Source organism: Rhipicephalus sanguineus, chromosome 3 (assembly GCF_013339695.2).
Source record: "Rhipicephalus sanguineus isolate Rsan-2018 chromosome 3, BIME_Rsan_1.4, whole genome shotgun sequence".
Classification (NCBI taxonomy): domain Eukaryota; kingdom Metazoa; phylum Arthropoda; class Arachnida; order Ixodida; family Ixodidae; genus Rhipicephalus; species Rhipicephalus sanguineus.
Window position 1 is genome coordinate 51717777 of NC_051178.1, and position 72089 is coordinate 51789865.

General features: G+C 49.5%; 1 protein-coding gene across 1 annotated transcript; it reads right to left on the reverse strand.

The window, feature by feature from the left end:
- Positions 1-31250: 31250 nt before the first annotated feature.
- On the reverse strand, positions 31251-35562 carry LOC119385462 (uncharacterized protein K02A2.6-like). Its single transcript, XM_049413995.1, has 2 exons — positions 33589-35562; positions 31251-31453 (listed from the first exon to the last, which is right to left on the reverse strand). The coding sequence occupies exons 1-2, from the start codon at positions 35297-35299 to the stop codon at positions 31251-31253; spliced, it is 1914 nt and encodes a 637-aa protein (XP_049269952.1). The 5' UTR covers positions 35300-35562.
- Positions 35563-72089: the final 36527 nt, after the last annotated feature.

A 72089-nucleotide genomic window follows, 5' to 3' on the forward strand; every position in this document is an offset into this window, starting at 1 on the left:
ACTACCTGGGCGTATGTGGTCTACGTAGCCTAGTCTACAAAGCGGCTGTCAATGAATCTGGTATCATCCTCGGTCAGCATGAGGCCATCGCCCCGCCTCGTAAGTAATGAAGAGGACACTGCGTCGTTCTGGCGGACTAAGTGCACTTTACGGTGCGATGACGTGAATATCACACGTAACTTTCGTTAATGTATTCCTCCGGCGTCGAGCAATGCTTGAACATAGCTTGCTGAATCGTAGGGATACAAATGCAATGTTTATTAGACTGCTATAAAAGTGGAGCCAACACTGGAAAAACAGACATTATTCTGATGTGATGTCTGTATCGTAGGAGTATCATGTAGTGTTTATTGCTTTCTTGTAAAATTACATAGCAAGCACCACAACCACAACTGACGTTGCACCGACATTACGCCTGCATAAGCTGTTTTTCCAAACCAGTTTATAGACCTACATGGCACTGTGGTAGAATACCTGATTGCCACGCAGAATGCTTGGGTTCGATTCATGCTGGGATCCTAATTTTCATTCTTTCCATTCCAACGCTGCCGATGTCGGTTTTTCCTAACGCTCTCGCATTTAATGTCTGTTCTCGCCGTTCCTGGGTAGATATAAACTGTCAATCACCTGGGGCGCATACCCATGCACCGCGGCCCATGGTAAGCAGGTACGTGCCACACGTGTCTGGAGGAAAGGGTTTGACGACGTACGCGACAGGATTTTCACGTTATTCATGTCATAGCCCAACAGTCATATTCGCCAAATCCTCTTACCCTCACATGCCAATTTTGGTCTACACCAAGTTAAGGAGATCATGGGAGCCCCCAGACGTAGGGGGCTAGATAGATGGCTGGATAGATAGATAGATAGATAGATAGATACGTAGATAGATACGTAGATAGAAACGCTCAAAGTGCCAAAGGTTCGCTTAGAAACGCTTCGCATTTAAAAGCGTATACGACGTATCCGTGTATAACATCCCGCCCTACCAATCGCGGTTAAACAAGATAGCTGCAGAAAAATGATCTTGCGTACTGCCGTGCAGCTGCCTTCCTTGCATTATCGTCAAGCAGTGCCGTGAAGGCAACCTGCGCATTGAAAATACCGTAAATTCTTTAAAATGTTTATGTCGAATTATATGGTATATCAAACAACCTCCCTTTTTTTGCTAGTCTAAATATGTGGCTTTGACTGTAACATTGTGCGTGTCTAAAGCAACAAAAAACTGGAAGCTACTCAACACAATGCCATGATATTCAAACAGCAACAACTTTAAGATGGCGACAAGACCTCAATACGCGCAATTTCTCCAGATAGCCGCATTATATCGTCACTAATTTGACCGCTACAAGCAATGTAAGCTCTAACGTAAGTGTTCTAGGTGAACTTACGCCGACCTGAAGACGTTTCCACCGTCTTCATTACCTTAAGTTGCGCGGTTGAATTAGCGAGGATTTTACACGGCACTGGCTTTTACTCGAATTGCTTTGCGAGAATCAAGTTTTACTGCGATAGCAATTACATAAAACGCCTCGGCTGGTTCCTGCCGTCGCCGTCAACGTCGCCGCCGTCATGCACCGTATATGTGAATATGTATATCTAAAAGCCACAAAGAAAAACAAAGCAGAAATACTTTTCCACGCGCGGAATCAAACGGTCGACCTCTCGATTCACAGCCCGCGGCGTTACACGGCTAGGCCACGAAGAGTACCGTGTTTCAACGTGCTAACGGGGAGCTATTTAAATGCACCATTTACTTCGGTGTGCTTTCTTACTAACCAGCGAGATGGCGCGCAGTGCGCGGGGGCCAAGGCACACTTCGCCCTACGGAGCGTGATCGCCTGCATGCGCCTCTTGGAAGGAGCAGGGCGGTCGTATGTCTTGTGCTTTCACCATGATGTCCGCGCTGAAGTTACAGAGCGTACAAAAGTCACTTCGCTCGCTGCAGCGGCTGCGTTTGCGAAACGAGAAATTTTGAGCTCTTTTTCGTTCGTCGTGTTAAATCACAGTTTGTTGCTATCGCATTCATTGCTTCGCCGTTGCGGCGAAACTGTGACTTTTTTCAATCATTCACTCGAATGGCGCACACGCGTTTTCATGCGGAAAGTAAACACGACGACTACTTCAAATATTCGCATTCGTTCGCGTAGGCTTTGGGTAGTAAATCGCTGAGCGTTTATTTTTTTATACTTAATATACTGCTGCCGCCAAGATTGCTTAGCGGTTATCGTGCTCGGCTGCTGATTTGAAAGGCGGGGTCTGATTCCGCCTTGGCCGGTCGAATTTCAGTAGAGCGAAATACCATACATCCGTGTGCTGTGTCATGTCACCCCAGGAGGTCAAAGTCACCAGGCGCTCTTCACTATCACCTTATTGTTTTCCTGAATCGCTTGGAGAAGTTAAACCCTATACGCTAACATTATTATAGAGCGGGTACTTACATTTACACCATGAATACGACGGTGTAATGATCCCGTCCGGTCGTTTAACAAAAACAAAGGTCTTAGAACAAAGCGTGTGCCTTGTACTCTTAGCTAGCTTGCAAGGACAAGGAAAGCGCGTATTTAATCCAGAAATAAATGTCGAGTTCAGCACTTTTTGAAAATATCACGTCAACCACAGAATGCGCTCGCTAAAGTGAGCGTGGCATGCATGGGTGTACGTCGGGCTGCCGGTTGGTCGCGAAGCACGCGGCGCCGTACGCAGTTGCATGAGTGCAACCTTCCGGTTCTTGTGAACTTAACGCGCCAGGCTGGCTTTATTCCTTAACACTGAATAAAGGAAATACCCGTTGTTCTCTCGGGAGTGTAAGGGAATCAGTCGACGAAGATTAGTACCACAAGTTGAGCGTACTCCTCTTGTTTGATTTAGGCATAGACGCCATAGCTATGCTCGTGGAAGGCTGCGGGCCAGGAAGCGAAAACCTGATGCTGAATCCACAATTTTCGACGATGTCAAGCCGATACTGCGTGAATCATCCGTCTTCGCGAAAAGAAAAACCAAAGAGGAGATCATTCATCAAATAATAAAATGTCCATTTGTCATCGGCGTATGATTCACAGATGTGGCTAGCGGCATTCGCATAAAACAAGTAACTAAACTGCCTCAGGCATTTGTATTGATGCTTGTGTTGAAACCGTAGGCTTACACTATAAAGTGCCCAGGAGCAGGGGCGTGGCCAGAAATTTTTTTCGGGGGGGGGGGGGGGGGGGTCAACGATACTTTATGTATGTTCGTGCGTGCGTTTTTATGTGCGCGTGTATATATACGCAAGCAAAACTACAAAAATTTCGGGGGGAGGGGGGGTTTGAACCTCTCCAACCCCTCCCCTGGCTACGGCCCTGCCCAGGAGCACGCAAATTTCAATATGCGGATGAGCACTTTTGTAACAAATTACAATAGGCGAGCACCTGACAGCGAGAATCTTGGCGTTTTAAGTGCGTACACTTGAGGCCGGGCTTGTACATGCACAGATATCTTGTGGCATGATCAGGCTCAGAGTAAAGCGCTCAATACAGGCCTAAACTGAAGCTAGCAATGCTAAAAAAAACCGGGTTGAAATAAACGAACATGGTCTAAAATATGCGTTAAGTACGTAAAATAGAAGATTGCTTTTTTTAAACTTAGGCAATCTGTGCATGGGGCTCTACGCTTCCTTATCCATTCTACTTATCTGTTGGCAAGCAGAAAACGTTGTATGACGACATTACTTACTTTATGCGCACCGTGGATGTAATAAAATTGCTGCAGGTGCAGGCGTATACACGAATACAATAGAAATATGTGCTCAATTACCAATCTTGTGTGCCGTCAGGAAGTACACTCAGGATGGCAAGACCTTGTCCGTCCTCATAGGAAATATAGTCCAACTGAATACAAGCGTTTTGACTTGTAAACGATGTTTCAGCTCCAACAGTTCTTTGCACTAGCCAGTAATTGTGTGGAAACTTCAATATCTGAAATATAATTACAGGGTTTTTTAATGTATTCTGCTTCTCGTAATTCTTGCTGAGCATGTAGTGGCATATGGAGCAGGAAATTTTCGTGTGTCGGGCACTCGTGTGTTTTAAACTCAATAGTACACTCAATAGAGAAGGCACAGTGCTTATGAAAGCGGCGGAGGCATTATCTATTCGGAAACATTGCACTGGGCGATGTACCTAATAGCTTATGGCACCAGTGTAGTAGAGCAGTTTATAATTTCCTTCACTGCTATAAGACCGGTCAGCCCATGTTTTTCACAGCAGCCAGCATAAGCCATTGCAAAACCATGTCAAAAGCAAGCGCTTACTGCAGCGTGAACTTACTGCGGTGACTTACATCCAGCGGAGCGCGTGCGCCCTAAAAGCAATCACCACAAGACGACGACGACGGCTACGCCGCCTCTAAAAAGATGCTCTCAGATTTGAAGTCGAAGTGCGCGAAAGCGGGAAAACCTACCAATCCCGGAAAACCAGGCAACAGCGCACCGCCTATCCGTTTCACGGGAACCAGTATTTTGGACGCACTAGCATATAAACCACGTGACTAGGATATAAACATCCGGCCATAAGTTAAATTCGGCCAAGGCGTCGCCGGGGGTTCTCATCGGTGGAATCGCGAATTACTCGTGCTGAGCGAAGAAACGTGCAACCTGTTCAAGCGCGCGTTCATCAATAGCCTGATTTGAATTAAGAATGCCGGGAAGACTGGAATCATGAGACGATGCATCTGCAGCGAGTCAGTGAGTGCCCCAACTTATATCGCTTGTGCACAGCCGGGCGAATCCACTGCAGCTGCTGCTGGTGTGTCTGCTTATGCCGCTTCTGCTGGTGTACCTCCTGAAACAGCTTGAAGAGGGGAAAAGTATTTCCGATGATGAAGAGACGAAAACTTGCATTTGTAACAAAATAATAAGCTCAGGATGCCAGTAAAGTGGCATGCGCACTCCTCATTTGTAAACGACGAACAGGTAGACATGGCAATCGCGGCGGCGGCGGCATGCATCAGTGGCAGAACAAGTGTTGACGTGCTCGTAGCATGCTAACACATTTTTCCGCCCGCTCTGGCGTTTTCGCTCTGTATTCGCCTCTTAAGTGTAAGTGCGCCTGATGGCGCGCCTCCTCATCACGCCGACCGGAGTGGACGCAAACCGATACAGCTAGCGCGTTTGAAGGCTGACATATTGCCGAGGAGCAAAGACGCGCTCCCGTCGGCTCCAAAATTTAACACCTTTTTCGAGCACTGTTTTGCCGAACGGTCAAGACATATTGCTTGAATCGGAACCGTGAGGTGGCCAGGACTCTGCCAAAAGTAAATGTTCGGACTGTAATTGAATATTTCTCCTTTTTCAGGCGTTGTCCTTCGCGGCCACGCCCCCTCCTCATTAGGCCTATCGAACTAACAGCCGTCGTAGAGCCGGGTGTTTTCCCAGCGTTGTGCGTGTGTGCGCGTTACCCAAGAAGGAGTATCAAGTGGAGGGTGAGGACATGACCCCCGAAATAAGTTATCCAGGACCAGGGATGGCTCCGCGCTGCCACCAGAAGACTTGGTGCAACAACGGGGACCGCTGAGCCTAACCTCCCACCGCCCATGACCCGGGCCTTTCGCTGTCGGTAGGACGAGACTCGAGTTAAAACCATCATCCGTGCCGGGAGAATGCCGTTCCTTCCTCGGGAGGACACAAAACTTGTCATTTGGGCCCGTGGAGGGCTGAATATCGCCAAAGTTAGTATGGCATTGGTGGCTGTTGCAATTCAAGCCGTCGCTGGCATCAGCGAGGTAGGCTCGCTACAGGACACTCTTTGCCCCAACGACCAGTCAAATATCATGGTGGCAAGTACTCGTAAGCAAGATAACGTTTCTCGATACATCAACATACGGAAGATCGTCGTCCAAGGCAAAAAAGGCGAGGTCAGTGCACATGTAATGACCCCTCATTTCGCGTGCAAAGGGTTAATTCGAGGCATTCCTCTTCAACAAATTCCCAACGTAATAAATGCCAAGATTGTGAACGGAACAAACCCACTGACTCTCATGGCTAAGCGCATTACCCAAACCGGCACAGTGATCGTCGCTTCCGATGACCACCAGGTACTAAACCTTGCCAAGTACTAACCTGCAGCAGTGCACGCTTTACAATAAACAATTCTAGCGATTTGGGCGTGTTGGTATGACATAACCAATAAATTCTAAGCGCACAAACACACGAGAGCAAAGCCCACGTATGACACACAGGCGCTAACTTTCAGCACTATATTGAAACGAGGGGAACAGAGTATATAAGAGCTCACGTGACCTTACATGACTCCGGCGCAGCAGGCATAAAATTCGACACCATCAAGGACTTCGCAGGTAACTCAATTCTTTGAAAGGTAGAGCAATCGACGGCTTGGCCACACTTTTATCTTCTAAACTATCTATCTTTTCCGCCTCGATTATCTCCCGCGCAATTTACTTTTGTTTTTTGTTACAGTTGTGCCTTTATTAAACATTGGTAAGCCCTTCTTTGCCACGCAACGATTTACATTACGGTCAGGACTGGAAGCACCAAGATACTCACAACCCTCACAATTTCTGCAGTGAACCTCCAAGAACCCTCCGCACTTCTGTCTAACATTTCGACAATGTTCCCTGAGGCGATCATTGACACACCTCCCGCTTTATCCTACATAAATTTTGTCACATGAAGTAGGCAAGCTGTACACGACAGATTCCACACAATCGGTAAACTCTTTATGTTTCTTCTTGCAACCTGGACTGTGAGAGGAACTGGGGTTGGTCATTCTGCACAGTTTGTGAAGTTTCTCAGGAGCAGAAAAAGCTACTTTTATATTTGCCTTCTGCCCTATCTTTTTAAACTATGTGACACGCCATCAATATACGGAATAATAGCAAGCTTCTGCGAGCTACTAACACCCTGCAAAGCATCACCCTATTTTGACGAACTCTTTTGCAGCAAGCCTTCAGCGACACCCACTTGTGCCTAAGTGGGATAACCGTAATCGGATAGCCGGAGGGTTTGTTCGTGAAAATTGACGCCCATTAGTTCCGGACACGATATATGATACGCATTAGAAAGACATAACATAACGATGCCCCCCTTAGCTAGTTTTCAATGGGCGGAGTCATAAGGGAGCAATGGTTTGTTAGCACGAGGCTCGTACTTCCAGTGCACCCGCTTGTTACTAAATATAAGTCTGATAGCAAGAAGTCTGATACTGTTATTTGATGGCGTTCCATGGGTTATTTCTAGTGGCGCTAGGCCTGCGCGTCGAAGAGTCGGCCAATTATTGCCTAGCGATTGAAAGGAGTCCGTGCTACATACAAGGATTATTAAGAAATTCTCCACGTATCTAAAAACTGGTTGCAGTGCTCTGAGGCCCCTGTCTAATGGCGCTAAGAACAAATCACTGAGGATGGGGGCTTTACACGATCCTATACATATTCCGTCTTCTTGCAGATGTGGCTGACCATCCCACTGTATAAATCCCCATCGGAGGTAATGAACGAGAGGTTAAAAAAACGCTGCTAGACGTTCCGCACGCGTTCTGGAGAGTTACATTTCCGTATCTATATATACAATGTTGAAAATAGCAAAGCATGCAAGACTGTGGGAATGAATAGAATAAGTCCTCAGTGTCTACGGAAAATGCTCAAAGGCTCTTGTTAGAAGAGGAATTGAGAAAGTCTAGAACCGCTTCCAAATCCTTGACCTGGAATGGGTAATCAACAGGTAACAGGCCGAGTTCTTGGCGGAGATGTAGGGAAGCATATTATTGCCATGAGCCACTTTCGGAGAAAACTGCCCTGAAAGGGGCGTCAGGCTTGTGTGTTTTCACACTAAAAAAGAACTCAAGGCAATTCCGCTTACTGGCTTCGATACTCTTCCGGTCGTTTTCTAGCGCCAGCCGACTACACATATTTTTCATATTTTTTTCTTCAGGCTTAGCTCTTAAAAACAGCACACTTCTTTCTTTCTTAAAAACCTTTGATGCTGCTTCTAAAGCTTTTTTGTTGAAGGCCTGGATAACCACTCCCGGATTTCAATAAAGCGTTGAAAGTTAGCGCCTGTGTCATACATGTTCTCTGTACTCGTCTCTTTGTATGCTGAGAATTTACTGGTTTACCGTAAACAAATTGATGTGTGCTACGGATGTGGCTGCCTGGCTCATCGCATGGACGTTTGACCGAGTCCGGGCGAAGTGATATGTCGCGGCTGTGGAGCTGCCTGTCCGGACGAGCATCACGAGGGTATTCCCAAATGTGGGTTGTGCGGGGTCCAGCGTCTGACTGAGAGTGAAGGCTATGCAAAAGATTCTAAATTCCATGCATCGTGAGGCGAAGAAGGGGGAGCGAGCCCGAGCAGCTGCTATTAGAAGCAAATCTCCTGCCCGTTGGCTTCGGTGAACCACTCCCAATGCCCGACTTTCAGCAACGACACGACCGGGCGTCGGGCCAGGTCTCCCTCCAAAGCCGCTCCAGAGGACGCCCGAGGAAACGCTTCAGAAGCGGTCCCAGGGAGCTTCGCAAAAACCGGGGTCGCTATATCTCTCGAGACCCCTCCGTCTCCCGTAATCGCTCCGATTCTAAAGGTCGCTCCGTTGCCCGGATTTCTCCCGCCTCGATCACCAACGATGGTCGCAGAAGTAAGAAACCGACACTCTCCTGGGTCGTCAAAGTCAAGGAAATCGCTGGAAGTGCAACGATCAGTGACTGTCGCGTGGCAGAGCAAATGTTCGACGCGATAAAACTCGAGAAACTCTGCAGTGAAAACGAGACGCTGAGGGAACCTATAGGTCGCATGCCCAGCGATATGGCAGAGATCAAGAATCTAGCATTAAGGCATGCTCACGCGCCGGAAGCCATGAACGTTGCCCAACTGGCTGCGGAGGAATCGGGTGTTGCCAAACGCCGCGCGGTTGATAGTAAGCGCTGCCCCGAAGTCTCTGAGATGCAGAAAATATTACGGTGCTTAAGGAAAGCTTTAGTCGAATACAACAAGCACTCGGAGATTAACGCTGCGCTCACCGAAAGAATCAATAGAATAGAAAAGGCCTTCCCTACTGCGGGGTCCGTAGCGGTTGGGTGACCGTTCTGACTAGAAGCAATCGTATTATCGCTCCTCACACGGAGGGCGAGCTACTTCGCTCAGCGTTAACCAGCCCCAATCGCAGTTTGACCAATCATGTATAGTTACGCTGAACTGTTTAGAATGTGGCAGTGGAATTGCAGGGGCCTTACCGGTGTGAGGTCTGTCCTTCAGCAGTATCTCAAATCGTTAACGGACAAACCGCACGTCATTATACTACAGGAATCGGCTCTATGCCCGAGAATCTGATAGGATATCAATTTATTGCGAGCCTCGCGGCAGGACCGGGCGTGGCAGCCTACGGTGATCGCATGTTTACGTGTCTTTGTCAGGATCTCGGCAAGAGCTACGGAGGCGTCGAATACGTCTTGGTTGAGATCTTGATTGACCCGCCACACCGAGGTGTGCGGAGGAGTTGCCCTTCGTGTTCAACGTTTGCATTCGCCTTAAGATTCCCAGGACCAAGTTTGATACACTCCTCAAGAATAATATCATGGGAGCTGGAAGAAAACCCCTGGTTGTCGCAGGAGACTTTAATGCCCCCTGCAAGACATAGGTTTAAAATGCGACAGCAGAAAAGGTACTCACCTCTGACAATGCGTGTCCGACCCTCTGACGCTTCTGACGCGGCACACCTAAACCGCCACCCTGCCAGCGGCTAGAGTGCGCGATGTTACCGTCTTCCTGCTCCACCGATTCATATTGCATCACGGTCTACCCTAGGAGCTTCTCAGCGATCGAGGCCATGTGTTCTTGTTGGATGTCGTCGAAGCCATTATCACAGAGTGCAACGTTATTCACCGCAAAATTACTACTTCCCACCCGTAGACAAATGGCCTCACCGAACGTTTTAACCGCACGCTTGGCGACATGTTCTGAATGTACGTTGCCGCCGATCACCCAAATTGGGATGCCATTCTTCCCCTCGTCACCTACACTTACAATACCACCCCTCAGAGCGCTACTGGGTTTTTACCCTTCTCCTTATTGTACGGAAGGCAAACATCGCACATCATCAACACGATCCTTCCAATACAAGCCGGATCTGTTTTAGGGTGCGCCTATTTCTGCTGCAGCCAGGCTTGCTGAAGAGTGTCGCGACGTAGTCATGGCCTTTACAACGTATGAACAAGATCGAGAGAAGAGCATTCGCGGTGACACCACCACTTCTGTGCACACGTTCTTCCCTGGAGCGCTCGTATCGCTCTCGCTCCCTACCACTGCAACTGGCCTGTCTTCAACACTACTACCCAAATACGAAAGTCGTTACCGTATCGTCGAGCGCACATCCCCGGTAAACTACCTGATCGAACCCATTGAAGCATCCTCGGCCATGCGAAGTCCAGGGCGTGACATTGTCGACGTGGAGCGACTCAAGGCCTACTATGACGGGCTCATAGTGACAAGCTGTTAGGTCACCAGGCGGCTCCCTTTTCGTGCCCAGGGTAAGTGTAGCGAAGCCTTGGAGCTGAGTAATGGGTTGCTCTCTCCAGCGCCTTTTAGGGGGTCGCCCCCTTCGGTTCCTTCCTGACAGAGCGCCGCTCACGCTGAGAGTACGTGTTTTCCCTCGACTCTCGCCATTGCGTATTGTCGCTGAGTGCCGTCAAATAGACGCCTAATAACAGGACCCATTCTGACAGCGAAACAGAAGGTTCGAATCAGCTGAACAGAAAAACGACTTCCTTTTAAGCCCCGATTGCGCACTATCAAAGCAAATGCAAGCAAGAACTTTAGCAGCAACAGCAATAGGATACGGACACAAGCCTCCAACATGGCGTCGAATCGCTAGCTTCTTCAAACCTTCGACAGATGACAGCAATTTTGCATAAGGTCTATTACATACGTTGCATCGGAAAGTAAAGCGGATTCCATTCAGGTCCATTTACTCTAAGATGCACAGGGCACAGCATGGCCGCGCTCGGCGTTCTGCCAGCAGATCCAAAGCCGCGCATCGAAGGGTAGTGGTGCAGGCGCACAGGAGCCCATAAAAGGTACTTCGTGGTGTCTGCTACAGCGCTGGAGCGCGCCGATCTTGGTTTACTATAGTACACGACGCGCGAGGCACTCTTGTGGACCTGCTCCCCTCCATTTCGATGGACGGCCATGCCCCATGCACTGTTGCCAGGCTCCAGAATGTCTTAAGGTCCAGCCATCGCCAAAGGTGGCGAAAAAATCGACGACGCCCATGCTAAGAAAAACATAGTGCCTTCCCCTAAAAATACTGCCCTCATGAACGCACAGGTTTCCGCTAGATGCGCCGCAATAAGTGCAATATTTAAAGAAAAAATAGCTATCATTCCCTCAAAAGAACTTAGTTAATATAAAGGTAATAATTGAATTCCGTGTGGCGCGTAGTTTAGTAATTACGATGCAATATTATTCAGCAGATGTTCACACGTTCGACATCAACGACCTATGTTACTTTTACACTGGACTCTCTGACCAGTGACGAAGCAGGAAAGCTGCGCCGCTGCTCGTCGACGGCCGCAGTAACGCGCAGATGCGCTGTTAGTTTTCATCCGATGGTTGGCCTAGGCATTTGCTTTCCGTTTTCTGGCACGCTTTTTTTTTGGAGTTCGCTCAGGCAGCCCCATTACAGTTATGGTATGCATTCGCTGTACTGCTGTATGTTGCCTCAGAAGCTCTAACACCGGCAGAGGCATTGATTTCTGCAGGTTCCCGGGCGATGACAGGTCGATTCGTTTTGCTGATGCGTGTATAGTTGTTATTTTTGGCGGGTGATTGCATTCTGATGGTTTGTTGCCACTGTCACTGCTGTGCACTTATGTACATACATGTTCACTGTTTCTACGTGTGTTCGAATGCTTACGCTTCTCTCGACTTCCACTACGACCTAATTTCTTTGCGTAAACCACCACCTGCTTGGTGTCCTCAGAGTGACCGCCGTATGCGCAAATACATAAAAACTTGGGAGTTGTAAACCGTGCTGGTTGAAGGCAAGTGCTAGAATCCGATGGCGTCAATTTAACTGTAGCAGCTAATGCTGATGTTTTAAGACTGCCTTGTAAACAAGTTAATTATTGTGAACGCGAACTGACGGTGCACACAAGCGAGACACGCTTTCTGGTTAATTTTGTCTCTGAAGACGAAGGCGAGCTGATGACAAGCTCCTGATAATGGTTTCAACACGATAATTTCATTTCTTTCATTGAAAGAGCATAGCTGTTTTACTGTCAATAAATAAAATTGTTCTGTGTACTCATCCGTTGTTTGTACTGGTGGCAGTACATGCCCATCGGTTTCATGTAGACCTAGTGCACACCCGTACAATGTTCCGAAGGGCACTGAGCCATTCTGATGGGCGTGTAAACGATATAACTAAGCGGGAGAAAGAGTACGAGGCACATGTTGCCCTACGTAAGCCCCGAGGTGTCGGTGATCACTGAGATCGGGGCCCCGTGCTGAGGCATTTTCATTGTCCTCTTTCGAAGCCTCGGCACGTGCGCAGGGAATACGTAAAAGAAGTAAAAAAAGGCTGTTTTTTTTATTACAGAATAAAAAAAACAATAGAAAACAGTTTTCGTTTCCGCTTCCTGTTTGCGCAGCGCCATCTCTTGGATGCCCTGGGTTGTTCAATGCGCTACCGCTGCTTATTTTCCGTACCGCTGTCAAAGCTACAGTTTCCCTTCTCTACACTGGTTCTTTAACGTGTGATGTTCTTCCGTAGAGTGGGCGAGCCCGCGCATACGACAGCGGATGCCGAAGGCTTCCCAGACGCTCCTTTTTAACCTGAAAGTGTTTTATGCCAGGGTCCACGAAGACTTTCATGACGTCTTTTCCTCACTGAAATACGTCAGCAATGTGCACGCGATAAAATTACAAAGAAAAAACAAGTTCCCTAAGCGGGAATCGAACCCATCACCCCTCAGCACGCGACGATAAGTGATGGACACTCAAACCACTGAGTCACGGTTTTTTTATTGCCTCAGACAAGTATTTTCACACTAATCGTGCACCACGGAACGGAGTTATGATACAAGATCAGCCGTTAGCTGATTGCATGTTAAAACTTTGGCATGTGTAACAAGGATTCTACTCTGGAAACGCACTCCGGTACAGGCGTCTCCGCTTTCTGCATTTCGACAAAACGAGGCATATATTACAATGCAGGTACAGGAGCATAATAAGGTCCCAAGCTACGCCATCTGCATTTTGAACGGATGGAAACCGAATTCCATGTGAATTTAACGGTAACTACTTTTTAGAATTCTGTGTAATATATTCCAGCAAAAAACACCACTCCAGCGGTCTTTGAAAACGTGTTTATTGGTCTTCAATTTTTTGCATAGGAAATAATGTATACCCCATGGAAAAAAAATACCTGATCTTCCAACCATGCTTTGACTGGTAAAGTGCCGGTGTACAATTTAAAGAAAAATGTTTTAAGCCCTGGCGCTACAAGCATTGTTTTCACGTGTTTAGGAACATCTCCCCCTGGGCCTGCACAATATAGCTCACGATAAGACGACATAGGCAATAAAATATCAACAAGGTTTTTATACAGTTTTCTACGTGACGCCTCAGTCAAGAATTTAAACGAAAAACGCACTGACAAGAAACGGAAAGATCAAACAACTTCCATAAGATAGCCCCTTATGGGCCCCGCCACGGTGGTCTAGTGGTTATGGCGCTCCAGTGCTGACCCGAAGGTCGCGGGATCGAATCCCGACCGCGGCGGCTGGATTTTCGATGGAGGCGATAATGTTTAAGGCCATGTACTTAGATTTAGGTGCACGTTAAAGAACCCCACGTGGTCGAACTTTCCGGAGCCCTCCACTACGGCGTCTCTCATATTCATATCGTGGTTTTATGACGTTAAACCCCAGATATTATTATTATAGCCCCTTATGGGTCCGTGCACACTTTGTGACGAACCTATGAATCCCGGTAAGGCTCTTCATAGCCTGAGTTGTATCACTGTCCTCCGAAAAGGGTCATCTGTATCACGGAGGAAAAGAAAACAATTGGCGAGTTGACGTAGTAGGACCCCAACACGAACTCGCCTGAAAAGATTCTAGCGACCTGATTTTTCCAAGACAGAGCTCCAAATCAAGACCGCAAATACTCTGCGTATTTTTGTACGTTTATTGTACTCTAATGGAACACTTGCATTACATAGCATTGCTTACTGGAAACAAGTTGCACGTTGAGGCCCGCGCGAATATTGACATACAACAACCATTCCATTTCTCTGTCTTATCTCGTAACCCCTCTGTTGCTTTTACAGCGAAAGCTGTTGTGAGATCATTTCACCGGCCGTTTTTGGCGCCGTAGTTGTCCGCCGCCGCCGGTGTCCGTAACCAGTCTCGCTCGAAATAAGAAACAAAACGAAATAAGAAAAAAATTCCAGGATGGAACGAGGTTCGAACCTGGGCCCTCTGCGTGGGAGCCCAGTATTCAACCTCTGAGCCATGCCGGTGCTTGAAACTGCTTTGCAAAAAGGTCCTATACAGGCTTCATGTCGGGAAGGAACCACATTAGCATATGCAATATAGCGTGGTAGAAGAGTAAAATAAGCACCAAGCGTCGCACAACGCGAATTCTGTAACCAGGTGTCACACAATGCGAATTGCGCAAGGAGTAGCTTGTTGAATGCTTCCAACCCATTACAAAGGACTCTGCCATAATTCTTCATCGTCATCAGGCACAGCATCAACAAAGTGCGCATAATGCCTTACATGCGTTCAGCAGGTACCAACGCTCAGCGTAGAATGGCGAAAAATGGCACAGTGCCTGCTGCCCTACTTCTCAAAAATTACAATGATTTATAGCGCAGTGGGTTCCTCGCAAGTGCACTTGTATTGGTTGCCAAGGAAGCCCATAAGCGCATGATCCACTTCCTCGGGGTCTCAGTAAAATTACAATGCTTTATAGCGTAGTGGGTTCCTCGCAAGTGCACTTGTATTGGTTGCCAAGGAAGCCCATAAGCGCATGATCCATTTCCTCGGGGTCTCAGTAAAGTTCTTCGCCCCCTCGCCCCCGTCTCTCTCCCACGTCAACGTATGTTATACGGCATGACGGGAGAGGGAAATAGCGACCGGGTGTCACCCAATGCAAATTACATAACTGGTGGGCCGTTTAAAGATTCCAACCCATTGCAAAGGGCTGAGCCATAATTCTTCATCGTGATCAGTCGTCGCGTCAACAAAGTGCACGTAATGCCTTAGAGACGTGTAGCTGGTGCCTCGGTTCTCTGCAGAATGACGAATAATGGCTTAGTAGCTGCTTCGCAACTTCACAAAAATTGTGATTTATGGCGTAGTGGGTAATTTTCTAGTGTACTTGTATTGTAGCCCCAAGAGAGCTTAACGGGCTCTAGAAACGCCGGTCTTCTAGCTTTCGCTGTGACTGTGCTGCGGTTTCAGTGCAGGCTTGGAGTTTTTTTCCAATATAACTCACTGTCGCTGTAGCTCTCCAGCGGCAGTCCTAAATACTTTGCTGGCATTTCTTGCCACCTATTGTTCATAAAATGCCTTCGTGTGAAGTCACATTCCTCATGTAACATTTATCGCAATTTACGGCGCTACCGCTTACTTCACAGAAACTTTTCACGGCATTGACGGCATGCATTATACTATCATAACTGGTACAGAAAACTGCGATGTCATCAGCGTAAGCGAGGAGGCTAAACTTCGCCTTATGTAAATCTATCCGACTATCGAGGTGTTCTTAATTACGCTTAACAGAACGGCTCAATAAAAATAGCGAACAGTAGGGGCGACAGTGGGCATCGCTGTCTTACTAATCGAAGCACCGGTATACGCTCACCTACTGATTTATTTATAAAAAATATTGTTGCGCCTCATGTGTAAGCCATTGGCACTCCATCGCATATCAAACTGCCAACGTTCAGATACTCGAGTATTGAAAGAAACAGGGCATGTGACAAACTGTCCAAGGCTTTCTGAAGGTCGATTTCCAACATGGCAACATTGAGATTTATCGCGTTACAGCATTCAAGGATTGATGGCGATTTGTGTATTTCAATCATTATTTTCCTTCCATTTATCCCACAGGTCTGTTGGGGGCCAACCAGTTCCTTCATAGCTGCCTGTAATCTCTTTACCCATGTCTTCATTAATATCTTATAGTCTACGTTAGTTAAGTTGTGAAGCATTCTGCATGTGTGACCGTGGCGCAGCGGCATATAGGCCAATTACCACTAGGCCATGGTCACATATCCAGGATCCTTCACAAACACGCTTTTAATCTCTCGCACTTTTCACTCGGAGAGCTCTTGGTTTGAGGGGTGGTGTTGCCGTCTGGGAGTGGCATAGTGAAATAATGCATAACCTCCGCCATTAGCTCCAGCAACGCACCGTTGCACCGTTGCTACGGCCGTCCGATTCGGCGTAATTTTTACAGCTAAAGCTGTTATGAAATCACAACAAGGGCCGTTTTTGGCGCCGCAGTTGTCCGCCACCGCCGGTGTCCGTAACCACTATCGCGCGAAATAAGAAAAAAAAAACTAAATAAGAAAAAATATCCGGGATGGCGCGAGGTTCGAACCCGGGCCGTCTGCGTGAGGCCTAGTGTTGTACCCCAGAACCATGGCGGTGCTTGAAACTGCTTCACAAAAAGAGCCTATACAGGCAAGGAACCATATTAACATATGTAATATTGTGTGGCAGAAGAGTAAAATATCAACCAGGCGTCACACAACGCGAATTCTGTAACCAGGCGTCATACAATGCAAATTGCGCAACGAGTGGGTTTTTTAATGCTTCCAATCCATTACAAAGGGCTCTGCCATAATTCTTCATACTCATCAGCCACAGCATCAACAGAGTGATAATACCCTACAGGTGTTTAGCAGGTACCACGGTTCTCCGCAAAATGACGAAAAATTGCATAGCGGTTGCATCCATACTTCACAAAAAATTGTAATGATTTAGAGCGTAGTGGGTTCCTCGCAAGTGGACTTCTGTTGCTTGCCAAGGAAGCCCTTAAGGGGCCCATGATTCATTTACGAAGGGTCTCAATAAAGTTCTTTCCCCGTCTCTCTCTCTCTCTCTTTCTCACATTAACGTATGTTATGTACCGTGGCGGGAGAGTAAAATAAAGACCGGGCTTCACATGATGCGAATTATGTGACTAGTCGGTCGTTCAAAGCTTCCAACCCATTACAATTGGCCCAGACATAATTCTTCACCGTCATCAACCGTCGCTTCAACAAAGTGCACGTAATGCCTTACAGATGGTACCTCGCTTCTCCGCAGAATGACGAATAATGTCGTGGTGGGGCTTCCCAACTTCACAAAGATTATGATTTGTGCCGTAGTGGCTACGTTGCTAATGTACTTGTATTAGTAGCCATAAGAGAGTTTATAACGGGCTCTAGAGATGCCGCATTCCAGCTTTCGCTGCGACTTCGCGGCGCTTTCCACACAGGCCTGGCGTTTTTTTCAACGCCTGGCACCGCGAAGTACCGGCTTTAGCCCAAGCCTTGGTCATACCATCTATTCCTGTAAAAGATAGCCCTACGACGCTCGCCTGCTATCACACTGCGTTCCCAGCTCAATTGTGAGAAATCACAGGCTGCCTAGAGGGGAGGCACAACACGCGTCGCGTTTCAAGCCCGGTTATTGTGCGATCTTTCTGTTAACTCTTTAACGTGGCGACCTCAGGCGAAGCTCAGTAAAGAAGCTCAGCGTGGAAAAACCGGCGCTCTTCTAGATCTCACATCGCCTTCTCTGATTACGCTCTCCCCGAACAACGACGCGTTGCGGGAACCATTCTTAAAGACGAGAGTCTTTCTTGGGATACTGTTTAGAAAAAAATGTATTGCATCAAAAGACGAAACGAAACTTGGAAAAGTGTCTATGGGAGACCAGGGCTGGATAGGTGGCGCGCCGAAAAAGGGCGCCTGGCGGGGAGTCGCTACATAACTCAGCCGCTCGCACTGCCTCCGCGCCGCCGCGGTTAATCTCGGAGGCCCTGCCGCTCGCGCTCAGACGACCGGCCGCACTGTACAGCCGTGAGCGAACGCGCGTGCGCCGTTCCCGTGCTTCATTTTGCCGCGAACAGCTCGAGCAGCCATTGCGCCAGTATTACTGCTCTAGGGTTTAGAAAAAGATAACTTTGTCTGAAGGCTACTTTATCAAGAAAGCACTGGAAAACGGAGAGAAGCCCTGCAAAGCAGACTACGTCTGTGCATACGGCTTCGAAGAGACAGTGCTGTGCCGTGGTGGCGACTCCGTCGTCACCATTTTCTGTTTGCGTCATGAGATTTGTGTCAAGCCAGTGCAGGCTCACAAGCCTCCATTGATAAGTACGTGCTGCGTCGCTACCAACTGCCCCCTACTGCAGTAAAAAAATAGATTTCCGGCCACGGTGCCGCATTTCGATGTGGTTGAAATACAAAGAACACCCGCATACTGAGATTTATGTGCACATTAAAGAACCCCAAGCGGTCAAAATTACTCCTGATTCCCACACAACGGAGTGCCTCATAATCATACCTTGTTTGTCACGTAAAACGACAGCAATTGTCGATGTTGATCAAACACGTTTATTCTAAGCAGAGACAGACAAGTGAAAAAACTAACACAGTACGTTAGCCGAATTAAACGGCGAGTAAAAATCGAAGACATTTGACCCTCTTCTAGCGAAGCATAAATTCCGATGTCAATTCGCCGCGGCAGCCAATGCACAAAGAAGCTTTACCGCATCGGCTGACTCCAGAAAGCTAAGCTTCGAGTAGTCCGCTGCTTTGTTCGTGACAAGAAATCTATCTGTACCACTAGTGAAGTTCAACGGAGGCATCCATCGCGTGCGTATTTCTCATAACAGTTCAGCGGCTTCGGCGAACGCATCCCCGTACGCATCCGTAGGCAGCTTTCCTTCTGCGTAACTGTTTGCAAATAATGTAGACTACCTGCCTATCGTATCATTCACTGCACGCTGTGGCATCAGAAGGAGCTTGGTGGTGGTCAGATGAAAAAATTGTTGCATATGCCGCATGCTAGCTGCATAATATGCATGTTTTATTTGCGACAAAACACCGATTAAATTCCGCTAGTTGGCCCCGGTTTCCACTGGTGGCCCCCACTATCGAGTAAATCTAGCAGACACGCGCAATTCCGTTTAGAAACCAGCCCGACACCACTAGACAGGAGAGCAGAACATACTGTGCTCGCCTGACTGCCGGAATGCAATCCGCACCCGTTGCTATTCATATGTTTTAGAAGGAAAAACATAGGAGGGTACGTCCTCCCTCATTTCTACGTATTGTGGCCCTTGAATGCGCAACAGTACCGCCAGCATCATTTGTTTTATTTCGGCGATACGCGCCCGCATCGCCTCAACCATTCGCCACTCTCGTCCGCGGGAGCGGCTGGAGTATGCGCGCTTTGACCGCCAGGGCGGCACTGCGCACACCGCGGAAACTCTAGCGCTGGTTCCCTATACAGCAACGACATGAACATACGCAAATGACTAAGCACGATATACATGAAATGTCTTAACAGAAATGACCAAGTCCACAGGGTGTCCCTAACACATGCTACTAAGGACTAACATACACACTTATCACAATATACATCATGTACATGACGATATATATTCACAATACCCATGACTTAGTGAACATGGCAGCATATACGTAAACAGACGATGTTATGGTACATGTAATTTACATAAATGTAGTGTTAGCATGAAATGTGCCTATAAGAGAACCCATACAACTACGGGGTCATGCACACACAAAAATAATCAATACAAACTGATCATATGCATTAAAAATCACTGTTTGGCCATCTGGCTACAAGAACCAGGCCAGATAAAAAAAATGCCCCCACCTCCCCAAAGGGAATCGTGAGGAAATGCGAAGGCATTTCTTGCACCGAGAGAGGGTACCGTTGCCGTCAGACATTCGCCTTCACCGACTTCTGCCATAGCCTTGAGAGGCGCCCAGCCACCGAACGGTCGAGAGTGAGGCGCGAGCTGACGGGAGAGTGGGGCGCCAGTGTTCTCGGCTCGGCGTTGGCGTTTCACAGCGGCGTCTCGAGCACACATTTCCGGATGTTCCTGAGAGGCGCCCAGCCAGCGAACGGTCGAGACTGAGGCGCGAGCGGACGGGAGAGTGGGGCGCAGGGAGGAGAGAGAGCGAACGGCGAGAGAAGGAGCGGCAAAGCACTGCACCTACCCTCTCCCACACTCTCTCGCGCCACATGCTCCTGTTGCTAGGGGCGAGGATAAGCGCGCGCGCCCGCAGCTGTTGCTATGGGAGAGGGCGCCGTGGACAACGCCGGGTGCCTCACATAGCCCGACTAAGAAATGCATTCGCATTTAAAACTAGCCGCACACGTTCATTAACTACCGACAGGAAGCGGCACGACCACGGCCATAGAAATTATACTTCCCCATTTACTAAAAAATACATAGACGCGTAATTCTAAGGACCCTACTGTTTCTTAGGCTGCGCTGAAAATGCAACGCTGTGCACAAAAAAACCAGACAGGAGGCTATCGTCTTTCGACGACATTTTCAGCGAAGCACGCAGATACGCGGCAAATTTCAAATGCGAAGCATTTCTTAGCGAGCTTCTGCGACTTTGAGCCAGGGCTGGGCAGTATCGCGATACAAGAGTATCGCGATAGTATTTCAGAGATACATATGAGTATCCGTATTTCTACATCGAGATACATTTTAAAAATGTATTTGTATCTCAGTAGTGAAATACATTTACGATGCCTGTATCGCAATACTATGCAGGACACGGGTATCTCGTTACATTGCTTTTTGTGTCGGAAATGAGTTGAGGCGTGTTTCCAGTGGGGGAATGGCGTTTTTTTTTCTTTTTTGTGCCAAGACAAGCAAAGGCGCGCCGCCTGTCGCCGACAGATAGGGCAGCAACACTGCCCGCGCGATTCTGCCGCAGACGGCAGAATCGCGGGGGCAGTATTGTCGGCCTCTGCCGACGAAAGTCGCTGTCTCTCAAGGTCAGTGCAGCACGCCTAATTTTTTTCGGGTGGCAAGCCATTACTTCGCGACCAGGGGCGTTGCCAGAAATTTTTTCGGGGGGGTTCAACCATACTTTATGTATGTTCGTGCGCGCGTTTGTACGTGTGCGTGTATATTGGCCTCGAGGAGTTACGGAGTCGCCCTCTGTCGGATGCGCCTCGATTGCGTGATAGGCAGGATACCGCCGGCGCGCTCCCCATACGTTTTGCTGTCGGCGCTCTACAAAAACACCTCGCGGAAGCCCTCCGGGGCATTTCTGTAAGTACTTTCGAAATGAACTGTGTTCTTTACTGTCAAAATAATCATTTTCGACGAACTGAAAGGACAAGATAGTCTAAAGTCGCTGTCTCTTTGCAGAAAACCGAGCACCCGCGTCACTCTGTCACCGCGTTGGAGACCCCTGAACCGGCTCCCTGCGTGAAAGGTAGTCACTCGCTGAGTGCAAACTGTGAAATATCTCGTTAGAGTAGACTGCCTGTATAACCAAACGGAGCATAACAGAAAGAAGCCTCAAGCGAGCGATCGCACGGGTTCGCGACGACTGACGGTGCCTCTGCATATATGAGCGTCTGCATGTATGTTCGTACTGATGGTTTCGCTTTTGCTACGAGCGCGTTTTGGCACCACGCTGTGAACTTTAGGCCGCAAAATATGAGAATTTGTGAGTAAACAAACAGCTACTGTTGCGCGGACGCTATCAGAGTAGTTCAAAAACAATTTCCTTACAACTGCGGCTTCGGTGCGCATGGCAACGTCCTGATCTGCTGTCACGACGATGCAGTGTTTTTTGTTTCTTTTTCAGTCTAAATTCGGGCACGTTTCAATGTCATTTGACAAGTTGCCTCGCACTGCGTATTGATCGGTCTTCTAAGCGGGCAAATGCCGCTGCTTCTGTTTCTTTATTCAGCGCATTCGTTTCGTTTGGTGCTCACACAAAACGTGAGCAAACGCGACGCCTTCTTTTAATGCTCCTTAATTATCGTTCCGTTTGCATTCCAGTGCACTTGCCGCTCTCTGTCATCAACAAATTCATAGACCAAAGCTTCACACCACTTCGAGAATGCTGGTGGAAGAAGAACCAGTCTACGAGACCGAGAATGTAGTAGCATGCGACGCCTAGGAAAACAAAGAAAATACAGTAACGTTTGCCAGACTTGTTCTGCAAACGTCGGCTGTGAACTAGGACCCACATGAACTTGAAATAGCGGTGAATAAAATAGAAGGTATTGCAACAACCAGCAGCCGCAAAACAGGATAGTAATTATTTGGCATATAAAGAGGTTTATTAGCGGCGGCGATACTCGACGATACAGCGACAGTCAAGGCGGGGCCGACTCTCAGCGCGAGCTGCGTTCTCTTCGAGCCGAAGAGGGCGACCCACTAGAAGGTGCTCGAGAGGACGACCCATTACCAAGTTCGAACGCTTCGCTACAATTACCCCCGGGTAGGAAAAGGGAGCCACCTGGCGACCTAGCAACTAGTCACTATAATGGGGTCGTGGTAGGGCTTCAGGCGCTCCACGTTGACAATGTCGCTCCCTCGACGGCGCATGTCCGATGACGGTTCTATGGGTTCGATGAGGTAGTTGACCGGGGATGTGCATTCGACGACACGGTAGGGGCCTTCGTATTTGGGCAGTAGTTTGGAAGAGAGGCCAGTTGCAGTGGTAGGGACATAGAGCCAAACAAGCGCTCCAGGGAGGAACGTGGGCGCAGAAGTGGCGTTGTCACCGCGGATGCTCTTCTGCCGCTCTTGGTTATGCGTAGTGAAGGTCTTGGAGAGCTCACGACACTCCTCAGCAAGTCTGGCTGTGGCAGAAATAGGCGGACATTCAGAGCGATCCGGCTTGTATGGAAGTATCGTGTCCATGGTGTGCGACGGGTGCCTTCCGTACAGTAAGAAGAAGGGTGAAAAACCAGTAGTGCTCTGAGGGGCGGTGTTATAGGCGTAGGTGACGAAGGGCAGAATGACATCCTTATTTGTGTGATCGGCGGCGACGTACATCGAGAGCATGTCGCCGAGTGTGCGGTTAAAGCGTTCGGTTAGGCCATTCGTCTGCGGGTGGTAAGCAGTAGTTCTGCGGTGAACAGCATGGCACTCTTTGAGAATGGCTTCCACGACTTCCGACAAGAAGACACGGCCTCGATCGCTGAGAAGCTCTTGGGGTGGTCCGTGACGCAGTATTAATCGGTGTAGTAGGAAGGAGGCAACATCGCGCGCTGTAGCCGCTGGGAGGGCGGCGGTTTCGGCGTATCGCGTTAGATGGTCAACAGCAACGATGGCCCAGCGGTTACCAGCCGAAGTAAGAGGAAGTGGTCCGTACAAATCGATGCCCACGCGCCCAAACGGACGGTTAGGGCAAGGTAATGGTTGTAGACCTGGTGGCGACACGTGCATTGCAGGTTTTCGGCGTTGGCAATCGAGGCAGGAGCGAACGAACTTCTGCACGTAGCGGTACATCCCTCGCCAGAAGTATCGTTGTCGAATGCGGTGGTAAGTTTTGGATACCCCAGAGTGCGCACATTGCGGGTCAGAGTGGAAGGCCTCGCATATTTCAGAACGCAGACTGCGGGGTATCACTAGTAGCCACTGGCGGCCGTCGGCGTCGTAATTGCGTCGGTGCACTAGGTCGTCGCGAACGGCGAAATGGTGGGCTTGACGACGCAACGCGCGAGTGGATGGTGTTGCGGACAGATCAGTGAGCAAGTCGATCAGCGAGGTGATCCATTTATCCTTGCGCTGTTCGGTAGCGATGGTGTGAACGTCGATTGAAGCAACAGCTATGTGAGATACTGAGCAAGGGGCATTGTCGTCAGGCAAGGGAGAGCGCGAGAGGGCGTCGGCGTCAGCATGCTGGCGTCCGTTGCGGTACAGCACTCGGATGTCGTAGTCTTGCAGGCGAAGTGCCCAGCGGGCGAGACGGCCTGAGGGATCCTTGAGTGACGACAGCCAGCATAGTGCATGATGGTCGGTGACGACATCAAATGGGTGGCCATACAAATAAGGTCGAAACTTTGTAAGGGCCCAGATGATCGCCAGGCACTCTTTTTCCGTGACCGTGTAATTGGTCTCGGCTCTGGTAAGCGTACGGCTTGCGTATGCCACGACATATTCGGGGAACCCTGGTTTGCGCTGCGCAAGGACAGCGCCGAGGCCTACACCGCTGGCATCCGTGTGTACCTCCGTTGGGGCCGTAGGATCGTAGTGGCGTAGTATGGGAGGAGACGTCAACAAACGACGGAGCTTTGCGAACGCGTCGTCACACTCGGACGACCACGACTTTAGGGGTCCGTTACCTCCAAGGAGCTTCGTCGGCGGTGATATGATGATGGCAAAGTTTCGTATGAAGCGTCGAAAGTACGAACACAGTCCTACGAAACTGCGCAGTTCTTTGACGGATGTAGGTTTGGGAAATTCGGCCACGGCCCGAAGCTTGGTCGGATCGGGAAGGATTCCGTCCTTGGACACGACGTAGCCGAGGATTGTCAGCTGCCGTGCTGCAAATCGGCACTTCTTCAGATTCAGTTGGAGGCCGGCGTTGCGCAAACGCGTCAAAACATGCCGCAGACGTTGGAGATGCGTGGAGAAGTCCGGAGCGAAAACGACGACGTCTTCCAGGTAACACAAGCACGTGTGCCATTTCAAGTTGCGCAGAACGGTGTCCATCATGCACTCGAAGGTCGCGGGCGCATTACACAGACCAAACGGCATGACGTTGAACTCGTACAAGCCGTCGGGCGTGACAAAGGCTGTCTTCGGTCCAGCGTCATCCGCCATGGGAACTTGCCAGTACCCCGAGCGCAGATCAAGAGATGAAAAGAATTCGGCTCCTTGCAGGCTGTCAATCGCGTCGTCGATTCGCGGCAGCGGATAAACATCCTTGCGAGTGATCTTGTTTAACCGTCGGTAGTCCACACAGAACCGCACGGAACCGTCCTTCTTCGCAACGAGAACAACGGGAGACGCCCATGGGCTGTCCGAGGGCCGAATAACGTCGCGTCGAAGCATATCGTCGACTTGCTCATTAATCACCTGGCGTTCTGCGGGAGACACGCAATATTGACGTTGCCGCAGTGGTGGTTGGGCCAAGAGAAGTTTGCCCGATATCGAAAGAAGAACGAAATTCTTCCAGCAGGCACAGAAGTTGGGAACGCTGGACCGATGTGAGGTTGTCAGCAATGGAGGACCTAAACACATCAGCAGGTGACCAATCGGACGTGGAAACAGCACTGAGCGTACGGGAACTGGGACAGTGCGTGTCGTCGGGTGCGTCCATAACTTGTGCGTCTTCGAGGGGTTCCACTCTGCCGAGACATTCCCCTCGCACCAACGTAACAATGAACGGGGATGGGTTGGTCACAAAAATATCCGTGTCGCCCTGAGTGATTTCCACGGTCGCAAACGGCACCAGCAAGCCTTTCCTATTGAAAACGCGGTCACATGGAGAAAGGAGTGCAACGGCGTCGCAGAGACTGGTGCAATAGAGTGACACAGCCGTTGACGAATTTGCAGGAACTGTGATGTCGTCTTTGACGAATACCTTGGTTGCAGCCGATGAACTGTCTGCCGGCGTCAAATCTGAGAATGGTGAGAGCTCTATTTCGGCTGGTGCGCAATGAATGACGGCGTCGTGGCGGGCGAGAAAATCCCATCCGAGGATGACGTCGTGAGAGCATGAAGAAATTATAATGAATTCGACGGCGTACAGAGCGTCCTGAATGATGACGCGAGCGGTGCATACCGCCGTCGGGTGAATACATTGGGCGCTGGCTGTACGGAGGGAGAGCCCGGAAAGTGGCGTCGTCACTTTTCGTAGCAGGCGGCTTAGTTTAGCGTCCATAACGGATACGGCGGCTCCAGTATCGACAAGGGCAGAGGCGCGAACACCGTCCACAAAACGTCTATCACGTTCGATGGGCTTCGCTGAGGGCTTTCGCAGTTCGATTGCGTCGCAGCCCTTGCCTCGTGGACTGCGACGACTAGTTTTCCTGATCGCGTGGGACCGGACGTGGCCGCATCGGTGACAGCGAGCGGCGTCGTGGTGACTGTGAACGGCGGGTAGATGCAGCTGGGCGAGACGTCGGCGACGGAGGCGTAGGTGGGTCGTAATATGGGCGGTTCGACTGGCTGGTGGCAGGCGAAACGTCTCTAGGCGGCTGCACGCGATTGCAATAGCGCGCCACGGGGCCGGCGTAACCACATGCGAAGCATATGGGGCGATTGTCAGGTGTGCGCCATCGGTTCGCTGGGGCAGGGCCCGCCCATGGCGCAGGACGGGATTGACGAGGCGGCAACTGATAGGACTGCATGGTGGGCTGCAGTCGTGGCCTGTGCGTGACGTCGGCATAGGTTACCGGTACATCCGCTTCGAAAGAGTGAGGTCGAGCGGAGGCTTCGGCGTAAATGTGTGGGGCAGCCGTAGCGATTGGTGGGGGCGTTCTTGCGACAACTTGGGCTTAGCTCAAAGGTGCAGGAGCCGGATGATGCTGGTGGTACTCGGGCATGACCTCCGCGATTTCCTGCTCGATTGCTCGACGGAGGGGAGGCAGAAGGGTGGGCAGAGAGAACTGGCGCGTGATTTCCTCGCGCACGAATGTCTTCATCTCTGCGAGCAACGCGGAGTGGTCGGGTACGGTCGACAAGCCAGCGAGCTCGGCGTCGCGTGATGGAGAGCGACGGGTCATCGATCGCTGCCGGCGCAGCTCCTCATAGCTTTGGCAGAGCGTTATGACCTCTGCCACTGTGCTGGGGTTCTTGGCGAGGAGCATGGTGAAGGCGTCGTCGTCGATGCCTTTCATGATGTGCCTGATCCTGTCACACTCGGACATGGTGGCGTCGGCTTTCTTACACAAATCGAGGACGTCTTCAATGTAACTGGTGAAGGATTCGCCGGCCTGCTGAGCGCGTTCACGTAAGCGCTGTTCGGCCTGCAGCTTACGAACGGCAGGGCGGCCAAACACGTTGATAATGGCGGTCTTGAATTCGGACCACGTCGTAAAATCGGATGCGTGGTTGTTGTACCACAGGCCCGCCACACCCGCGACGTAGAAAACCAGGTTAGTCAATTTTCCTGCCTCGTTCCATTTATTGGGGACACTCACGCGCTCGTAAATCGCGAGCCAGTCCTCCACGTCGGTACCATCGGCGCCAGTGAAGACTGGAGGGTCGCGAATACGAGGGACACCAGGACATGAGGTCGGTGCGGGCGGGGGCGTTTGCTAGGAGGCGTCTTGAGGCATGGTAGGCGGCAGGGTACGGGATCGAAGAGCCAGGGGCATCGAATGAGGGCCGAGGTTGTTGCGAAGGCCCAGCACTCTCCACCAAATTATAAAGAGGTTTAGTAGCGGCGGCGATACTCGACGATACAGCGACAGTCAAGGCGGGGCCGACTCTCAGCGCGAGCTGCGTTCTCTTCGAGCCGAAGAGGACGACCCACTAGAAGGTGCTCGAGAGGACGACCCATTACCAAGTTCGAACGCTTCGCTACAGGCGTGTACCCGAGCAGTTTTGGCAGCAGTGTCGTGTCTAACGCCAACAGGGTGGCATCTTTCCCACGTAAATAAATGAGGCTCCAAGAAAATACATGGGATTGGCCGGTGGGCCGATCACGGAGGCAATGCAAAATTTATGTAGCTTATGAAGCAATGCATGCCTCATCAAATTGGAAGGTCGCCCGTCGGCGTCCCGCGTCAGCGGCGTCAACACGAGTGATGCAAAAATAATCGGCACGTGATGGTGTCACCATATGACGTCATCATGACGTCACAGATCGCCAAATATGTAGCGTCATTATGACATCATATAATGTGACGTCACATGATGACGTATTCACACGTCATGGTGTCTTTGCATTGCCTCCGTGATCGGTCACGGAGGCCGTGCAAAACCGCGCTACGTGCAGGGGTGCAATCGCGGAACGATGCTATTTCCGATTCTATGCCATATGCTATGCTTTTCTTATCATCCACCACTCGCGGCTGGCTGATCGCGTTGACAACGCGGACGGACCGTCGTTCTGACCAATGGCCAAGCGCGAAAAGCACGAAAAGCATTGGAATAAAAAATAGAATCGTTCCGCGATAGCACCCCAGAACGCTTTTGGAGGGGGGCGCGGGAGAATCAGTACATCGACTGAATGGCTTTCGCCTTCTAGTCATCTTTAACGAATGCGTAAGGGACCCTGTGCGTTTTTTAATTCAACGTATCTAAACAATGACTTGCGCATCTGCAGCCGATTTTGTGGACGCTGAGCACGGGGCCGACGATCAAGAGGTCGCATTGGAGGGTTCTGAGATGGCATCACACGTGGTAAAATGTATCGCATTTACCATCCTGTGGCAGATAAGCATCATTTGCCGGCGGGAAGCGCGCGCGAGCCATCGTCTCAGTGCGCGCTGTCTGCTACTCACCGAACATCGCAGGCCCGACGCAGTAACAAAAGTGTTCATCACGGAACTGCTTGTTGCACACAAGACTCGTAGCGGATGGCTACTTGCCGGTTCTTAGCTTTACAACACATGCTTCACGCTGTTTCTCTTCCCGCGGTTACCGGTGCAGGCTGACACTGGGCTCCGTTGCGTAAACGCGGCACTGCGGCACCGAGCGGTAGAGCCCCATGTACGTCGCCTTCGGAGGCAGCCGCTCATTACAATGGTTTCAATTGAGTAGAAAATGAGAGAAAACTTCCGAATTTAAACAGACCGCAGCGCATGTGGGACTTGAAACTCGTTTTCAAAGCACGCGGCAGTGCGCCACAAGCAGCCGACGCGGCCGCTGAGCCCACGTGATCCTGCCAAGCACGTCACGCCGACGGTGGCGCCGGCGTTTCCAGTGGTGGGCCTCGAGGCCAATATACGCAAACAAAACTGAAAAATTTCGGGGGGGGGGGGTTGAACCCCCCCCCCAACCCTCTCCTTGGCTACGCCCCTGTTCGCGACCCCCCGCGCGGATACCGCCTTGGAAGAGTCTTTGCAATGCTTCGCGTGCGTTCCGTTAATCAAAGTGGCGGCACTTCCAAAAGCAGTTCCCGTTTGTAGCAGCAGGCTCCCCCACCGCTGGAGCCGACTTCGCCTGTTGCGGCTTTCTGAAATGGGTGCTGGTAGTGGTCTGTGGTGGTGACAGCTTCATTGAAGCGGACAGGGTACAGACTGCTGAGGATTCCGAAGATGGGGACAGACTTCGGATTCTCAACGGTCAGAACAACCCAAGTGAGGGCGGAAGTGTTTCGGTATCTAGATGACCGGAGAAGAGATATTGCCACGCTGCAGGGCAATCCGGCTATGAAGGCAATATTTATTCACTCTAACACGAATTTGTGCTCGCCTTCAGCGGTAGACAGACTTTTTTTCTTTCGTGAGTCTCGTGCTGAGGCTGAACCGACGCTGTTAGAAGACAGCCTATTTGAGAAGCTTACACAGCAACCTTCTCAGAAAAGCAGATCTTCAAAATAAATGTGTACTTTTTCTCAATTCACTGGTGTTCATTAGTGATTTGCTTAAAGTTTAGAATAACAGAGAGCTGAGCTAGTTGGTAAGTATTCATTCTAAAAACACAGGGCGTGCAAACACGGACACAAGAAAGAGGTCAGGACACCACAAACGCCGGCGTTTGTGGTGTCCTGACTTCTTTCTTGTGTCCGTGTTTGCACGCCCTGTCTTTTTAGAATGAATTGCTTAAAGTGTGCTATTTCTAGCATAGCTTAGTTTGTTCGCCAAGTACGTCGATTTCGGTGTCCAATCCTCGTTATTGTTGCTGTTAAATAGTGCATTTTTATTGCAATTGATACTTGTAATTGTATCATTATTATAATTATGTACTTTGTCCAGCCCCCTCCCCTGCAATGTCTTAATGGCGTTGAGGGTACTGTAATAAATAAATAAATGAACTGAACGTTTCGATGCGCTGTAACATTAATTACAACATTATGCTGCACTAATAAGTGTCTGCGTAGTATGAGCATCCTTGAAATAAAAAAAGTATTCCAGTATCTGTATCGCTGTAACTGTATTCTGGAATACTGTTTTAGTCTTAGTGCAAAAGTATCTCCGAAATATCCCGTTACGTTAAAGGCAAATGTATCTCAGTATCTGTATTTTAGGCTTCCAGTTCATGTATTTCGATATCTGTATTCCGGAATACTTTTCTGAGTATCTCTGCCCAGCCCTGCTTTGAGCGCATCTATCTGTCAATCTATCTATCTAGTGGCCTACGATTTTGTGCTCTCCTGGCCGTTTGGTTTATCGGATGCACACCAAAATCGGTATGACATAACATGACCGTATTACAAAGATAAGTGACGGGTCGTAACATGAAAATCATGACACGCATGACATGAACAGCATGATTTACATACCACGGCCTTGGGCTCTTGCGGCCGTTCAATTGATTTCATATATACCAAAATTGCTATGTTGTGACAAGAGTTCATGAAGAACATAATGACAGGTCCTAAAGTGAAAATCATGACACGCGTGTCATGTGCAGGATGATTTACATGACATAATCTCGGGGCGCTAGCGGCCGCTTAAATGAATGGATATAAAAGAAAACTGGTATGACGATACATTTCTGTATGACGAACATAACTGACACGAGGTAACATGAAAATCATGACATGTATGACATGTACGATATGATTTACATGCCACGCTCATGGCGCACTCGTGGCCGTTTCGCAAGATTGATATACACCGAAATTGGTGTTGCGTGTCGTGACTGTATGACAAACATAAATGACAGGTGGTAACTTGAAAATCATGATATGCATACCACTTACGGCATGATTTACATGCCACGCTCATGGTGCACTCGCGGCCGTTTCGCTAGCTTGGTATGCACCAAAATTAGTATTGCATGACGCGACTGTACGACGAACGCAAGCGAGATATGGTAACATGAAAACCATGACATGCACGTCATGTGTGTTATGATTTACATGCCACGCTCATGCTACGCTCGCGGCCGTTTCGCTAGCTTGATGTAGTAACTTGGACGCAGCACACAGGTTCAGAACACCAGAGCGTTTGTTGCCGCGTGAATCCGTTCGAGCTTATATGCCCCAGCAACAGTGACGTCACGAAGTGCCGATCACTAGCAGACGCTGGCCAGCGTTTTAATCCTTCTGCTACGCTATAACAATCCTCCCCACTTAATCCAAAAGAAATAAGAAAATACACATCACTCATAGTCAGAATGCTTAAACCAGCTCGGCTGACGACGCTCCCGAGCACTTCGCCTCAAAGGCACGGGAGATGCATCTGCAGCTGTGGTATCCAGATGAGGACCACTTGGCGGCGAGTGATGTGGCAAAAGGGGCTGGAGAGTCGGGCTGGGAACCCTCGAAGTTGTTGCAGCGGTGCTCGAAGACAGTGATGGTGGTGAACCAACTGGTCGAGGCATCTGTGGCTCAACAAACGGCTTTGTCGCCATCTCTGGCGGTGGTGGTGTTGTAGGCATAAGGGGTGTCTCGATCAAAGGGTCAATTGGCGGTGGATCAGTAGCAGGAGCAGGCAACCGCATACCTGCTTCTGGGTCACCGAATGATGGGCGCAAATGGTCAACGTGAACAAATCGCACTTGTTCAGCCACACGCACAAGATAGGTCACGGGGCTAACCACTTGCGTCACTATGCCCTCTTCCCAGGAAGAAATCTCGCCGCGCACACACTTCACCCACACTCTCTCTCCCACTACAAACACACGTTCACCACCTCTTTTGGTGTCCGATCTTACTTTAACGCGGTCTTCTTTGCTCACCATATCACTCACAAAGTCCGGTTTCAGGAAGGTTAACTTCACTCTAGGCTGCCGCTTCAGGAAGAGCTCGGCTGGCGTCTTACCTGTAAGCGTATGCGGTGTATTGCGGTATGACATAAGAAAACTATCTATTCCCTCCTGCAGCGATTCTTTTTCCCTGGTTTCAGATTGAGCAAGCACCTGTTTCAGTAACACTTGTTTAGTCGTTTGTACTAGGCGTTCGGCAGCCCCATTAGAACTTGCGTGGTAGGGCGGTGTCCTTGTGCGTTTTATATTATTCTTTGCCATAAAGTCGGCAAACTCTTGTGAAGTAAACTGTGGCCCATTATCACTAACAATTTCTTCCGGGAAGCCGTACGCCGAAAAAACACTGCGCAGTCTGCGTATTGTTTGCGATACCGTCATTGAAGACATCACCCAAACTTCAATCCACTTAGAATAGGCATCGACCAAAACCAGAAAGTTGTGTTGGCCCTTTGATGCAAAGTCTACATGAAGTCTTTGCCAACACTTCGCAGGATATGGCCAGGGCTGTAGGGGAGCCATTCAACCGCTGTGCGTGCACGCTGGCACACCCTGCACTGTCGGACATACTCTTCAATACACTTGTCTAGTCCCGGCCACCAGACGAAACTGCGTGCCAGCATTTTCATTCTGCTGGTGCCAGGATGATCCTCATGCAACAAGGCTAGTACCGACATTCTCAACTGCTCCGGTACAATTACTCGTGACCCCCAGGTCACACATTCTTGCTCAATCGAGAGCTCAAAACGCCGTATGTAATACGGTTGCAGATGTTCTGGTACGTCCGCAGGCCATCCCGAGAGGGTGTACCCTCGAACAGTGCACAGTATAGCATCTCTGGCTGTCGCTCTAGCCACATCCTGCGCCGTAAGTGGCGTACACTCAAAAACAGATAAACACTCGGCTTCATCTCCTTTTGAGTCGCAGCTCAAAGGAAGTCTTGACAGCGCATCAGCTACATCGGTTTCGCTGCCCTTTCGATACTTTAAGGTGTACTGATGAGCTGCCAGTATTAACGACCACCTTTGTAGTCTAGCCGCAGCTATGGAGGGGGTCGGTTTGTCTTGGCCAAGAATACCAAGAAGTGGCTGATGGTCGGTGTAGAGTACAAACTGGCGACCAAAAAGAAACTTGTGAAATTTCTTAAGCCCAAAAATCAGCGCGAGCGCTTCCCTTTCACACTGAGCATAATTTCGCTCCGCTGGGGTCAGAGTTCGTGAGGCAAAAGCAATTGGCCGTTCTTGCCCGTCTGGCATTACATGAAAAATAACAGCTCCAACACCGTACGCGGAAGCATCACACTGTAGCGCCAGTGGTTTCCGAACGTCAAAGTATGTAAGCGCTCGACTATTGATAAGCAGTAGTTTAGTGGCTTCAAAAGCGTTACCACACTCTTTAGACCAGATCCACTTTTGCTCTTTTCTTAGCAACTTGTGCAACGGTTCTGCCACCATTGCTAAGTTTTTCATAAACTTCCCGTAAAAGTTCAGCAAGCCTAAATATGCTTTGAGTTCTGTCACGTTTTTTGGCGGGGGAGCATCTTTTATGGCCTTAACCTTCCCCTCAGTAGGATAAATGCCTTCTGAGCTGAGCTGGTGGCCCAGATAGCGCACTGAGCTTTCAAAGAATTTGCATTTCTCCGTCTTGAGAGTAATATTGTGCTCGCTCAGGCGTTTCAAGACTATGTCTAATGTTTTATAGCACTCATTCACGTCTTTGCCTGCAATGATAACATCGTCGATGTAGCAACCCACGTTTTTTTATTCCCATAAGCACCTTATCCATGAGCGCCTGAAACAGCGCTGGAGCACTGGCAATACCATACGGAAGCCGATTAAATTGATAAAGCCCCTTGTGAGTGTTAACTGTGAGGATTCGCCTTGAATCCTCGCTTAACACGACTTGTTGGTAAGCTGACGACAAGTCAAGCACGCAAAATACCTTTCCCTCACAAACTGACGTGAACAACTCCTCTGGTTGCGGCAATGGATAATGGTCCATCTTAAGAACAGGGTTAACAGTGACTTTTAAATCACCACAAAGCCGTAGCTTATCACCTTCTTTCTTTGGAACTACCACCAAAGGAGTAGCCCAGTCACTGTGACTCACTCGTGTAACCACGCCGTCTTTCTCCAGTTCATCCAGCTGCTTTTCAACTGCTTCACGCAGTGCAAAAGGCACAGGCCGGGCTCTACAAAACACAGGAGAAGCTCCTTGTTTTAGGACAATCTGCGCTTCATAGTTTTTGATAGCGCCTAATGTTGGTGAGAAGACCCCCGCGTACTTCTCTCGTAGCGAAGCAACTCTATCATCTATACTTAAAGAGAACAACGACTGCCAATCAAGCTGAAATTTCTCGAGCCATGTCCTACCTAGAAGAGCTGGTAACTTTCGCTCAGCTTCACGCACAATAACAGCCGGTAAAACAGCTTGCTGGTCATCATACTGCACCTTTACATGACACTCCCCCAAAACATTAATCTTTTCACCAGTATAAGTTTTCAGCACAACCGTGGTAGGTTCACATTTAACGTGTGGAAAAGTCGACCGATACACCTCTTCAGGGACTACAGACACCGCGGCACCAGTGTCGACTTGCATAGGAACGCTGTTTCCTTCTATGGTCATGGTAACTATGTAGCCCTTCTTCTTGCCAGATGAATCGTGGCACGCGTACATCGTGTGCTCATCTTCACTGGATGATTCCGACACGATATGCGTTCTTTTGTGTAGAGCCTTTCTTGGGCACATTTTCTGCAGATGACCTACTTGAGAGCACCGGTTGCATTTATAGTTCTTGTACCAGCAGTTGTTGAAGTCATGCGCCTTACCACAACAACAACTCTTGGTCTTTTTGTTCTCATTCTGCTGCATTGATCTTTTCTTTTGAGTAGCCGGGTTCACTTCATATTTGAGGGCATTTACAGCCGAGTTTGTCCCTCCTGCTTGCAGTATTGCTGTTTGCTTGGCTGCTAGCTCTCGCGCAAGAGCAATTTTGCAAGCACTTTCAAAGCCCAGGTTTTCTTCTGTGAATAGAGCCCTTTGAATGTCTTCGCTGCGGATTCCTGCCACAAGCCTGTCACGCATAGCGTCTTTAAGAAAGGACCCAAAATCACATTTCCGAGCCAAATGCTTTATCTCAATGATAAAGTCTTCTACACTTTCGTGCTCAAGCTGAACCCTGCGGTTAAACCTGCACCTCTCAGCTATAATTGATATCGGGGGGCTGTAATGGTTTTTCAATAGAACCTTGACTTCATCAAAAGTCTTCTCCCCAGGAAGTGATGGTACAACCAAATTCTTGAGTACTTCATACGCTTCCGCCCCGATCACTGTCAAAAATACTGAGAGTTTCTTCTCTTGAGCTATGTCATTCGCACTGACAAAGTGCTCGAAACGCTGCAAGTACGAATCGAACGTCTGAACCTTGGCGTCAAACTCCTCTATCTTGCCCAACCTCGACATGGCTGTAGCTAAATGAGAGTCAAAAGGCACTTATCGTATTGTAGCCTTCTCGACGTTTCAGCGTCCGTTGCTGCGTTGTCAGGCCCACACCATTTGCCACTTGCGAAAACGCCTTACGCGTCACCTGCAGACGCCTGCTGCGTTGGGTAGACGGCCGGTGCAATGTCCAGACATGATCTCCAACAGCTTTCACGTCGCAGGAACGCATCCCATACGTGCCGGCTCCCGGTGGCTAGTCGACGCTCGGCAGGCCCGAGCAGACGCATCCCATCCTCGTCAGCCAATGTAGTAACTTGGACGCAGCACACAGGTCCAGAACACCAGAGCGTTTGTTGCCGCGTGAATCCGTTCGAGCTTATATGCCCCAGCAACAGTGACGTCACGAAGTGCCGATCACTAGCAGACGCTGGCCAGCGTTTTAATCCTTCTGCTACGCTATAACACTTGATATACACCAAAATTGGTATCGCGCGACCTGACTGTATGACGAACATAAGTGGCAGATGATAACATGAAAACCATCACATGCATGTCATGTATGGCATGATTTACATGCCATGATCCTGGTGAACTCACGGCCTTTTCGCTCGCCTAATGTTCACCAAAATTCGTATTGCGCGATGTTACTGTATGATGAATATATGTGCCCGGTGGAAACACAAAAACCATGACATGCATGTCATGTATGCCATGGTTTACATGCCATACTCATGGTTCACCCGCGGCAATTTCGCTCGTTTGATATAAAACAAAATTGGTATTGCGCAATGTGGCTGTATGACGAACATAACTGACTGGTCATAACATGCAAATCGTTATATGCATGTCATGTACGGTATGAGTTACATGACACTGTCATGGAACGCTTCCGACCGTTGTGGTAACTCGGTATATAACAAAAAAGTGTATGGCATGCCACGAGTGCGTGATGGACATAAATGACAGGTCATGCATTCTTTATGCCAGTATATACGTTTCATAAGCACGTCATATACCAGATTGTGCATGCATGCGTGCATGACAAACATGCGATATATGGTGAACTAGATGTCACAGCATGAATGATTTCATTTCGCTCAAAGACAAACTAGGTGATGTGTTCAGCTCTTTGCTGGCTGCTTCGCATTAAATCGAGTCCCACAGATCTGCCGGATTTTTTTAGATGCGAAGTATCTTATGGCATTCTAAAAAGAGACAGGGCGTGCAAACACGGACATAAGAAAGAGATCAGGACACCACAAACGCCGACTATGTGTGTGCAGAAATCAGGGATATGTATTGGTTCTAAGGTTGCTCCGGTTCTTAGTGATTTATACCTTAGCAAGATTGATAATCTTTTGGAAAGCGCCTTAGGTAATTCGGTTATTAAGGCTTTTTGTTATGTGGACGACTACTTGATTTTTTGTAGTGATGAGGACTTTGAAAAGGTGGTAACTTCCGTGAGCGAAACATTTGAATTAAATGGAGGAGGGCTGAGCTTTACTAAAGAGGTGCCTCAGAATAATGGAATACAATTTCTAGACATTTCCTTAACGTTCCAGAAGAACCACGTGTGCTGGCAGTATTCTCCTAGATCTTCGAAACCGCTGTTAAATTTTTCGTCGAAGCACTCGAAGGTTGTAAAAAACGGCATCGCCATGTCTTGCCTTAGGTCAGCCCTCACCAAGTCGTGTGAGCACAAAATGAGTGATAGCTTTAGCGCACAGGTTACGCGTCTTTTAGATGTAGGGTATCCTCGTGATGCAGTGGCCACGGTCGCTGAGCGATTAAAGAAGTCTATTGTGTTAAGTCCGAGCATGGTTGCAGAAAGCGATAGGAAGAAACGTGTCGTAGGTATTCCGTACATTCATTGCATATCTCACAGGCTAAAGAAAGTAGGAAGTAGATACGGCGTTAATGTTGTTTTCACGGCTGCCAATAAGCTAGGTAAGATTTGTGCCGCTGTGCAGAGGAAGAATGAGCGAGTAAAAGACAAGAAGCGGACCGATAATTATTTTGTAAAACACACCAACAAATTCACTGATTGCCGTACGAGTGTGGTGTATAAGGTCCCTTTCAGCTGCGGCCGCTTCTAAGTAGGACAGACGGGCAGATGCATTAACCAGAGATTGTTGGAACATAAGAGATCGCTAACAGGAGGCTCACCTTCTAATCTATCTTTACATTGTCGAGATTGTAAGTGCACGCCAAAATTCGATGAATGCGCAGTGTTGTACCGGCATAGAAATGAAGAAACGCGCCTGATGATTGAAGCATGGCATATCGAGAATAGTGGTAGCGCATGCGTGAGCCAACCGTCGATTAACTTGCATAAAGATGAAATCAAATGCCTTAACAGTTATCTTCCACGTAGGCCGCCACGCGTGCCGGATTGATAGGTTCGCCGGTTGCATGGGCATGCGCAGATAAGTTTTCGTGCCTTCTTTCTTTTCAGCCGTTGTGCGTCTCTTCAGTTGTTAGTGGTTAGTCGGCGTTTGTGGTGTCCTGATCTCTTTCTTATGTCCGTGTTTGCACGCCCTGTCTCTTTTTAGAATGAATACGTACCAACTAGCTCAGCTCTCTGTTATTCTATCTTATGGCGGAGTTCAATCCGGTGGTGGTGGTGGTGGTGGTGGTGTGCGGCGTGACCACCCTCACTGCGCATGCGCATACCCTCTCCACTCACCCTCTCCCATCCCCCTCTCCACTCCCCTCTCCACTTTCCTTCTCCCCCTCTCCACTATCCATCTCCCCTCCCCCTTTCCACTCTTCCTCTGAAGCGCGGGCTAGACATGCCGAAATTCTGTGCAACGCCGAGATGAGCACCAGCGCATGCGCTTCCTCTCCCCCTCTCTCTCCTCTCCTACGCCCTGTGAGAATTAACGGCCAGGCTAGGGGGAAGATAAGACGCGCGTAGCGTTCCTCTTCGCGTTCCACGACGCGAGGTCAGTAGCATGCCCAAAGAACGCCAACGGAACGCGATCGTGCAAGTGCTCCGGCTTCGCATCGCCTCATGGTCCCCTTTAGCGGGAAATGGTGTAATTTTTTTACACCAACGAGCACCGACTGCGAGCGTTTCGGTACTCTTTCTCTGCAACACTGTAGAAAACTCTATGGTCGATTAAATGCGGTATTCACAGTGATTCGATTCGGCGACTGCGCGGTTACGCGATTCGCCTTTCGTGTCAGCGTGTGACGCCACCTCGTCAACGTAGGGCCGCTTTCAAATGGATTAACGGTGTTACTCCGCCGCCTACTGGTTCGAGTGCACTGGCACCGACTCTACTATGGAGCGCACACCTCCCCGTTTCTCTCCTCAACCTCTGAGCGGGATTCGCCATATGCTGTGTCCAGCTGGATGTTAACCAGCACAGCTACGACAAAGGTTTAATCATGTTCACTGACGTTAGTCGTCGGGATGGAGAAGTACCAGCAGGCGTCAGCGTGGTTTTGCCCACAACAAGCGATGCTATAGCTGCCAAACACCATTGGACATTTTTTTAAGTTCTCATACATCAATGTATAATAAACATTCAACTACATCTGCCAGGATGCGTTTCATTTTCGTGTTATACCGATTTCTATGACGGAGGGATCAACCATTTTTTTTTCTATCCGTGTAGCAGCAGACCATGCTAGTGCTAGCCTACACACACATTTGATTTCCATGTGTTTAACTCACAAGCAACACACGGGCAGGCGCACAATCACGTCATCATCGATGAATTGCATGTAAAACCATGGCTGCACTCTTGGAACGTGGGCGACACGCCGCGATTTTACCAACTGCCACTGCAGTCGGCGCGTTGATGTGCGACGGTGGCCGCGTGGAGCCCGTGAAAACGGACATCTTCTATCACTACGCAGGCGACGAAAAGCACCCCGAATTCAGCCGGACGCGCCATCACGCCAGACTGTAAATTTGAGTTTTAGCCGGCGTAGCTTAAATGCGCGTTGCCCGTCCGCGGGCGCATGTTAAGCTTGACTTTATTCTGGCACTAAATCGAAGCCACCGCGCATAAGCTAGAATGACTTAGACATGACGCATTGTCAAGCAATGTCGCCATCGTCTACGCATTCGCCAACGTTGCTGAACATGCGACAAGTTTCTCGCCCTCTTCCACGCTTTGTCTGTATCGTGAACGATTGAGTCATGTCAGAGCTTCTGGAAACCGTGCGCAAACCAAAATAAGCACGCTCAGACGATGGTCATTCATGCAAGGAAGAAGTGAAATGCTGCAGTGCAGTCAGTGGAGGAAACAAGTGATAGAAGTAGCGGGAACCGCGTGCCCGGCAATGCGATAACGTTAATCGCGCCACGTCAGGCGGGCCACGTATGGCGCCTGGTGAGGTGATAACGCCAAACGCCACGCTGCGCGCGGCCCACATCTCGCCAACAAAAGCGGCAGCAAACATGTTGACGGACTTTTCACGGCGGACTGGCCGGAGTGCCGTTGCCCGAAGAAGCAGTGAGGGCTAAGGGGACAGTGCTCGTGCCCATATGGTTAAGTTTAACTTTCCCCCATCTTTTTACAGTGAAACTGTTTAACCGGCTGTAAAAACATCCATGTGTGTGTACAATGTGTACATAAATTATCACCATCAATACCCGACAGTGCTCTCTTCAATCTATTTACAGTGAAGTTGTTTAAGCCATCGGTAAGTTGTGCTAGGTCATGCAAAACTCCCCAGGTGGGTAGGCGCCACAGCAATTGGGCAAGCCCCACTACCCAGCACGACAGGTGCGAGCGGTGAACAAAAGCTCTGGTCGGCGAAGTGGAGCACGTGAAACACGAGAAAGAGAGAGAGAAAGGAAATGAAAATAGAGAGAAAGCGAGAGAGAGAAAGGGCTATAGAAAGAAAGAGAAAAAAAAAGCATGGCTGGTTCCTCCGTCATAGGAATCGGTGTAACACGAAAGTGTGTCGTCGCAGAAGTAGTTGATTGTTTACAGTGAATAGGTTGACAGCTCGTATAATGTATATTGTTGTTTGGCAGATGTGGCACCGTTTGATGTGGACACACCCACATTCACGCCTAGTGGCACATCTCCATACCGAGGACTAACGCCCAGGGCCATGACTTAACCCTCGAGGTAGCTGAAGTGTCAAGATATACCTGGACACCACATATGGTGAACTCCGCGCAAAGATGGCATCAGCAAACACGTAGTAAACATTGATACTCGATATGCACTCCTTCAAAGTGGCTTGAAACGCGAACAGAAACGCGACGAGCGTCGTATCTTCCCTGTAGTCTGGCCTGTTAATTCTCACAGGGCGAGCGGAGAACGCTGGGCGACAGCCACGCGAGGACAGCTATTTTTCACTATGAGTGGATGCTATGAGGGAGGCTTGGGCTAAAGTCGTCACCTCGTGGTGTGTTAAAACGTACGAAATTAGATTTCTCCTGTTGGAAACGCGCCGAATGGCACGGTCGAAGCAACGGAGCGTAGCCGGGGCTAATTGCGGCGGCAACGAAGTTTTTTTTTTGAGCCTGGTGGTACACATGTCACCGCCCACTTATAAACGGGACGATCATAGCATCCATCCACCTATCGAAAAGCACAGTGAGAGCAAAGTGCTAAACATAAAAGGCGCGTTCATGTAGCCACCGTTTTGTGTTTGGCGGTAGCTGAGTGGGCTAAACGCCCACCAGCCATGGGTCGCGGACCGGGAGGTCATGGGTTCGACTCCTGTCAACGGAGATTTTTTCTTCTAGTTTTCCTCTTTGCCATCTGATGGCGTTCATTGCGCTGACGTATTTCCGTGACTGAAATACGCCATGAGAGTCTTGGTGGAGCCCCGCATAAAACACTTTCGTCTTAAAATGGCGAAGCTTGTACTAAGTCGCGCAAGGCCTGAAATAGCTGGACTATTTTGATGTCTAACAAAACAGCCAATATCCTAGAAGCAACCTAACAACAACTAGATAAAGCCCAGAAACGACCTAGAAGCAACATAAAAAAACATAGCTAATAGACTAGCAGATACCTAGAAGTGACCTAGCATCACCTAGGTAAAAGCCTATCAACTACCTAGAACAATATAGCATCAACTAGTTAAAGCCCACGAACAGCATAGAAACAACCTAGCATCATCTACTTGAAGCCCAGCGCAATGTAGAAGCAACCAAGAAATAACATAGCGTCGTTTAGCTAAAACCTAGCAGCAACTTAAAAGCAAGCTAGAAGCAACCTAGCATCACCTAGACAAAGCCTAGCAACAACCTACAAGGAACAACATTAGACTTCATAATCATCCAGCTTCGCGGTTTTAAGCATTGCGCGACTTAATGCAAGCTTTGCATTTTCTCTAACAATAAACCTTCTGTTTGGAGTTTCCATTGATGACTGTATCAGATTCTTTGGAGCAGAAGGCCCGACCACTACATGTGGCGCCCAACGGGGGCTGTCATCTACTACAAGGAAGGGTAGATATGGCCCTCAGCCGACTTCTCGAGGCAATGGAGCGCCTGGACACGGCGTCGGCTGCATACTGTGCGGCGCGGGGACACATGGAGTCCGCAGACTATTGTGCGGCGAGGTGTGTGGGGGTCCCAGTCATGGAGTGCGGATAATGTCCGACGTCCCCGGCAGTGTGGGAATGTGCGCCTGCACGAAAAAAACGACACGGCGCAAGAGGAAACTGATGAGGTTGAGTGCGCCAGGAAGGCCTCAGTTCGGGAACTGCCAGTGAACCAGATGCCTGCATTGGCTGCCGGCGTGGATGACTTCAACGGCGACGTAGAAGATGATGACGATGACACCGGTGAGCCGAGCATTCCTGTGGTAATTACCGAAAGGGATCATCTGGCAAGTGCTGTGGACCGCATTGAATTTGGCAAAGAGGAGTCGGAGCCTGCGCCCGCGCAGGACTTCTACAAGGTGGCCCTCGCCCTCAGGGATGACGGCAACAACGTCAACGTGATCCGCGTTGAAGAAGGCACAGAGAACATCGACAAGCCTGTGGAATTTCCGCCTGCCTGCCCCGAGACGGCGGTATCAGCTGCAGACGTCGACGTGGGCCCCACTGATGGCAGTAAGCCCTTGGCAAAGAGGACGCTCAACGCAAGAAGTTTAAAATCACTAAAACAAAAATCGGAGCCGAGGCTAAACAAAAGGGCTGCAGGAAGATGAAAGGTCAGTTACTGCCGGACGGCACGGTCACGAAGGCTTCGCGCTCCATGGAGTGCGGGAAAGTCGGCGACTAGGAACATAGAGTGGTGAAGAAACAAAAAACAATTGAAGAAAATGGACGGTGGTGATGACCCGACTGACGCAGGACTGAAAAAGGTGAAGCGCACGACGCGGAAGGCCAACAAAGATCATCTGGAGACCAGTGAAAAGGGTAAGCGGAAGAAGCTGACACGTTGAACGTCGTCCGAAGTTTCTGATGTAGCAGGAGATGTCGAGCGGACGTTTGCGCGGAAGATAAAACGCCACAAGCACAAAGCCGCTGCCGCACACCGTACTCCACCGTTGCACGACGGCAATCTCTCGACCCTTGCAGAGGTATGTGGCGAGGAACTGGAGATGAAGCCGACGTCGGCTACAAGGAGGACGAAGGCGGTAGTGAATTCCGCATGAGCAGCGGCCACGACGACCGTGGTCGGAGCCGTAAATGATGCTGTGAAGGGCGGCAGAAATCACCACCGCCAATTACCTTTTTCTCTAGGGGGGGGGGGGGAATGTGGGCACTGCCAACAGCCTCTAGAAAAGCTCAACGTGCTGTCCCCGTGACGTCACACGACGGGGTGGGTCGGTAAAAGTACGGAGAGCTGTTCGAGAGAGGTTGTCTCGCAGATATTCAGCGTTGAAGACTTTTTGTTGCAAGGACGAGATGATTGCATTTTGAAAGGAATCTGACCGCAAAAAAATTATAGGAGCGAAATATTTGTTTACGCAATCCACTTACGTTTATATACGTACGTACCGATATACAGTTGAAACCCGCAATAACAAAATTGGCGGGTAAAGCAGAAAATTTCGCTCTCGCGGGAATTTTGTTGGCGCGAGAATGCGGCACAAAAGACATGGAGTTTACAAAAAACACATGTTATTTCCAACAGTCAGCAAGATTGATTTGGCGGGCTTTACCATGCAGCAACTTCATGCCTCTCGATCGGGAAATTCGTTTGCCACGGCACAAAGTTCGCCCCATGCACTGGTCAGTGAAGGCAAAATTGCACTGTCACCAGTACCGTCATCAAATGCGCCTACAGGCGAACCTTCTTCCGGCTCCGCTGGACATCTATGGGTAGACCCTATGGTCTATGGGTAGACCCGACATCCTCCGTCCAATTGCTTCAGGAAATTGCATTGTTCATAATCGGCAGAGACTTCGATCGTCTTATCCATAGTCAACGCGCCTCTGCATTTCGCGCAATATGCTTTTTCAGGAAGCCGTACACAGCAACGAACACCTGGAAAGGAAGGACGTCCGGCATCTTCGACAGAGTCTCGCTCCTTACAACATTGCAGCGGGGATGCAGTGTCTCTACCTGCTTGCGTACACCTTCCCAGTGCTGGTGAGTGAAAGTAGTCAGCAAGGTGCTCTGCAAGTTTACCCTGGAATTCTCGCAGACGGAGAGGTTTTCCAGCGGAATAGCGCGTATCCAAGCGTTTCTCAGTGTTTGCTCCCTCTGGAATTTAAAGACGCGCACCTTCGTGTCCCCGGTGTTGTTGTCGCGGCATCATGGTACGCAGCATTCTCACAGCATCTCAGCCTCCTTCATTTTTCAAATTCTCGCAGACTCGGAAACACTCATAGCTACACGCTAAGCATGAGCAACTGAACGCTGAAGAAATGCACGTCGACAAAGGCGCTCCGGGGAACGTCGATTTTCCAGCGCCTCGAGGCGTTTATTCTACGGATTCCGGTGAATGGCCGAGTTCGTTTGCCGCCTCATGCGTCCGCCCCACTTGCTGACGCAGTCCGAACGGAAAGGGCAGATAATTTAAGCGTCCTGCTTTTTCAATCATGTGACCGGTCAGGCGATAACGCCGTGCTGCACAGTAACTCTGCGTGCGGCCAACACGTCGCCTACAAAAGCGGCAGCCGACGCACTGGCCAGGGTGTTGGCGGCGGTTCGCAGGAGTGGCGGTGCCCGAAGAAGTGTACGCGTGTGGCGTACGCTCGGAGCGCTTGGGGCTAAGGCGGCAGTGCTCGTGTCCGTGAGCCGTACGGTGGTTTACCTTTTGCCTCTGTTTTTTAGGAGCTTGCTCGCCCAGCTTCTCATGCTGGCGCCTTGTCTATTGCGCCGTATCCGCCAGTTCTCATTGCTCCCGCTAGAGACGTTCGGTCCGCTCCCGCCGGACCGAACGTCGTGGAGTGCGACCGGAGCACCTGCTCTATCTGGTGATGAAAGTAATGAGGCACTACGTTTCTGAGAAGACCATTTTGTTCAAAACCAACGCCGCCACCAGTGCATTCACGCGGCAGCAGTTCGAGGTGGTGGACGCGAGTTCCTCGACGACGTACTCAACCAAAACCTGGCGTTCATGCGGGGCATACCCAACACGGATCAATACTGGCAAGACCGTCGAAAAGAACTCTTCGCTATGATTCATCAGTTGGGTAAGCCTCACGCGTTCTCGACACTTTCTGCACGACCTAGCACTGCGACCGACTTCTCGAAACGTCGGAACAGCTGTGACGATAGACGAATTTGTTCGGAAGATTCACGGGTTGCCCGATCATCTCCGAGCAAGCTCCTCTAACATAATTCACTACGTGGATATGGTGTGACTTTTTTTTATTAATGAACTTCTGTTTTGAGTTCCAGTCGACGACTGCATCAGATCCCTGGGGAGACGGCCCTAGTGGCACATAGTCTGAGTCAGCGGCACCGAGAAGACTCATGAAATGGGCCGACGGCGCACGGGAAATCCTTGGTTAGCGCTAACGTCAACGTGATCGGTTGTGTGATCGCGTTTTCTGTAGAATCACGTTGGGGAAACGCCACAAGAATACGACGTCAACCAGACTGTGAACAAGCCTGGTGAATATTACAGGACCTTAAGTGTTATGAATATTCTCTAATGAATGTCATTGTATTTGTAACGCTATTCGACTAAACATTTCCCGTTATTGTTCAAACCATCTCAGTTATATTGCGACACAACGAGCCAAGTATGAGTGTTTGTGACATGTTTTTGCTGCCTTAATTTAGAATACATTTCTCTGCTTTTTTGAACTCTCGGCTCTGCCTTCATTACTGGAAAACCACCGGCGTTCGCAAGCAGGTTAGAAGGATCTTGTAGCACCACGGCCGGACTTTAAAGGCGCGCGAGCGTTCCGTCTTACGTCGTTTGCTATCGAGTTGAACGCAAAGGTAGCTTTTCTCCGTGGTTAGCGGCACTGCTCACCGCGAGGGGCGCAGCGACCGTGCCGTAGTATTGGCGTTTTTGCTTGCTGCATGTAGTCTGACGACTTTTTTTTCTGAGTTGCGTGCTGCATGTGAAGCGAACATTTCGAGTTGTGCGGATACTGCTTGAGAGATACGTTTTGATGTGTGATTGGAGTGCCTGTGTGAGTGTGTCTAGTGTTTGTGTATTGTTTTTGCGTGTTTCTCTTGTGTACTGCTTTTCCATCCTAAATGAGGTGCTTTCCAGTGCGAAGCAGTGAATAGGTCACTGTGCAGTGACCAGTGAGAAGATGGTGTAGCGCTGCCTTCCACATTGTGAGTGACAGTAAGACTCGAGGAGTTTCCTTCCATCAGTTCCCGAGTGATGCTGAACTGGCGGGTAAATGGTTGACAAAGATTTCAAGGTGGAATTTCATTGTCACCGACAAATCTGAGTCAACTGTCGTTTGTAGCCGTCATTTCCCCTTTAGTTTCTATGCCCCTGAGTGAAGGAAAGAAGTGTTAACTTTAAGGGCTCGTTCGAGCATCGGACGCGTTATTCGAAGGTCGCAGGTTTCGTCCCTGCCCGCGGCAAGCTAGCTTTTCGTCCACTTTTCTTTCTTCACACTTACCTTACATTTACTACTAAAAACATCCCCTATACTTTCCTTGGCACTATTGTATGTTAGTGCTCATTAATATTATGCCCCTGGGTGCCAGATAAGAAAAATTCTGCATGGTATTCTGCCAGCAGTGTTTAACGAGTCCCGAAATTAACTAGGGCAGCATGCCAAAAGCCCCGTAAGGAATCCGCGTCCATCATACTGGTTTGTTTTGGCAACGTCCTCTTTAACGACATGAAACAACATGAAAGTTCTGTACGAGATGCCCTGTAATGCATCAGCCGCAGTGTACAGCTTTCTGACTTTGTAGTGTTGTCACTGCAAGATTTTTATAAAAATTGCACATATTCATTTGGTGGCACAGGAACGTACTGCATGCAGAGTCTTTATTATCCTTGCCAATAAAACTTTCAAAAAGTTTGAGAAGGGCACGATCGCACGCGCGCGTCTACTTCGGCGTGGACCGCAGTCGCAAACGCAACGTCTGGGTCGCAGCGACAACACGGTGGTGCGGCAGGAGGTGGAAAGAAACGGATTGAGAAGGCTGTAAGACAGAACTCGCGGGTGCCTTTGCAGTCCGTCTGTGGGAGTACTAGCTTTTAAGGTCCGTTTCTGGGAGCCGATTCGTCAGTACTTCGAATCTACACGGCGACTGGGTCATATTCGCGGCTTGTGCCAAACCAGGACTAACAAACTGCGTTACCTTCAATAACCAATGCTATAGAGAGCGAAACACCTTAGGGTCTCGGCTTGCCGGCGTGTCATGTCGTCGTCATTGTCCATCATAAACGGGCATGCGCCACAAAAATTGGGTAAATCTCACTACTCCCCATCGGGCCACACTGTGCATAATATGAGTTAAAGGTTCATCGTTAATGCCTAAAACATTATGTTTGGCTGAGCATACGTGCCGTAGGAAACTGAAATCGGGCATGTACTGAAGAGAAAAAAGAAGTACCTAGGGTAAGGTGCATTCTGACGCAGTTTTTCGACGACGTTAGTGGAGCTGAAACACCCTTCCCTACAGACTTGGCACCAGTAATGCCTCTTCAAAAAAATCTCTCTCAAAACAATGCGTCGAATTACCTCGGTCAGGCCCTTCTTCTTCTTCTGTCTATCATTGCCCATCAGCAGCGATTTTGCTATGGTAAACACCGGCGCACACTGCGTGCTTCGCCCCTCCCCATGTTTCACATTAGGGAAGCTGAAACACCCTTCCCTACACGCCACGCCCCTCCCCATCTTATTTTAAGTCTGAGATCATTACGGTAGGCTTCAGACAAACGTGAGATTTCTCTAAAATGATATTGTTGTGTATGTTACTTTTCATGAGAGTTGTATACGGTAGTACATAGAAAGGAATTCACCTAACTGAATGTGTATCTTCACGTTTATTTTACACGACGTCCTCAGACTAATTGGAATAATGTGTCTGAAATACACTATCGTAAGGAATTGGGTCTCTGGTGTATCATAAAGAAGAATGAGGAATAGCGCTACAGCTAGACAAGAAACCAGAATATAACAAGAGCAAGAAGTCAGGTCAATTTCTGTCGCTGTTTCTCTCACGCATTCATGCTATTGATCAGACTTCATGCTTCTAAAGGTTCGCGTTATTTCTTATGATAACTTTGCGTCTATATAAATACACTTGTGTGCGTTTTCTTGTGCGGTCTTGTTTGCATAAACAGTACATTGGCCATGTTTTGTGTAATGTTCGCATTTTGTTCCTACGCTTGTAATAACCCTGCGTGAAGATTGACACTATTCCGAAGTAAATAAATAAATGAGACACATGGATAAATACGTAAGAGAGAAAACGCTTTAGCGGAAGGCAGAGAATTTAGCTGGTGCATAACAATTGCTGCTTGGGTAAGGGGGTCGGGAGAGGAGAAGGCAGGCGCAAAAAAGTGTTAAAAAAGGAGAAATGAGGTACTGACTTTTCTGGCTCTTGGTCCACGACGTGTGGTGGTAGAGACCTTCAATGTGTGCTTGGCGCTATTATTAAGTGGCGAATTTCGCTGCAAGAAAGGTGAATGGTGGTGAAAGAGACGGTAGAACTTAGTTTGTCGAGTTGGCCGACATTGTTCAAATATGTGAATATACAGTTCATTCTGCGCTTGCCCGGCGTCAGGCAGGATAAAGGTCCAAATACAAAGTCAAATGATAACAGCTCATTGATTGATTGCAAGCATGCTATGTTCATTGTGCTTACGCTCGCGGGCACACGCCCGACACTGAAACAGAAAGCATGTGCGACGGCTTCGTGGCCTCAGTTGTTACAGTTTGAAATTGATGTTTGACAAAAATGGCACCGTAATCCGTTTCGATGGGCTATGCTTAGATGAAGCATGATAAATAGTTTACAGATGCGCGAATAATGCTGAGTAGGTGCCTTGATCTGAGGTGTAGGTCGATTGCGTAGAGGAATGGGCAAGGATGTGTCGGAATGTTCGAAAGCCGCTTCTTTCAATCAGAAGCAAGTCATTTTCCCAGTTTAGAAGCGCCACATATCGTCAAGTAATTTTGCTTCGAGTTTTCGAAGTGAAGACGTATGCGTGCTACTTGATCTGCTTTTCTGTTGACCTGAATAAACCAATCAGCCGGTAACCATTGAAATGGGATGCAGTTACTGGCGGTGATATCCAAGTAATGCAATGCCGAAAAAAACGGGTTGATAATTTGTTTTTTTAATAGCTTGAACGATGTTTTAGTGCTCCTTTAGAGTCGGTGAAAATCGCCCATTGTTCATGCGTAGTGCACAGGGTCCAGAGGACCGCTTCTTCGCTTCAATGAAGTCCTGCTGTCGTAGAGGATGTCTATCGCTGCAACCAACAAGAAAGCATTTGTGTTGTTGAAGGCAGATGAAGGCCCGAAATATTTCTGTCGACCACAACTCTGAGGCATCGCAGAGGCCGTGCATAAGACAGGAGGCTGTCCATCAATGAGGACCGAATGTTGGGTCATTTTTGTCCTTGTGAAATTGATGACAGTAATATTTCCTGACTATAGTTGCAGACCTCGGGAAGCCAAATGCACGGAGACGTTAAGTGAAGCTTTTCAAAGTGGGTATTAGACAAAACAGCGCGAACTTTGCGCGCTGCAGATGCAGATATTATCGGCGTATATTGTGATGTGTGTATGCCTCGTGGCAGATTTCTTGCTATGTGCACCAGAGAATTCTTGAAAAGGAGCGGAGTGACCTCAGCACTCTGGGCCCCGCCCCTCTCCACTTCACAAGGCAGTGTATGATCGCTCCGAGAGCTCATATAATTTTCAGCACTTTTATATTGCTATCAATCCATTTGTATTGCTTTGCTCTGAGGCCAGGAGTGACAGTGGCTACAAGAATGGCACGGCGCAAATCAATACCTTTCTTGGTGTCAAGGGAGACGGCTGCCGTGACGTGTCCAGCGAGGTTGCCCTCACGTGTAAAGATAGTGATGAGATTATCGATATCTGACCTTTCTTGAGAGAACCCGTCTCTTTCTTGGGAAGATTCATTTCGGCTTTCGAGGAAGCATGTCATTCGCCTATGGTTCATGTACTCCATGTGCTTGCCAACTCAGTTGAGAAGGGCACTAGGTTGGCATTTTTGTGTGCTTCCATTCTGTTGGGACCACACCGCGCATCATGATCAATCATAATATTCTAGGTTCCATGGGGGGAGGTGTGGTTTAGCTTTGTGATGGGTCCCTGGCTTTTGTACTCACTATCCAGAGCTAGGTGCCTGTTTTATTTATACCTAGGAGTGTTGCGCTCATCATTTGTGAAATACACATCAGCCGCTGGCACTGCCGCACGTGACATGCGAGTCTAATTATCTGCGGAAGAGGTCCAAGGTCTTCAAGCGGATAGTAATAGTGTGCCGAATTCCTCTTAGGGCTCTTTGAGGGATTATTGTTCTTGCAGGGAAAGCGGATTTCCCATAGCTCCATCGCTGGTCTTTTTCCATGTTTGCAGTTGTTTCCTTGCGAACTCTTCTCCGACACTCATACTTCCTGCTTGGTCATAGTTCCTGCTTGGACAAGGAAGCAAATAGAAACATGAAAACAGATGCCGTCCGTCGTCCTCCCCTCTCTGAGGCCGTTATTGCGTTCAGCGCAAGAAGCATGTTTGAAAAGCCGATACCTTTTTTCAACTATTTTCCCATCGCTACGCTTCCCTATATCGGATATTACCTAGTAAGATGCGAGAATCCTTGCCATCATTAAAGTATCATATCATATTGTTGTTATGCAACAGTCACTAAAAAAGGCAAGCCTTTCATAAGAAAAATGCAAGTCCGCTCTGACGCTGCGCATTGGACAATTTTCATGCCATATTCATAACCGGCACACTCCACTATTGCTCCATGTCGACTGAAAATTGCGTTAGCTTTCAATTATTGTTCTCTGATGGCTTAGCATGTGGGAAGTTCACACTGTCTAGGTTGTATAAGGGTCACATATTTTGAACCTCGTAGGCAATAGCACATTCAGCGTATGTATTGATGCGACAGCGAGTGCACAGCACGCCAGGCAAGGCATTTAATGACACTTCGAACAGGCATATACAAATATCAGTAACAGATATTTAACTGAAATACATAAGAAGGAAAACAAAGAATAAAAAGGACTGCTGTTGGTACATTTGGGCCACCGTGACTTGCGGTGGTGAGGTTCCTCTCTTGAACTTTGTCAGTGTTGTTGGTGTCTTCTCAAGCCACTAGCTTCTCTGCATCCGGGCCCGACGCCCGTGGTTACCACAACCAGTGCGTTGCTGACAGAGAAACCACCCACATCGTCGCCACGTTAATAATGCCACCTCAACATTCAGTTGTCCTTCTGTCCACCTCGGTTGTGTGTCTCGCGCCTGCTGCCTTCCCGTGCACGTGCTCGTGCTCTTTGGAATGCCTTTCACGCTTATTTGTCGCGGTCGTCTTTGTGCCCGACCTCCGTATCCATGACGAGTTGATAATTATATTTGAAGTTGAAGTTGAAGTTGAAGTTTATTGCCACATAGTTACAAAACATGTATACACAGCAAGGATGGTGGGATAAAAGCTGCATATTGCCACGAACTATGCCTCATTATTTGTTCTCGTAGCTGTTTTGTGGCCAGCGTCTGGCCGCGCCCGATCGTCTTATCTACGTTCGAAGCAAAGCGCATGTTTCCTTCTTTCTCTTTGTTATGTCGCGCTAGCTGTCTCATTTTGATAGGGGAGGGCGTTTCGCCCTGTCGCCACCAGTCTATACTCCGCGACAACTTTTCTTGGCACCACTGTGGAAGCTACAGAGCCAAAGTGCCTGCATGCACGCGCGCCAAGAAGTAGTACCTATATTTATTTTCTAATTCGGAAAGTTACCTAGCTCGAATAAAGATTTCTTCATTATAAAAACAGAACGAGTACTGGAAGCCATTCGCGAAAAAATTTTATATTGTAAACTTCAAGTTTGTTTCTGTCTTTATTTTTTCGACAGCACCACGTTTTCCTCACGCCTGCACCACATTTTCCTCACGCCTGCTCTCTCAGAGTCTCAGTAAACATGGCGTCCGCGATGCCCCCTGAGCCGTTGGCCTGAACTGTGTGCGGCCGCCAACTCGCCGTTTCGTTCTCCGAAGAAGCTCTACTCTAAATGTGACAGAAAGTGGCTATCAAACCAGACCACGCAAGTTATCTGCAATGTCATCGCTGGAGTGAGGCGCCGACAGCGTGACATGTCTGCAAATGCAGTGTGCCGGACTGTCGCCGAGCTCACCGGAGTGAGTGAGCGAACAGTTAAGCGTATCAAGGCTGAAACTCTGCGGGCCCCACTTGCCTCCCCAAAGCGCAAAAAATTGAATTTCTCGGGCCAAACTGAGAAGCGCATCACCGGCAAGACGCGGCTGCAGCGCGTTTGCGTTGGCAGCGTTGCGGCGCAAAGTGCACAGCTACTTCATGCGCAATGAAATACCTACGGCCGAGAAACTACGCTCTGTGAAGGTGTGTGACCAGCGAAGCTTGATAAAATAATCTGCGTCAGTCTCTTTTTAATTGTGTCAGCTCTCTTTAAATCTAAACCCAATTCAGCGGCATCGTGGTACATGCATTCCGTATTTATTCGAATACAATGCGAGCTTTTTCTCCAAATTTTTGCTACTAAAGTCGCCCCTCGCGTTACAATCGTGATCGCGTTACAATCTAGCAAACGCCGTATTCAGGTTGCGGTGTGCGCTTGGTGGCGTTGATCATATTCCCATGTGTCTTATTTTGTTGTTTTCGGGCTTCACCCGCAAAGACTGTTTGGAATGCTCCGCGCAGACCGCGATGCGATGTTCCAGAAGCGCCATGGTTGTTTTAGATCTTTCTGTTAAGATTGCGCGCGGTACGCGAATAGTCAGAGATTACGTGGCCACCAGCGATAACACTGGAACATTCGATAGTACATGTATAAAAGCCGACACGCTTTACGACTTGTCAGAATTATTGATGGACGACGCTCTGACTGACTCGTTTCCCGCCCACAAGGTTGGCCAAATAAAGAGTTTCATCTTCGATACACCCACTGCTGCCTTCGTGACCGTAACAACCCTGTGACAATATACAGTACAGTAGGTAGATGCATCTACGCACACTGATGTTCCCATTCTGCATGTAGACGTGGTGCTAAACGCTCTAGCGATGCGAGCAAGCGAAACCGAAACTGGAACTGAAATCGGCTGCAAGATGCCGAACTACTTGCGTAGTAACACAAAAGTGCGGATGCCCCGCCTCCGTAGCCTTCGCTCCAATGCCAAGATAAGTTGTCGCCGAGTATAGAGTTATCGGGGTAATCCGATGGTGCGGAAAGAATAACGCCGCGGTATCCTTCTTCCACCGACGGTCGCCTACGCACGTCGTTTTGTCGGCTCTGCTTCGCCGCCCATGTTTTTGCTTTGAATCTGTTGCGGAGCACAAGTTCGCTCTAATAAACGTTCTTTTCTGAAAGAACCTGGCATCGTACTTGGCTACGTGAGATCTGGTGGAGGTGCTGGGTACATGAACCCTCAACCTTCTACAAGTGACCAGGCAAGTGAAACTCGTACCAGCCGGCGACAGCAAGGTCTTCAGCCGGAGTTTGGGCTGCTTCCAGAGAAGGTGAAGAAAGACATCGTGGCCACCGTGATGAACGACGCCACCACGATGACTAATGCTACCAATCCACCCGCAGTCCTTCAGCAACCCAGGGAGCCGCCACCATTTCATGGGTCGCCCTCGGAGGATCCCGAAGACTGGCTGGAGCAAGTTGAACGGGTCAAGCTGTTTAACCGTTGGGACGACGAGGAGACACTGAGGCACGTGTTCTTCTACATTGCCGACTCAGCCCGCACTTGGTTCGAAAACCACGAGAGATCCCTAGAGTCCTGGCAGGGATTCAGGACGCAATTTTTAACGACTTTCACTACGGTCGTGCGGAAGGAGCGGGCCGAAGTCTTGCTGCAGACGCGCAAACAACACCCTAACGAAGGGGTTGTTGTATTCGTCGAAGAAATGACAAAGCTCTTCAGGCGGGCTGACCCCGAAATGGCGGAAGAAAAGAAATTGCGCCTGTTAATGCGTAGCGTGAAGGAGGAACTGTTCGCTGGGCTGGTCCGTAATCCGCCGAAAACCGTTGCCGAGTTCGTGTCCGAGGCTAGCACAATTGAGAAGGCCCTCGAAATGCGTGCCAAGCAGCATGACCGCCACTTCTTTGACGCAGTCAATGCCAACTACGTTGGCGCAACACGGATTTCGACTGACACGCTACGCGAGACCATCCGCGCAGTAGTAAGGGAGGAGCTGCGAAAACTTTTCCCAGCGGAGCCGCAGCCCCAAGTCGCCTCCCTAAGCGATGTGATCCGTCAAGAGGTGCAACAAGCACTAGGGACCACTACGCTATCGGAAACACCTCGTGAGCCGCAGGCTATGGCCTACGCCGCTGCTATTCGCGCCCCTCGCCCTCCCGTACCTCGTCGCCAGGAGCCTCATTACCACCGTCCTTCATCGCCCGCCCGACCACCTACGCTGCAACACCAGACACCAAGGAAGACCGACGTGTGGCGAACCCCCGACCGTCGTCCACTGTGTTACCACTGCGGCGAAGCCGGTCACATCTACCGTCGCTGCCCCTATAGACAACTCGGCCTGCGAGGCTTCTCTGTCGACGCACCGCGCCCCTTGCCCGGCCAACTACCGAGCGAGATCGATGAGTACCTATCTCAGACTAGCCGTCAACCAGCCCGCTTCGGCCGTTCACCGTCACCCCACCGAAACGGATCAACGGGCCCCCGCAGCAACACTGACTTCGCACGTGGAAGGTCCCCCAGCCCAGGAAGGGGAAACTAAAAGCAGCAGCTTTGGGAGGTGAAGTTGCACTACGGCGGAAAAACGCAAAACCTCCAACGACGCAACGGCGCACCACAGACGAAGATTCACGACGTGCCTACATCCCGACGCCCCAACACGACGACGGGCACACGGCGCGGCGCCTACCGGACGTAACCAAGCCTGGAATTAACGAGACGACGACGCGTAACCACCGACCATCAACGCGAACCAGCCGTGACACGATGCCTCGACGAACCAGCAACTCGAGACCAATTACTTCTGACGTTAAGTTATCTATTGACGGCCTTGACGTAGTCGCACTGATAGACACAGGAGCCGACTACTCAGTGATGAGCGGACCATTCGCGGCGAAACTGAAAAAAGTTACGACAAGTTGGGACGGTCCGTACATGCGCACAGCAGGAGGCCACCTCGTCACGCCTAGTGGAACATGTACGTCGCGAATCACCATAAACGGCATCACGTATCCTGCTGTCTTCGTAATACTGCCCAGTTGCTCCCGCGACGTAATTCTGGGCATGGACTTTTTGACCGACAACGGTGCCATTATTGATTTGCCGGCAAAGTCTATAAGTTTCTCTGCCGATCACGCCGTGACGCCAAAACCAAGCGCCAAACCGCGTGCTTCCTTAAGGATTGCCGATGACCACGTCACCCTGCCTCCCCGTTCAAGCCTGATGATCGCAGTCTTCTCTCGAGATGCTGATCCTGACAGCGACGCTATCGTGGAGAACGACCACAATTTGCTTCTGGACCGCGGTGTCTCCGTCGCAAAAGGTATTGTGCGCTTGAAGCTCGGCAAATCCCATGTTCTAATCACAAACTTCACCGAGGAATATCAGCACCTAAACAAGGGCGCTTCTGTTGCGTTCCTCGAAGAAATTCAGGAACATAGTGCCGAGATCGCCGTCGCCGATTTCCAGCGCGAACCGAATGACGCCTTGGGATCTTCTCCCTTCTTCGACGTAAACCCGGCGCTACCGCATGAACAGCTGGAAAAGCGAACGGCTTTGCTACTGCGTTACCGCGACTGTTTCTCGACGACTTCGAAGCTACGACAGACTCCCCTTGCAAAGCACCGGATAATCACCGAAGATGGCGCCCGACCAACGCGACAGTCGCCTTACCGCGTGTCTCTTCACGAGCGCAAAGCGATTCGGACACAAGTCAAAGACATGCTCGCTGACGACATTATACAACCGTCGAAAAGTCCCTGGGCTGCCCCAGTAGTGCTCGTGAAGAAAAAAGACGGCACTTTGAGGTTCTGCGTCGACTACCGACGGCTGAATAAAATCACAAAAAAGGACGTATACTCACTTCCACGCATCGACGACGCCCTCGACCACGTTTGCCACGCGAAGTACTTTTCTTCGATGGATTTGAAAACAGGGTACTGGCAAATTGAAGTGGACGAAAGGGACCGTGAGAAGACAGCATTTATCACGCCGGACGGACTGTATGAGTTCAAGGTAATGCCCTTTGGACTATGTACAGCACCGGCAACATTTCAAAGAGTCATGGATACCGTACTAGCCGGTCTCAAATGGCACACCTGCCTCGTCTACCTCGACGACGTCGTCGTATTTGGACGAAATTTTGATGAACACCATGCAAGGTTGGAGTCTGTGCTCGAAGCCATTCGTACGTCGGGGTTAATGTTGAAACCTGAGAAGTGCCGTTTCGCGTACGAGCAACTGAAGTTCTTGGGCCACGTCGTCAACGCCGAGGGAGTTATGCCTGACCCTGCGAAAACTACAGCCATAGCAAACTTTCCGAGGCCGAAAGACAAGAAAGGCGTGCGAAGATTCCTCCGACTGTGCGCGTACTACCGGCGCTTCGTGAAAAACTTCGCAAAAATTGCCGAACCGCTCACTCGCTTGACGAAAGACAGCGTTCAATTTTGCTGGGAGGAAGCGCAGCAGAACGCGTTCTCTGAGCTGCAAAATCGCCTACAGAGCCCGCCTGTGCTTGCACATTTCAACGACTCTGCCGAGACAGAAATGCACACAGATGCAAGTGACGTATGCTTGGGTGCTGTCCTTGTACAGCAGCAGAACGGCTGCGAAAAAGTAATCGCTTATGCCAGCCGCAGCCTTTCAAAAGAAGAAAGCAACTATTCGGCCTCCGAAAAAGAATGCCTTGCCATAATATGGGCCATTTCAAAGTTTCGTCCGTACGTCTACGGCAGGCCGTTTAAGGTGGTAACGGACCACCATGCGCTGTGTTGGCTCGCAAACTTGAAGGATCCTTCTGGCCGCCTGGGGCGATGGAGCCTGCGCCTGCAGGAATACGACGTCACCATCGTCTACAAATCCGGCAGGAAACATTCGGACGCCGACTGCCTATCACGTGCTCCCGTCGACCCACCGCCGCAGGACTCCGATGAGGACGCCGCGTTTTTTGGCATCCTGACGGAAAGTGACCTAGCCGCCAAACAGCGGGCCGATCCCGAGCTGCGCGCCATGATCGACCACCTCGAAGGACACAACGTCACCGTGCCAAGGGCTTTTAAGCGCCACTCCGCTGCATTTTGCCTGAGAAATTCGGTGCTCGTGAAGAACTTCGACCATGCAACGAAAACGAAGTATCTTCTCGTCATCCCCGCTGGCCTCCGCAACGAAATCTTGGCAGCGTGCGACGACGAACCAACATCAGGGCACCTCGGCACAGCACGCACGCTCGGAAAGATCAAGACAAAGTACTACTGGCCCCGTCTCATATCCAACGTCACCCACTACGTTCGGAGCTGCCGTGACTGCCAGCGCCGGAAAACGCCGCCGACTAGACCTGCCGGACTTCTGCAGCCGATCGCCGTGCCATCGAGGCCCTTCCAACACATCAGCATGGACCTTCTTGGCCCTTTCCCCACGTCACGGTCCAGAAACAAGTGGATTGTAGTAGCCACAGACTACGTGACACGCTACGCAGAAACCACCTCGCTGCCCAGAGGGACTGCACAAGAAGTCGCCAAATTTTTCATCCACCAAGTACTGCTGCGACACGGAGCCCCTAAAATCCTAATCACGGACCGCGGGACGGCATTCACTGCAGAACTTATGCAAGGTGTCTTGCGCTACAGCAACACGGGTCACCGAAATACCACGGCGTATCACCCCCAGACGAACGGGCTAACCGAACGCCTCAACAAGACAATTGCGGATATGCTGTCGATGTACGTCGACGTTGAACACAAGACGTGGGACGAGGTACTCCCTTATGTCACGTTCGCGTACAACACAGCTATCCAAGAAACTACGCAGATGACTCCATTCGAGCTTGTCTACGGACGACTGTCGACGACGATGCTCGACGCCATGCTGCCACACGTCGAAGACGACGACCTCAACGCCGATGTGCAGGGGTACCTGCAACGTGTGGAGGAGGCCCGCCAGCTGGCTCGAGTGCGTATAACGGACAAGCACCTCCTGGATGCCGGACGCTACAACCTCCGGCGCCGAGACACCGATCATCACCCAGGGGATCTTGTGTGGGTTTGGACCCCAATCCGACGTCGCGGACTCAGCGAGAAGCTCCTGCGACGGTATTTCGGCCCATATAAAATTCAACGACGTGTTGGTCAACTCATCTATGAGGTTGTCCCCGACAGTGACTGTGGCACATCCCGACGACGCACGCGGCCCGAAATCGTCCACGTGGTTCGGCTCAAGCCTTATTACGCCAGATGACTTCTTTTTTGTTTAGTCTACTTTTACTTTATTAGCATCGGGTCGATGCCCTCTTACGGGGGGGGGGCAATGCCACGAACTATGCCTCATTATTTGTTCTCGTAGCTGTTTTGTGGCCAGCGTCTGGCCGCGCCCGATCGTCTTATTTACGTTCGAAGCAAAGCGCATGTTTCCTTCTTTCTCTTTGTTATGTCGCGCTAGCTGTCTCATTTTGATAGGGGAGAGCGTTTCGCCCTGTCGCCACCAGTCTAGAGTTATCGGGGTAATCCGATGGTGCGGAAAGAATAACGCCGCGGTATCCTTCTTCCGCCGACGGTCGCCTACGCACGTCGTTTTGTCGGCTCTGCTTCGCCGCCCATGTTTTTGCTTTGAATCTGTTGCGGAGCACAAGTTCGCTCTAATAAACGTTCTTTTCTGAAAGAACCTGGCATCGTACTTGGTTACGTGACAATATAGGCAGCTTGATTGGTCCCACCTCCCCATACAATAACAGCAGCAACATGAGAAATATTCCCACTTGTTGCAATATTAAAATAGAAATACACAAAGCAAAGTGATAAGCATCAGCAAGAAACACAAATTTTCAAGAAACACAAAAGCAAGGTTGATATTCATAAGTGGCGTTTTTTTCGAAATGGGCTAAATCCAGAAACCGAAACTAGCTCAAATATTGCTCCATTGGCAAGTACATTCTCTCAACTTTCCTCTAAAAGAGAGATCGGAACGAAATGAGTCAAATACCAACAGCTATGTGTGCTCACAGATCCCGTTTCAAAACGAAATTGGGCCAGATCCATGCGCTGTATGGATCGAAATGAGTCAAATCCAGTATGCCGATAGTAGAGCACTTCGGCGATCACGTGATTCGGCGAACGTGGAAGCCTCCGTGCGATTTCCCGCCTAGCCTGACTACTCTGCCTGTTTTCTGGGTGTTTGTGCAAGTTTTATTTTTTTTTTGCCCTTTCGGAGCTGGATTATCATGGATTCTGGTGGAGGTGAAGAGATCGGCGAGAGATCGGTCCCGAGACGTCGACGACATCGTGAACAGAAGCAATGTCGACGCCGACGAAGCAAGAATGTGCCACTGCCCGAATTTCAATAAAGTTTTTTCAAGAATCCCGCATTGAATTCCATGTCTCAATTCGAAATGAGCCAAATCCAAAGTTATCATGCTAATAAAATATTAGTTCAAGCAATGCGTTTTTAGGAACATAACGTATGTTTTCATAGCATAGTTTATATTTCTTTAGAGTGGAGGGAAGACAGTAGGAAAGTGTTTGAAAACCATAGTATGTGCGTGGTCGCGGAACTGCCCAATGTTCAGTGTGTCGGTTTAAGCAAGATGATTGGTTGGTTAACAAGTTTGCGATGTTCCTATTATGAGTATTATCCTTAGCCGTTTCACGTTTAAAAACGTTAACCATCATATAGCACGCGAGTTACTTTTTAACAGCGAAGGTGTTAGTCAAACCATAAAGATGGCAGTGGAGCTGCAGAAAACTATCGTCGTCATGAACGGGTATGTGCCACTCAATATGGGGAAATTGCACCACTCACCGCTTCGGTGTGGCCTGTAATAGCTCTTATGGGTGATAGAACGTGTACAGAGAGAGATAGAGAGAGACAGATATAAAGGAAGAGAAAGACAGTTGCCGAAAGAAAATTTTTCACGAGGCGAAATTCTAACCCGTGAACCCTCGATCCGATGGTGAGCGTCCTAATCACTCGGCTATCCAGGCACGCTAGGAGAGCATGTCATAGCCTGGTACAGTATTGTGCAGCAAGGGGGCGGGAAAATGAAGTAAGCTCGAGGAGGAGAGAAGGGATGTTGAGGAGTGAAAGGAAGAGATGAGAGAGGAAAGAGTAACGCAGCAAAAGTGAGAAAGAGAGTCATAGAGAGAGAGAAATGCAGAAACGTAGAGAGAAGATCCACGAAAGTGAGAGGAAGCAAGCATCGCGACTAGATACCTAACCGCATAGCCAAGCCGCGAATGCGCGGTGGCTAAGCCACTCCCACAGACGGAGACACCGCGCTCAACCTCCGCTCTAGAGTGCATAGCCTAGCTGCGCCCGATCGTGCCGAGACCGCCATGGGGCGGCCTAAGAAAGGGAGTACTCCCGAGGAGGAAGTCGCGCATATTGAATCTAGACGTGTCGGTCGACGGGGAGTGCGAGATACGACGCACCCGTGCTTCAATGTGCCAAGCTTGGCGCGACTTGATGCAAGCAAGAGTTGCGAAGTGGGCTTGTTGGTAAGTCATGAAGAATTTTGGTTGTAGCGCGAACTTGGCACAAGGACACGAGAAGGAAGACGACACACGCAGCGCTACCAGCAACAACAGTGTTTATTTTTCCAAGCCCGCTCCGCCCTAAGTATACCCCTACCTCAGCAACAACCACAGGTCACGTGGTGATAACAACCGACATGTGCGAAATAATCACCTATGTAACAACAACATCCCAGGTGATAACCGCATATTAGCAGGACGTCAGCGTTTCCGCAGGAACCTTAGCCCTTTTGAAGACAATGATACTGATGGCTTGCTTACGCAGATATCACCAAGAGCGTCGATATGCTCCGCTTCTACGATGAGGCGGGTGATTTCATCCTTGTGACGTCCCAAAATGGTGGTCCGGTCAAAGTTTGGCCGGCACCCGCACGACTGCGTGTGGATACCGAGGAACCCGTCAGGCGGCAGAATTTTTGTACTGTTTGCGCGCTCCCTTAGCCACACGTTTACGCACCTGCTAGTCTGGCCGACGTAGTATTTCCCACATGACAGCGGGATACGGTAGATGAAGAATGCTTACAGTCTATGAATTTGTGTCTATGCCTGATGCCACATTCTACTTGCTCTGTCCTAGAGGGACTTGTTTTCGAACAGCAGCTCTCTAGCGTGTGGGGCACAGAGAAAACTACCCTTATTTATTTATTTATTTATTTATTTATTTATTTATTTATTTATTTATTTATTTATTTATTTATTTATTTATTTATTATACCTCAAAGGCCCCCCGACAGAGGGCTTTACATGAGGGTGTGGGCAAACAATGTAGGGTTAATAAAACAATGATTCTATGGCATTTCGAAAGTTATCTGTGTTGGAATGATGGATGACACTTGGGGGAAGATCGTTCCAGTCGCTGGCTGCTTGGGCGAAAAAGGAGTGATGGTGGGCTGTAGTGCAAGCAGGGGGTGGGTAACGGCCTTGAGGTGACTTGTGCGGGCTGAAGTGCGATGGGCTGATTCAATGGGAGAGTTATAATGAAACGCATGATACATTTTGTGATACAATGATAGCCTAGAAATCTCACGGCGTAGTTCAAGGTTAGGTAGACCTGCTTTTCTTTTAAGGTTAGTAACACTGGTATGATATGAGTAATCTGAGTAGATGAACCTAACTGCGCGGATTTGAATTACTTCAATGGACTTACATAGGTTAATTTGAGGTGGGTCCCAAATGGCGGATGCGTACTCTCCCCTTATTTATTTCTCGTAAGGCCAATTTCTTCATGATAAACAGAAGCGCGCGATAAAACGGTACACAAGGAAGAAGATGGACACGGGACGACGCGCTACTAGCAACTGAAATATTTTTATTCAGGAAAGACATATTTATACTACCATGCAATCATATCTAACCCAACGAGTGGACACAAAAACTTAGGAACTTAAAATCTTGCGCTCAGACTGCCTACGTCATGTGGCGTTCTAGATAGGCTATCTCCCCTTCCTGCAAACTGATAGAGGGGTGACTGATGCAATCCAGCCCCTCCCTCGGGATGAAGAAGGCCTCTACGATCTCCCTCTGCACGGAGTCCCTGTGCTTGTAGATAACTGTGGTCTGATCAAAAGCAGGCTTGCAGCTACCTTGATCACACCCCTTGCAGTGAAGCGCCAGATGGATGAACGGCCTTCCTATTAATGAGCTGTTCTGCTCTCGCAGACGCACATTAAGGCATCTACCGGTTTTTCCGATATATGCCTTGCCGCACGACGTCTATAGCTATGTACGTCGTGCGGAGTCTTTTCTAACCCAGTCTTGTTAACCCCTCGTTGTTGACGGCCCTCATCGGAATCTACAAATGCAAGGCAAGAACAGCATCTTGGTAAGTAAGAGAATCCATGTGCCCTCCTGATTTGCAACCGGTGTTCGGATGGATGCTACCTTCGGAAGGCCATTGCCGGTGCATTTGCAGGATTTTCAACGCCGAGTGGCAGCTTCAGGTGCGGTTATTCAGGGATTGCCTTCTCGTCTCGTGTGAACAGCAAGCTGGTGGAATGCGCGCGTTCGGGAGTTGGACAAAAATCGCCCACCAAGTCACGGAGCTACTCTGGAACAGTGTTCGTCCTACACCGCCTAAAAGAAAGAAAGAGCCCTTCCCCGACCGGCCGATGGTCGTCATGGATGACGTACACATTCCTGAAGAACACAAGAAAGTGCTGAAGCTGGGGCCTAAGATTTGTTTGGAAAAAGCCTACGACCCGTTGACAAGGTCGCTTTGACAAGGTCAGTGTCCAGCAAGGTCAAGGAAGAAGACAAATCTAGGTATATCAATGAGGGCGTGGAACTTCTGCCGCGGTCAGAAGGTAGGCAAAAACGGGGCGTTAGTCTCGATCCCGCAATTCAATTTTTTGCCACCAACGGCTTACGTGTTCTTTTGTCGGACAAAGAAGGAGCCTTCGTAGTTATGCCTGCTGGAGCGTTCAATGAAAAAGCAGGTGAGGCGGTGCGTAAAAACTTCCGCGAAGTGTTGGAGAAGCCATCGGAAGCGGCAAAAAAAGTGCGGGAGCTCCTACTTTGGTTCAACTTGAGAAAGGTGTGCAGTGAAGTGAAAAAGCTAAAAGGCACAACACTGGAGGCATCTTTTACAGCGAAAGCAGTTATGAGATCATTTCATCGGCCGTTTTTGGCGCCGTTGTTGTCCGCCGCCGCCGCCGCCGGTGTCCGTAACCACTATCGCTCGAAATTAATAAAAAAAACGAAATAAGAAACAAATTCCCGGATCGAACGAGGTTTGAACCTGGGCCCTCTGCGTGGGAGCCCAGTATTCAACCTCTGAGCCATGCCGGTGCTTGAAACTGCCTTGCAAAAAGACCCTATACAGTCTTCATGTCGGGAAGGAACCACATTAACATATGTAATGTAGAGTGGCAAAAGAGTAAAATAACAGCCAAGTGTCACACAATGCGAATTCTGTAACCAGGCGTCACACAATGCGAATTGCGCAACGAGCGAGTTGTTGAATGCTTCCAACCCATTACAAAGAGATCTGCCATAAATCTTCATCGTCATTAGCCACAGCATCAACAAAGTGCACATAATGCCTTACAGGTGTTTAGCAGATACTACGGTTCTACGCAGAATGACGTGTCGATAGAAGGAAGCATCCCAACATAACACATAACGACTGTTTAGGAAGGAAGCAGTGGCTGCTTCCTTCCTTCATAAAAATTGATTTATAGCGTAGTGGGTTCCGCGCAAGTGCACTTCTATTGGTTGCCAAGGAAGCCCATAAGGCTCCCATGATCCATTTCTTCGGGCTCTCAATAAAGTTAATTACCTTTGTCTATCTCTCTCTCACGTTAGCGTATGTTATAAAGTGCGGTGGGAGAAGGAAATAACGACCGGGCGTTACACAATGCGAAGTACGTAACTAGTGGGTCATTTAAAGCTTCCAACCCTTTACAGAAGGCTCAGTCATAATTCTTCATTGTCATCAGTCGTCGAATCAAGAAACTGCACATAATGCCTTAAAGACGGTACCTCGCTTCTCCGCAGAATGAGGAGTAATGTCGTGGTGGGTGCTTCCAACTTCACAAATTATCGTTTGTGGCGTAGTGGGTACGCTGCTAGTGTAGTTGTATTAGTAGCCACAAGAGAGTTTATAACGGGCTCTAGAAATGCCGCTCTTCGAGCTTTCGCTGTGACTGTGCTGCGCTTTCCGCGCAGGCCTGGCGTTTTTTTTTTTTTCACTGAAAACACAGAAGCCGGATTTTCCTTTTCCTGCGATTGTGTCCGAGAGAGGTACCTGGTGTCTCGGGGTGTCGACGTACCTACAGACGCAGTTGAGCTCACTGAAAGTGGAAGACCCGTTCATCATTTCGAACTCGTCGACGGTCGTCAACTTGCTCAGAGAAGATGGCCTTGAGAACACTTCCGGATTTAGTATCGACGTTGAAGACTTCTATTACTCACTGCCTCATGATGAAGTTATGACTAGTGTTAAGGAGCGCATATGTAACAACAACGATGATGTGAAGTTTGTGACGAAGTGCGGCATATCGGTTGAATGTTTTTTAGAGTTACTGTTCCTTTACATTAAACACACGTACGTAGGCTGGGGGGTAAGGACTTTGTCCAGAGATCCGGGGTATGTATTGGATCGAAAGTGGCTCCAATATTGAGCAACATTTTTTTGGCAAAAGTGGATAACAATCTTGTAACCGCTCTTCATGGTTTGGTCCACAAAGGTTATAGATATGTGGGCGATTACTTGCTGTTGATTAGTTCAGTCAGCTTCGATAGGAGGGTTGACGAAGTGCTCAGTGTGTTCGCTAACAAGGGGCTGGGTTTGACTTTCACGTGCGAAGTGCCAAAGAATTGCCAGCTGCGTTTTTTGGATTTGCAGCTGTCATTCGAACAAAAACACGTGTGCTGGATGTTTTCCCCTAGGACCGCGAAGCCGCTCCTAGATTACAGCTGAGGGCACTCCCGCTCGGTGAAGAATGGCATAACGCTGACTTGCCTAAGATCGGCTTTGGACAGGTCATGCCCACATTTCATACACACCAGTTTTTTCGCGTAGGTGAAAAAACTAAAAGATGCCGGGTTTCCTGACAATGCCACAGCAGGGGCTTGCGAAAAAATAAAAAGATCCTTTAAGCAACGGCATGGGACCCCCGAGCCAAGGATGACCCGCAGGACAGAAGAAGAGTGGCAAATATCCCGTATGTCCACTGGCTGTCGCACGGCACGAAAAGAGTGGCTTCACGATATGGTGATCCGCAGAGAATAAGGTGGGCCACATCTGACCAGCAGTTGGTAAGAAAATAGGCAAGCCACAACAGGATGAAAAAAGAGGATGTGCCATCAAGCATGGCAGGCAGTTTTTTCCTTACGCGAGTGGTGTTGTGTACAGAATGCCACTGTTGTGAGGCAAGACATATATCGGACAAACCAGTAGATGCCTTAATGTGGGCCTGCGAGAGCAGAACAGCTCATTATTAGGAAGGCCGTTCATCCATCTGGCGCTGCACTGCAAGGGGTGTGATCAAGGTAGCTGCAAGCCTGCTTCTGATCAGACGACAGTAATCTACAAGCACAGGGGCTCCGTGCATAAGGAGATCGTAGAGGCCTTCTTCATCCAGAGGGAGGGGCTGGATTGCATCAGTCACCCCTCAGTTTGCAGGAGGGGGAGATAACCTATCTAGAACGTCACATGACGTAGGCAGGCTGAGCGCAAGATTTTAAGCTTTTTGTGTCGACTCGTTGGGTTAGATATGATTGCATGGTAGTATAAATATGTCTTTCGTGAATAAAAGTATTTCAGTTGCTAGTAGCACGTCGTCCCGTGTCCATCTTCTTCCTTGTGCACCGTTTTATCGCGCCCTTCTGTTTATCATGAACCAACACCAACTCGCCCAACTTTTTACCTTACCAATTTCTTCATGTTATGAGGCAGTTCATGAATGTATGGAATGACGGCTGTGTTCCTGTACTCAGGAGCAGCGAAGCCTTGTGGGTCAGGATCACTCGATCGTGCTCGGAGTTTCTTGAGGTTCTTTTTTACTACCGAGACCAATATATGATACATGATCAGGATAACCTTAGAATGACTGACAATTGCGCAACTTGGTACGAATTCATACTACTGAAACAGTGCCACAAGGGATGCCGAATGCAGACGAAAGCGATGGCCTATCGCATATGGCTGCGCATTGTCAGTAGTGTGGATGTAAACCCCAGTTCAGTGACACTCGCATAGTGCGATGGCATCATAGCCAGACAACTCGAGAGAGTATCGAAGCTTCGAACATACAAAAGGAAAACGAGTCATGCATCAGCTTCCCGTTTATGGCCTTGCAGAACACAGAAATCTTATACTTGAATGGCTAGATACATTTTTGTTTTTTTGGTTTTATGACTGTTTGTTCACAGCGGTTTTCATACGTTTATGTACGAGTTTTTTATCTGTGTGAGACCACGCGTGGGTATATATGTTCTGCGCGTGTGAATAAAAGTTCACTTGTGAGTAGGCGCTCGTGTTTCGTGTCCTCTGTTTCGTGTGCATTCATCTTCCCTTGTGGCGCCGTTTCAGTAGTATGAATCACGATAACAGGCTTCTTTTAGACGTGAAATCTTTTGCAGGAAACTACGACCCATGAGGTGTGTGCAGGACTTTTTTATAGCGTTACTGAGGCAAATAGCTTTAATGCTCCTCTTGGTCAGTTTTGAGTGGTTAGAGTGAAACGGAAGTATTCCTTTGTTGGCGCGAGGTGCGTAACACCAGCATAGCTGGTTGTCCGAACAGGTTAGTATAAAGCACAGAAACCTAATGCGCCCCTCAACCGGCCATTCGACGGTGACTTCCAGGGGTTTAAGACTAGCACGACACTCATTCAGCACTTCGGTAATCTCTTTCAGGAAACACACATTTGTGCAGTCTATAAAAATGATAAAATCATTCACGTATCGAAAAAAGTCACAGTTTCGCCGCAAGGGCGAAGCAATGAATGTGATAGCAGGAAACTAATGCTATACGAAGTGAGGCTTGCCAATGGATACCCTCAGTTTGAACAGCGCTCCTGTTGCAAAGGCGGCCGAAGCAGCGAAGAAAACTAGCGTGCTTAAAGTGTCGAGCTGTGACACTTGATAGTTCTCGCTCATCGTCTGTTTGTTCGTTTAGCGGCGTCCCTTGAGATCGAGTGACTTCCGTACGCTCCGTAACATGAGCGCGGATACCACGGTGAAAGCTTGAAACAACCCTCTTCCCCTCACCACCAGAAAACCACGCGAGCAGACAGCGGAAGGGCAAGGTTTTCCCTGCGCAATAAGATGAAGCGAGCGAGCTCGCCGACTTCCTCACTGACCGAACGTTTACTGTGCGCGTGGGCGGGGCGACAAGTGCGCCGCGATCTGTCAGCTGTGGCGTCCCACAAGGCAGCGTCCTCAGCCCGTTTTTGTTTAATCTGGTACTCGCGCCGCTCGTCAAGTGCCTACCAGAAACGGCTGTGTTCCCTGTTCGCGCAGTGGTGTCCGCTGATGACGTCGCATTGTATGTGCGTGGACCGACCCGAAAGTGCTCGGTGGTGCGCGCTTGCATGCCGGAGGCCCTCCAATGTGTGGCCGCCTTCGTGAGAAACATCGGCCTCACGATCTCGGCGCCGAAAACCGAGGCCCTAGTCGTCCACCCCCGTGCTGAAGCCCGACGACGTCTTCCGTGCCTTCAGCTGGATGGTGCACCAATAGTTTGGAGTACCACCGTCCGCTACCTCGGCCTGACGATAGACAATCGCCTCCGATGGTTCCCGGCGGTGCGACGTGTACGCCAGACGACGCGTCGCGTGGAATCGGCCGTGCGCCAGCTACTCGCAGACGGCAACGGCTGCCCCGCTGCCTTCGCCTGCACCATCTACGAGGCGATGGCTCTGTCTGCCATCCACTACGCACTGCCGATCTGCAAACTCCAGGCGCCACAGTGGCGACTGATCGACCAGGACCACCGACGAGTCATCCGCATGTGTCACGGAATGCCTCGTGGCTCTCGTGTGGCCGAGACCCTCGCGGAGGCTCGTGCGTGGCCTGTGTCGCTCACGGCGGACCTGCGCGCATTGTGCCACTTGCAGCGTCTCCACCAAGCGCCTGATGCAGGTCCACTCCTCTCGCGGTTACGTGCTGTGCCAAACTCACGTGTCGGCCAACTTATCGACGTGTACGACGGTGTTGTGGCTGACGATCCCGAACGCCTTTCGCGCTGGCCACCCCCTCACCGTCGAGTGCCCCTTCGAGTGAACTTGCGCCTGCCGGGCATTCGATCCAAACGCCACACCCCCCTCAGTGCCATTGCTCAGGAGGCCGCGGCGCGGATGTATGAGGACCTGGCCGGGAGGACGCAAGTGTTCACCGATGGGTCCGTCCTGCAGGATCGCTCAGCCGCGGCCGCCTGCATAGCCCCTCAGCTCAGCTCGGAACGACAGTGCCGCTTGCGATACTGTGCATCCTCAACAACAGCTGAGCTAGTCGGGCTCCAGCTGGCTGCAGACCTCCTGCGCACTTCGCCGGCCGTCTCTAGCGCAGCAATCTTCTGCGACTCGAAACCTGCCCTGCGCCAGCTCGCGAGGGAGCAACGAGGCCCCCTTCTTGCTCAGCGCGCCGCTCTGAGCCTGCTGGCCCTCCAGGAACGAGGCTGTAACGTGGTCCTTCAGTGGCTCCCTTCACACGTCGGCATCGCGGGCAACGAGGCTGCAGACGAGCTCGCAAAACGAGCACACTCCGCCGAGACTTCGCTGACAGATTACGTCAGCTCGTTCGACTCGGCACGCAACAACCTTCGCCGGGAGCTGGTGCGCGAGCATCCAGACGCACGGGTCGCCGCCGGACACCCCCCTCCTCCCATCCCAGCCACTGGTTTCACTCGCCGCGAGCGCGCGCTTCTTCTTGCCCTGAGGACCGGTTCGGTGTGGCCCGCGGAACACAGGCATCGTCTTCGCGGCGCCGCTGCACCGAACTGCACCGATTGCGGCGCCATCGAAACCCTGTGCCACCTATTGCTTGACTGCCCTTCTCTCAACACTGCGCGGAAGCGGCTCGTCATGAAGTACCGACTCGTCGGACTGCCGTGTGCGACCCTACAGGACCTGCTCCATCCCACCGGTCACGTGCACCGTCGCCGATCAGCCCTTGCGGCCCTACTCGCTTTTCTGGAGGATGCCGGCCTAGTCGAACGAATTTTCTAGCCGCATCACCACGGTGACTCGGACGCCCGTTCTCCTGCCCCCCCCCCCTCACCTTTTTCTTTCTTTTTTTCGTTTTTTTCCTTTTTTTGTTTTTCACTCATACCTTTCTTTTTCTTCTTTTACCATCTCTTTTCACTCTCACTGTCCCTTCAATCCCCAGTCCCCCGTGAGTGTATCGGTTGAGGTGTCCTCACTTGAGAGACAGTTATCGTGCACTCTACACCCAATTTTCATTTTCATTTCCTTCTTCCTTTTAAGAATCATCCCCCCCGACGACTTTTAAATGCGCCCGTCGTTCTCCTAACGCCATCTCGCTGGTAATGAAGAAACGCTTATAAGCGCAGCCGTCTCCGAGTCCTCCAGCGGTAAATGGTGTGTATATAACGCTCGCCGTTACCTACGTGAAGGATCTGCGTTTCGTGGCGTAGTGGCTAGCGCCACTCGCTGCGGAGCAAGACCCCCCTGGTTCGATTCCGCACTTCGGGAGCATTTTTCTGAATTATTTTTCTTTGGGGCTTTTACATATATATGCATACTTATACATATACGGTGCATGACGGCGACGGCGACGGCAAAATTCAGCCGAGACTGTCCATATAATTGCTATCGCAATAAAACTTTCCGTACATTAGTTCCCTCGGGACGACTCCCCAGGCCTCTCTCAAGTTCATCAAAGAGTTGATTACTCAACACTGATGCGATACAGGAGTCAATACAATACAATGCAGTGATGCAAACATCCCATATTTTCTTCTGGCAATTAGTAAATGGCAGTAACCGTTGCTCATAATATAATACAGGGAATAGATCTAGAGAAATTGCGCTACATATGTGCGACCAGCCTGCCTGCAAGGGGATTATTAATATGACCATATTGATCAAGTGGGTTCGCAAATGGTCAAATGCACGCATTATATGTATTCAATGAACTGCAAGTGATCATCACCACCTTCGTAGCCTGTTCTATGTACCATGCAATAGATATTTCTCTCCCTATGATCTCTAACCCAGCCTGTTCTCAGCAAGATTATTCTATTTTTAGTCTGCGAATTTCTTAAAATAATTGTTCCTCCAAACCCTCTGAGGGGCTTGTGCCCACTTTCCATCTCTTGGTGCCTACTGTCGCTTTATCAGTTATCTGTCCCTCTCATGACGTGACCTCGCCAAGTCTCCTTTTTTTCTCTAATACAAACTGTGATATCGGGTACCCTAATTGTTTTCCCAACGACTCTGCTGTCTTCCTCTCTCTTAGAGTGACTCCTAACATATTTCGTTTTATTGCAATATGCGTGTTTTTCAACATCGACTCCAGTTTCTTTGTTATTCTCGATGTTCTGCCCCATATGTTGTAATTCTTTGCAGTCATTGCTGAAGATTAAGATGTCGTCTCCAACCCCCAGGTACTAAGATGTTCTCTGTTTACCTTTATACCCATGTCTTCCCAATTCAGTAGCTTAATAGGTTTCTCCATTATGCAGTGAATAATAAAGGAGACATATGTGCGCAACGGCGACCGAGGTGCCACCACAAGCCGACTAATTTAAATAAAACATTATTTTATATATGCAGCCTGCTTCTAAGATGAATGGAGTTGGTATTAGCAGTAAGCGGCAGAGCGCTCGCGAATTTTAAAGCGGAGCTGTAACGCTTTTCGTTATGCCTTTGCGCGTTCGCGTAAACTCATCATTATCATCAATAACCTCTGCCTTTCTAGCGAGTACAACGCAATAACTCGGCCCGTGCGCTCTCTCTTCGTCCTCTTCTCCATTTTCTGCTTCGCTCCCGAACACATGCGCCCAGCGCGTAATCTTCCGCTGCGCCGATTTGTCCGGCTTCCCGTGCATAACTTGAATGGCCAGGCGAAATAATACAGAGAGATAAGAGAAAGATATCCAGGCACGCTATCCAGGCACACTAGCGGAGCAAAACCTAGCCTTGTATTGGATAATATAGCAAGGGGGTGGGAATGGGAAGTCAGGATGACGAGGAAAGGATGTCAGAGTGAGGAGGAGGGAAAGAAGATGATAGAGTGCATCATAACATAGAAAGAAGGATAGAGAAATAAATAGAGAGGAATAAAGGGCAGAACATAAATAAAAAGGCCGAAAGAGAGAGGCAAATGGATATATATATATATATATATATATATATATATATATATATATATATATATATATATTGTTACGTAAAATGACACGAGGCGTGACTATTTACAGGTGGATTTACACTGATGTGCACAGCATCGAACAAGATGGAGGACAGCACCCCCAGCAGAGAGATAGGCCAGTCCTCTTTGTGGTCTTCTGTACGCAGAATGTCTGGCTCTTAATGGGTTAGCTACGAAGCACAAGATATATATATATATATATATATATATATATATATATATATATATATATATATATATATATATATATATGAGAAAGGTCAGGCTCTGACCGAAACGTCGGCTTAATAAATGTAGAAAAAACTGTAATGACGCAAAGAAGACGGGGACGACGCGAAGATACGAACAGACAGACCAAGATGAAGATGGAAAGAAAAAAGCCCACCAAGCACCGCGCTTCCTTCTGACTTCGCGCCGCTAGTGCGAAGGTACCTTATTTTATATGCGAAGTATCTTAAGGCGGAGCTCAATCTGGTGGTGGTGGTGGTGGTGGTGGTGGTGGTGTGCGTTCTGACCACCCTTACTGCGCATGCGCATACCCTCTCCACACACCTCCTCTCCCCTCCCCTCTCCACACCTCCTCTCCACTTTCCCTCTCCCCTTCCCCTCTCCACTTTCCCTCTCCCCTTCTCCTCTCCACTTTCCCCCTCTCCCCTCCCCCTTTCCACTCTTCCTCTGAAACGCGGGCTAGACATGCCGAA

Bases quoted from the DNA above. Each gene is read 5' to 3' on its own strand.
- LOC119385462 (XM_049413995.1), bottom strand. From the start codon at position 35,299: ATGTCGAGGTTGGGCAAGATAGAGGAGTTTGACGCCAAGGTTCAGACG. The intron at 31,454-33,588 runs GTGGGTTGCTAC...GTTGAGCCACAG, and splicing joins GCTTATGGGAATAAAAAAAC to ATGCCTCGACCAGTTGGTTC.